The sequence below is a fragment of the Pleurodeles waltl genome, chromosome 7 (genome assembly GCF_031143425.1).
Source record: "Pleurodeles waltl isolate 20211129_DDA chromosome 7, aPleWal1.hap1.20221129, whole genome shotgun sequence".
Lineage (NCBI taxonomy): Eukaryota > Metazoa > Chordata > Amphibia > Caudata > Salamandridae > Pleurodeles > Pleurodeles waltl.
This window is the reverse complement of record NC_090446.1, coordinates 47,254,715-47,326,803: the sequence shown is the minus strand read 5'-3', so window position 1 is coordinate 47,326,803 and position 72,089 is coordinate 47,254,715. Positions and strand designations below refer to the sequence as shown.

Here is a 72,089-nt window from a genome sequence, read left to right as displayed (position 1 = left end):
TTTATAGTTTTCTGTTGCAACTGAATGGGAACCAGCAGGATTTCAGTTTGGGAGGAAAACGTGGAAGGAGGCTTTCCTCAACATTTCAGTCGCTGATTTTTCAAGCTGTTATAGAACAGAAGCCACAAAGGACACATTGTCAGGTCTAAATATCAAGCGAAAGCTTGAAGGGAAAGATTAGAGGCAGTAGAATGAGGTAAGACTGGGGGTGGTTGCAGACAACAACATTGTATAAAGGCGGATTGTAAGGAAAGCAACTGACACAAACTTTAAGGCGCAGCAAGAAAATGGAAAACAATCCATCAGGTCTAAGGCTCTTATTAGACCCAGTCCTCCTTCTTTAGCCAGAACAAATTGAGCTCAAATTTGCTAATACCCTTTTTTTCATGCCCTGACCAATGAAGTTACTCAACAGATCTGAGGTTTCCAACAAATTAAGTCCAAACCTGCAAAATAAATTCCCTGTGTGATTGTCAAGGATGCACCCCTTGTGAACTGTAATACACTGAAGAGCATTCATAGCCCCCTCCTTTCAAAGTACATACATGTGGAGTTCAGTAAAGTAAACCTATACTTACCTAGATATATTCCTTTAACCGATAAGTCCATTACTGACCCACTGGTCACACTTGGCTTCTCAATGGATATGATCCCATGACTGTGGAACAGGGCCACCAATAATGTATTAAATTCACCACTAATAAGAACGAAAATGAGATGATGCAGTACTATGCTCTGATCTCACTTTGGAAAAAACACACTTAGGGGCATATTTACAAGGAATTGGCATATGGGAGTGCTGCAAGTTTTTTTGCTGCTCTGCCCTACAGCAATTCAAAAGGGAAGAAATGAAAGTATTTACAAGATACATTGCATTTCTATCATTTCCCACTGTGCTGACGCATGAATTGCTGCTTAGCACCAATGCAGGCACCCTTGCACCATGGTAGAAGGGTGTCTGAGTTGTTGGCAGGATTGTTTTTCGTGCAGGAAAGGGCACCTTTGTGCACAAAAACAATCCAGAGAGGTGTTTTCCTCTTTTTATGTGTGCTGCAGAATTCAGCATGCATAGAAAGAGAGAACACCCAAGGAGATATAGTGAAATTTATTCTTATTGCACCTGCCCATGGGAGGCGCACATTTTTACACATTTTCCAGGTTTACAGATCCTTTTAAATCTGGGACTGCGTCAAAGCCCATGGGTGTTGCATGGGAACACCCATCGCAATGCCCATGTAATGCCTTTCTGATGCAGTGTAAGGCAACACAGCAACTTACACTGCGTTACCTTAAACTATATCTAGGAGGCCATGAAAAGCCATGCAAAGAGGCTTTGTGTGGCCTCGCATATATGGGTTTGCATTATGCAATGCAATATGCCCCTTGGTCCTTTGAGCACAGGGGGCACTCTGCTACAGCCCCTTGCGCTCTGGATGGAGGCACCTCTCTGCCGCTCTTTTCTATCTTTCACACCAGAAGGAGCACAGTTAGAGCTGCACACATGGATCTCAGTGTCACCGGCCACTGTAAATCCTGCTGCAGAGGTCTCAGCAAGCCTATAACCCACCTTCTTTCTCCACAGTTTCAACATTTTCCAGGCCCTCTATGGCCTTTGGACCTCTGATGGTTACTCTACAGATACGAGTTGTGAAAGCTGTCAAAGCTCTTTTAGCTTACCAGAATTTACCGTGTGCAAGTTGTTAAAAGTAAGAGCCCCCTTAATTTTGAAATGAATATTGAATGTGGAGAAAGCAGAAAGCAGAAAATACAACAATGCATAATAGACGTGGCATTTCACTGTCTGTTAGACACACGTTCAAATATTCCATGTACTCATCACTTTGGAGAAGCAAGGCATGAGCAGGAGGCTGAAAAAGCAATGAGTACCGGCCAGGGGGGTAGAGGATCAATGAGGCACCTAGAGCCAGGACATAGAGGCAAAGGGTCCAGGCAGTGTGTTGGAAACTGACTTAGATATAAAGGAAAACCACATTACTCTCAATGAGTGAATGTGTGTGGATAGTGTCATTGGCAAAGAGCCACAACTGGTTGAAACTTACACACACTATACCAGAGGCCACAGCAAAACTGTGGAGGCCAACCATGGAAAGGAAGAATGTTAGATCTGACATAAATTAAGCATTGCATGATCCTAATACCCATTGCCACAACCTTATAATACCCACACGTTAATCAGTTCTTTCCGAATAAACAGTAGGATGAGAAATGAACAAGAGGAATTGTGGGCCACCATGCCTGCAGCCCACATTCAGGATCGTGATACAGATTTGTTACAGCAACTATAGCAAAGCAGGAAATGGCTGATGCCTTGTAGTGATACTGAGGATGTGAGCAGTAAACTGAGGCCACGTTCCATTTTGAGATGGTGACACTTTGAAAGTAGATGAGGTTGTGGTGGTAGTTTCATACTATTCATGTGGTTTAATGAACAACAGCTAGTCCTCCATCTAAGTTATAGCAGTGGAATTATGGAAGATATGAATGTAAGAAGCATTTCTGTGTGATTTGATGACGCAAATGCGATGTGGCATTTCATCAGCCAAGGCTCCTGCTCCATCAAGTGCACATCAGATGCTGATCAGCAACACTGAGAGTCTGGGATTGTTGTCCAGAAATGAGGGTCCTGTGAATGAGGAAATGCTTGCGTGCAGTGCATGCAGACGTGTGAAGAATGTGTGCGTTTAGTTTTTGTAGTGTGAGGCTTCAAGTTTGGGATATTCTCAGGGAACATCATGGCTTGTCATGGAAGGAGAGAAAATTGGACTAAGCACTGTGTTACTTCAGGCCTCCCCAATGTCAAACAGGGCAGCCCTGGTGCTTCCCAGCAACCCAAAAGGCCTCTGACATCACTGGCCATAATCATTCACCAGAAATTATTATATTTGTAAGGTAAAACACATATTTAGGAATATCAATGGTCACATTCAATCGCAGCATGATCTTCAGCCATTGCACTTCTCTTGTCTGCAGGGAAACAGCTCCCTCTCCATTAACTCCTTTTCTACTCAAGTCCTAGGAAAATGTACAGGCTCTTCTAAGCCAAATATCTTTACTGCATGAGTACTGGGCCAAATCCTTTACAAGGACTGATATTTTTATTACTTCGCCTGTGACAGGAGGGCCACTGGGACCCTCTCTAGTACCTAACAGGTGTTGATAAATAGGGACTAAGGGACAGATTTAGAGTTTGGCAGATGGTATTATATGTGTATCAGAGTGATGTAGGACATAATGTTCACCCTGACAGATTACTGTCCACCAAATGTAGTAATCACTGTGGGCCCAGCGGTGATATCTGCACAGAGAGAAGAACGATCATAGTGACTGTTCTTAACAGGTTCAAAATGTCTGGTGGCAGGCCTCCATCACTTTTTAACACCAGTCTACCAAGCTTTTACAAAGTAAGAAGGTGTTATTGAAAAACAAAAACCTAAAGGCATCCATTCCCAGTGGGTATCTCTGGCTGGGATGCTTATTAAGTTGCCCTTTTCTGTCCTTTAGCGCCAGTTGGTTGTGATGGGCAGAGAAAATGGACACCATACTCTCCAGGATAAATCAGGAAGGCATAGTAATAACCTTCCTCTGACCACCTTAACTCTGTTGCTCCATCTGAGGAAACTTTCCTTTGACTGAAAAATGAGGGCTCTACTGACAGAAAGTTGATGGTCCTCCCAACCTTAAATAGGGTGGGCAGACCATCAGTTTGGGACACAAGGCACCCTATCCTATTTACAAGAGTACCCTGTCAGTCAAATGCTAAGTCACCCCTTAAGTGTATTAAAGTGCAGATTCTGCCTATGTGTGAATATGTGTGTGCTCCATATGAGATGCACCTGCCTTACAATGACTACTTAAAGATGCATTACTACTGAGTGGTTACTGAGAAAATGTAGGCATTTTAAATGACAATCTTACTTTTGAGTTAGTGAATAAGGTCATAGATTTCAGGTTTCAATATCGATTGTTTGAACTTCTTTCCAATGAATATGATATTCAGGTATGTATGCATGTATGTTTATATGTGGTATTTCTATAGCACGAACCCAACCAAAAACAGCAGAGCCCTGTACAGGTTCAAAGGTAAGCATACACGAGTGGGGAGAGGTAGCTGCTTTGTGGATTGTTACTGTATTGTGATGCAGTGTTCTTTAAAATGTTGTTCCCTCAGCTTTGTCCTAAACTGCAGCTACTTTGGGGTGGTCCAATGTTCCAGATGCTGGGTATCTAGATGGAAAAGGTCTGCTTCCTTTTTTTTTTCTTTTTTACACTTCTCCTCTGTTATAGTTATGTTATGCTATTGTTTTGTAGAGCACACTGTTACCTAAGCAAGTTGTCCTGGTGCTGAAGAAATGCCAAGGCAAAGGAGTAACTGAAGACAGAAAAGTAACAGACTATTGAGTATAAAGTCTTCAGTCTGAAGGTGGTCTGGCTGCAGGTTTGCTGAGAGTCCAAGAGATGGATGTGTTTGTTAAACTGTGTCATACCAGAAAGAGCCACTGGGCAATCTTGGAGTCTGAGCACTTACCATCATGTGGCGCCATAGCTGCTGCCAGGCCCACCAGCACTGAGAAGAACAGGATCCCCATGTCTCTTGGTCACCAATCACCGTCTCGTGTTGAGCAGCTATTAGCGGAAGGAACTGAAGTCCTTCCACTGGATACAAGGACCTATCCTCTTCTACTTATAGGACCCAACGGCAACATCAAAGTAATGGAATGGGATGAGGTCCAGCAACGGATTATGGGATTAGTCCAATTTAATATACTTACACTAGAAAGAATGACTGCCTTGTTGTGAGCTGGGTGTGTGTGTAGCCTTTACATCATTTACAGGAGTCAAACCTTAAGGAGGAGTTTGAAATAACAATTTCAATAATTTTAAAGTGTGGTTAAGGAACAAGGGCCCAGTGATTAACAAAGGTAAAGATGTAATCTTGCAGGCTTAAATCTATTATTCAAATGTCAAACCTTTAATTTGAAATCAATTAATGTTTGTTAGACCTGACAGCCTTAGCGTGGCACTCCTCAACTTTTTGCCTGCCTCCCTCCACTTTTTCACACTGTTTTTACTGGTTTTAGGACTGCACACTTTCCTAACCAGTGCTAAATTGCATATGCTCTTTCCCTTAAAACATGGTGACATTGGCTCATACCCAATTGGCTTATTTAAATTTCTTATAAATCCCTAGCAAAAGTGCACCACATGTGCCCAGGGCCTGTAGATTAAATGCTACCAGTGGGCCTGCAGCACTGATTGTGCCACCCACATACGTAGCCCCCCAAACATGTCTCAAGCCTTCCGTTGCAAGGCCTGGGTGTGCAGTTTACAGACAATTTGACTTGCCATTTAAAAGTACTTGCCAAGCATTAAACTCCCCTTTTTCTACATAAAAGTCACCCGTAAGGTAGGCCCTAGGTAACCCATATGGAGGGTGCTATGTAGGGATAAGGCAGGACATGTACCTGTGTAGTTGATATGTCCTGGTAGTGTAAAACTCCTAAATGTGTTTAACCCTGCTGTGAGGGCTGCTCCTTTCATAGGCTAACATTATGGCTAGCATCATACATTGTTTGAGTGGTAGTTTACGATCTGAAAGGAGTAGCAAGGTCATATTTAGTATGGCCAGAATGGTAATACAAAATCCTGCTGACTGGTGAAGTTGGATTTAATATTACTATTTTAGAAATGCCACTTTTAGAAAGTGAGCATTTCTCTGCACTTAAATCCTTCTGTGCCTTACAATCCACATCTGGCTGGGTTACTTGACATCTCCCTTGTGCATTTCACTGAGACTACCCTAAACACAGGATGCTCAGTCACACCTGCCCACATCTCCATACTGAATGGGGCTTCCTGGGCTGGGAGAATGGAGGGCCTGACACTTACATGTCAAAAGACAGTGGCCTGCCCTCACACAATGGACTGCAAAACCCCCTACTGTGATCCTGGCAGACAGGATGGAACTGAAAGGGGGCCTTGTGCACTTTTAAGCCACTCTTTGAAGTCTCCCCCACTTCAAAGGTACATTTTGGTATTTAAACAGGGCCTCTGACCCTACCAACTCAGACCCTTCTGGACCTAAACCTGCAACCTGTCAAGAGGCACTGCCTGGCTGCCCAAAGGACTCAGATGACTGCTTTTCCACAAAGGACTGCTGCCCTGCTGTTTCCCTGCTGCCCTCTGGCTCTGCTGAGAAGTGCTCTTAAAGGGCTTGGATTGAGCTTGCCTCCTGTTTTCTGAAGTCTCAGGGCCAAAAAGACTTCATCTCTGCAAAGAACTCCTTCTGCAGTGAAATTTCGACATACAGCCTGCCAGAAACGACGCACACTCTGCATTGCGGTGAGAAAATCAGTGCACGGCGAACCGAAACAATGCAGCCCAGCTCCCCGAGTGGAGATCGACGCAGCACCAGCATTGTGACCGGAACTTTGGTGCACGGCCCACTGGATCGACGCAAAGCCGAGCCAAAATGATCCAGCCCGACTTCCTGCGGAAAGCATTGATGCAGCACCTGCCCTGTGACAGAAATTTCCCCACATTGCCCACCGGATCGACACAGCTCCTGTGACTTTATCCTGCATGCCAAGGATTTCTCTGCATCGTGGCCGGAGTGTCCATCTACCCCGCAACCCGAAGAGGATTCAAGCCTGCGTGCTGGAAATCGATGCAAAGTCCTTGCTGCATGGAAAAACATTGAGGCATCGTCTGTGTGCGCCCGGAGAAACCGACGCACACCTCCCCATTTTCCACACATCTCCTCCTCTGCGGTCCCTTGTGGATAATTTAGATGCAAACCAGGTACTCTGTGCTTGCAAGAGACACTTATTGCTATTTAAGAACTTAAGACTCTTTTTATCATTTTCTAAAGTGATATTTTAATCTGCATTTAATCAGATAAATATTCTATATTTTTCTAAACCTGTGTGGTGTATTGTTGTGGTGTTTATACTGTTTTATTTCATGATTTATTGCACAAATACTTCACACATTGCCTTCTAAGTTAAGCCTGACTACTCAGTGCCAAGTTAACAGAGGGTGGGCACAGGATAATTTTGATTGTGTGTGACTTACCCTGACTAGAGGGAGAGTCCTTGCTTGGACGGGGGTAACCTGACTGCCAACCAAAGACCCCATTTCTAATAATGTTTATGTATAAAGTGACTGTGTGGGGGGGTCAGAGCAGGCAATGCAACTGTTTGAGATCAGTCTATGAGTGGGTTAGCTGCTGCAGGTCCACTTTTGGATTCATGGGGTAAATCCCTTAAACTATTAGGCCACGATTTACCAAGACATCACATTGGGGTGGGTTACTATGTTAAGCAAACCTGAAGGCTACTGGTGGAATTCACAATACAGTGCAAACAAAGATTTGCTTTAGATTGTAACCAAAAGTAACAGAACCCACTGTGCTGCCTTACATTACTAGGCTTCAAAGGAGTGTTCCATGGGTGGTGCATGGGCATTCTACAGCACACAAAGACGGAAATGCCTTAAAGTATAGTTTTGGTACAGGAAGGGATCCCTGTCACCAAATCCGAAAAGGATGTGTTCAAAGTTCATATTTTGGATAGACCACATGGAAATCTAAGTGGGAGAATTGCATGGGGAGAAGGAAGCACTGTTTTGATTGCAGTTGGTTCACATGCCAGGGGTCAGTGGCTAATCCACATCATGACAAGTAGCTGTAGTGGGCAGCTGTGGGCACCTGTGCCGCAAGCACAGAATATACATATTGTGTGTCTGGTTGGCTCCTTTGCCTTCAGCTTTCTCACAGCTTTAGAAGATAGATAGAAATGATGCAGCTAATATAAAAAATAGTTTTTGTTTTTCATCAACTGTGCATCTGTTCTGTTGCTTTGGCTTTGCTATCACAGCGCTATGCACCTGAGACTAAGAGATGTGGTCTCTGTGCTTTTCCAATTTGTATGTCCAGCTTAGGTAGAGGACTGTATGCCCCGGCAATAAGATTTATTGGAGGTCAACAGTGAATCTGCAATCCCTGTAAAGGAACGATTCCCTTCATCAAAGATTCAGATAAACTGAAAAAATAATAGGATGTTTGACCTCCATTGAAGTGAAAGGCGCAAAGAAATATGTCTTTAGTTGCTGAACTCCAATAATTCAGTGCAGCTCAGCATTTACTACCAAAATGCTACACTGAAATATTGTGCCCATATGTGTGATCACCAGAATATAGTGTAGGTAAGTATATATACTTCTATGGTTACTATACCTAACCCGACATATTAGACCCATGAAAATATATAATTTCAAGGTACATAGTTGTTGAGTTATAAATAGAAACTCTATAGTTGCTGAATGTACTTACCTTCACAATATTCTGGAAGATGACATTTTGTTCATGATATTTTGGCAAGATAATATTTTGTCCTTGATATTCTGGTATGCAACCAGCTCACAGTCTCTGTGGGTGCCTGGTTTGTCATCAGCTGCACAGCTCTTGTGTTTGAGAACAAGCATTTGACGTCACTATTGACTTGCAGGAAGGGAAGGATTGTACCTCGTGCGGAATTCTCTTTAGCCTGTTTGACATATTTCCTATGTGGTGTAGAGACAATTAGTACACAGGGGCTCTCAGTGTGCCACTTTTAGGGGTTGACCAAAGAAAAACACAGCCTGGAAGGGAGGATGTCTCTGGGGACTAGCAGTTGAGCGCATCTGTGTTTCTCCTATAGAAGGGGAACCGACAGACCTATTAGAGATCCACCTTGCTTCTGCCTCAACCTGATGTTAACTTAGGTGAAGGTTTTTCTTTCTGAAGGTCTGAAGTGAGCTGGCAGGGCCAAAGGGGAAATTATAAAGGGGGAATATTAGAGGAACATGTGAGTCATTTTCAAAAGGATGGCAGTCTGATCTTACGCACAATGGGCAGAAATTATAAATCACTTGGTCATGTGAACCACCTGTCTACAGATCCCAGGGTAGTCCTGAGTCCATCATTTGTGCTTGTCTCTGTGGTGTTGAGTATGTCAAATATCTCCCGGTACATGTAGTGACTTGATGTATGATTGTTTATTCTGAAAACACTATGGCCCTCATTCTGACCTTGGCGGGCGGCGGAGGCCGCCCGCCAAAGTCCCGCCGTCAGGTTACCGTTCCGCGGTCGAAAGACCGCGGCGGTAATTCTGACTTTCCCGCTGGGCTGGCGGGCGGTCTCCTTCAGACCGCCAGCCAGCCCAGCGGGAAAGAGGCTTCCACGATGAAGCCGGCTCGGAATCGAGCCGGCGGAGTGGAAGCTGTGCGACGGGTGCAGTTGCACCCGTCGCGTATTTCACTGTCTGCGCAGCAGACAGTGAAATACATGTAGGGGCCCTCTTACGGGGGCCCCTGCAATGCCCATGCCAGTGGCATGGGCACTGCAGGGGCCCCCAGGGGCCCCGCGACCCCCCCTACCGCCATCCGGATCTCGGCGGTCCGACCGCCGGGATCTGGATGGCGGTAGGGGGGGTCGGAATCCCCGCGGCGGTGCAGCAAGCTGCGCCGCCGCGGAGGATTCAATGGGGCCGCGGTACACTGGCGGGACCCCGCCAGTGGTGCCGGTCCGACCGCGGCTTTACCGCCGCGGTCGGAATCCCCATTGGAGCACCGCCGGCTTGTCGGCGGTGCTCCCGCGGTCCTCCGCCCTGGCGGTCAAAGACCGCCAGGGTCAGAATGAGGGCCTATGTAATGTAAACAACAACAGTAAGACACTCCCTGATAGGAGATATTCAAAAATCTTCAGAGGAAGTACAGGTCCATCAACAGGAGGGAAAGTTGAAGATCTCTTTTAAGATCAAAAACATTAACAGCACGGCACCATAACACAATAGACTGTATTAGAAATAAGAAGGAACCAGAGCTGGAATGATGTAAAGCCATATGACAAAGCCTTCCTAGATACAACTGGGCCCTTGGCTGAGTGTCAACTTTCCTACTGCACAGCACGGGGCTTCGGTGCTCAAAGATATTCTCCCTTACAGGCATGGAATGGAATATACTTCTATAACAAAGAATGAAGGAGAGAGAGCTATAAATATAACTGAAATAGCAGCAGGACTGAGCAAAAACTAAAAAATGAAAAGGAGAGAAAGAGAGATTTTGGCCTAACAGTTGGATGACAAGGTAAATGCCACAGATTTGTGAAGGAAACTCTGCAAATGGAGGACAATCCCTCAGTGGATCTTCCTCCAATATAAGGAGAATTCTGTGAAATTTCCTCAGAATTCAGAACTTGTTTTTTAGAAATTAGAGTTCTCATTTGTTACCTCACTCTGAATAAGACACCAAGGCTCTCATTATGAGATTGGCGGCAAATGCTGCCTACCGCCACGGCGATGGCCGTCAGCATACCGTCACCGTGGCTACTGACCATCCATGCCATTGTGACCGTAGCCAGAATTCCGCCAGAAGGCTACTGGAATTCCAGCAACGGTCATAGCGGCAGGCGGTGGCAAGGTGGGGCTGCTGCCAGCAGCGCCACATCCCGTCTCCTGCCAGAGGACCCCCTGCAAGCAGGTAAGCCCGGGTCTCTGACAGGAGAGGAGGGTGGGGGTGTTGTGTGCGTGTGTGTGTGTCTGTGTTTAAATGCGTGCATGCGTGTGTAATGCGTGTGTGCATGAGTGTGTGTGTACGTGCATGTTGTGTGGTGTGCTTGCGTGTGTGCCTGGATGTATGTTTGTGAGTTTTGCAGTGAGTGTGTATGTATGTATGCATGCGTGGGTGAATGTGTGTATATGTGTCTGTATTGGTGTGTATGTATGTGCATGTATGTGTGTATATGTGGGGAGGGGGGTCGGGAAGGGGAGGGAGGGGGTGATAAGGGGTGGGAGAGGACTCTGGGGGAGTGGGATGGGGCAGGGAAGACCCCTATCAGTGCCAGGGAAGGAGTTCCCTGGCACTGATAGTGCCTACCACCATGGTTTCCATGGTGGTACAGAAACCACGGAAACCATGTCGGTGGTTGGGTCAAAATGCCATGGGTGGCCTAGTGACAGCCTGCCGGGCTGGAGACTGAAGTCTCCAGCCTGGTGGTCGTTACCGCTATGGCGTCGGTGTGTTGACTTGGCAGTTTGGCTTTGGCCAAACCGCCAATGTCATAATAGTGGAGGTAGGTACCGCCAGCCTGTTGGTGGTAATACCTCCACTATAGCACCAACCGCCAGGGTCGTAACAACCCCCCAAATGTTCTCCCATGAATTATATGTACACATTAGTCACTAGAATGCCTATACATTAATAAAATATGAGTCTTGAACAAAAAAAAATATGAATCTGTAACACTGGCCATTTGCCTTGAGACCAACACCAACAATAATCTCTCTCTTTTGCAAAAAACACCACCTTGCTTTAGGGCGACATCTTCATGACATTTGACCCATAGGATGACGGCATTCGAGGCAAGGGAGAATTTCTGGTTTGAAATGAGGGATGGCTTGAAGAGAGTGAATGCTGTACTTTTCTTTCATTTCCAATAGGGAGGTCCAGTTTTTCCATACAGCAGGACTAAGACGGTTATGTGGCAACCCCATTATCATGCATAAAGGTCTGATCTGTTTATTATGAAATGTAGTGATAAAGGCAGTAGGCCTGACATATTTATTCTGAAAAGCATATGTTAAATTTGATAGGCATTTAAGTGTGGATTCCTATTACTCTAAAGGAAAACCTACAGATAGGTTATTTTGCTACATGGAATCTCAGAGATTACCGTAGTAGGCAATGTTTGTGGTGTTCGTCAGACAGTTGCTAAAGAAGTTCTGCTCTGTGAGAATCCTTGTTAGTCAAATTAAGAGCAATATTATTTTGCTTAGATAAGTTTAATTTTATGACTGAGTGTCATTGCCTTGTGGAAAAGCTTACACTCAAAACTGGAGTCCTGGGTTGGTTACGGTGACAAGCTATACACTTGTATAAAGTCTATGCCATAGGTCTGGGCTGCTTGTTCTGAAACATGACAAAGACAATTGGTCTAGCTTATTAACTGAGAAAAGCATATGTTAAAGACACTACATCTATAGATGCTGGCTATTATCACATTGTGACAAGTGTTTTGTTACGATTAATTACAGAGATTAGCACAGTAGGCAAGGGTTTTGGCATTGGCCACCCACTCTGACAAACACTGGGGGTTTCACTGTGATGATTCTTGAATGACCATGTTGGGAATGGTTGAATAAATCAGTGCTGGGTAAAGTTTAAGGCCAATGTTAGAGGGTGAATGATTTATTGGTTCATTGGGAAAGTAATGCCAGGTTTCAAACCATTCTTCTGCTTAATTTAAAACGATATCACAAGGTCAGTAGATCTGACCTATTTATTGTGAAAGCAGGTGATTAGGCGTTTAAGAAGGATTGTAACTAAACCATGGCTGTAGGCAAGTACTTTGGTACATGGAATTTCACAGATTCTGGCAGTAGGCAGGGTTTTGGTGTTGGTGATCTACCTAAACAAACTGTGTGGATAGAATATGTGCACTACAATATTCCTTCTTAGGCTCTCTTAGGAGAGATAGTATTTTGCTTTGCCAACTATTATTTTGCATACATTTGCCTTGTGGAAATCTAAGGCTCAGTACAATGAGCTTGAATTGGTTATGGTGACAAGCCAGTGGTAAAGCTTTAGGCCTAATTGTTTATTATCAAAAGTAATGATAAGGGCAGGAGGCCTAACATATTGATTGTGAAAAGCATATGTTAAAGTCAGTAGCATTTAAGGGTGAATTGGTACTACTCTGAATTAAAGGTCAGGTTTGTTAAATGGACTCTCACAGAATACTATAGTATGCAGTGGCTGTGGTGTTACTTACCCCCCTCTCTTACAAATCATGGGTATAGAAGATTCGCAATATCAGAATCTTTGATATGACTTGTTAGGATGAATAGTATTTGTCTTTGCAGACTCAAATGTGTACACATTTGCAATTTTATGACTGAATGCCTGACTTTTGCCTTGTGGGAAAGATTATGCTTGGTGCAGGAGGCCTGAGTTAGTTATAGTAACAAGCAAATGATAACAGCCGTAGGCTTGATTAGTGTGTAGGTAAATGTTATGCCCAATGCCATAGGTCTGACCGGTTAATTATGAAAAGTTGCTAAAAAGCAGTAGGGCTGGCTTATTTACTGTGAAAAGCATGTGATAAAACCAGTGGGCCTCCAATAGGGGATTTCCATCACTTTATTTTACAGGCTGTAGAACAGTATTTGGTTACATCCTACTGAGTACCACAGTAGGTGAGTGTTTTGGTGTTGGTTACCTACTCTGCAAAACCCTGGGAGTGGAAGTTCACTGTGATGATTCTTGTTACGCCCTATTGAGAGGGGGTTGTATATTATTTTGCCAACTGTATTTCCTACATATTTGTAATTTTATAAATGTATGCCTGATTGCCATTACACTGTGCTAAAGCCTGTAGGCAGGTATTTTGTTAAATGGAATCTCGCAGATTAGTGTAGTAGGGAAGGGTTGTGGTGTTGGTGACCCTGCTGGTCAAGCAATGAAAATAGACAATTTCCACTATGGCATTCCTTCTGAGGATCTTTTCGTATGGATTTTATACTGTTCTGACAACTGTATTTTGTACAAATTGGTAATGTTGTTACAATATACCTGATGGCTGGCTTGTGGGAAGCTTTTGAATTAACACAGTAGGTCTGGGTTGTTTATGGTGACAACCCAAAGGGTAAAGGTCATAGGCCTGATTATTTATAATGAAAAGATAGAATAGAGGCAGTAGGTCCTACATGTTGACTGTGAAAAGCATAAGTCAAAGTTAATAGGCATTTAAGGGTAGATTGTTATGAGTCTCTATTAAAGCCTACGTATAAGTATTTTATAGCGTGGAATTTCACAAATCACCATAGTAGGCAAGGGTTTTGGTGCTGGTTAACCCCTTCTGACAAACCGCAGGTATGGAACATTTACTGTCAAAATCATTGTTTTGCTTTACCATATTTTGTATTCAATGTAAATGTATGATTTATGCTCAATAATTTCTTTATGGAAATGCTTACACTCAGTACAGAAGGCCTTGTTTGGGGTTATTGAGATAGCCAGTGATAAACGCCACAGGCCTGATTGCTTTACTAGGAAAAAAATAGTTTTATTGCCATAGGTGTGATCTGTTTGTTATGAAAATTCCAGATAAAAGCAATGGGCCTGTTACATTGACTGTGCAAAGCATATGATAAAATCAAAAGGCATTTCAGGGTGGGTTGATCTTTTCCTATATTAAAGCTTGAAATGTGACAGATTACATTTGAAGGGAATTATTTGGTTTTGGTTAATAATCCAAGTGGAGAAGATTTGTACTATAATAGTACTTGTAAGAATCTATTCTTAGCTGTCTGCCAGGCTGGTGTAATAAAAAAATCCATATTTATAAATATATGTAGATATACAGAGGGCCTTTGGTGAAGCTCTGTTTTACCACAAGTCCATCTGAGTGTCCTTTTCACTCGGCTTCCATCCTAGACAGCAAACTGCATGGTATAACGGTTCAGTCCACATCAGTCATTGGTTCTCTTGCAGTGTGAATGACGACAATTTCCGATGGCATGTGTACATCCAACTGAAGATGAGTGCTCTTCTGCATCAGACTTGGTTGGCCAGTCCTTCAGTTTTTTATTTTCTCCTTTTATAGTTACCCTTTCATGTCTTCGTTTAATGTTTCTTAAAAGGTCCACATCTAGAGTGTACTCTCCACACACAGAGCGGAATCTCCCCTATCGGGATGGACCGCAGCCCGAGTGCGGAGATTCCACCCGAGTGCGGACTTAAAGATGCTAGTCGTAACTTACCTTTGTGAACATGAAAAGCCATAAACTTAGACTTTATGTTTCAACTTAGCCCAAAAGTCTAAGTTTACCTTTGTGAATCAGGCCCCTAGTATTTTAAGATGGCCGCTCTTGTAAGTGTAATTAATGGTGATGTTTTGCACAGTTTCACCGTATACCCATGTCGGCTCTTGATAAATAAGAGTTGCACTACTTTGGGAGTTTCAAGGCAAGTTGGTGCAGCCTAGCATGCCTTTATTTGCCATCTTTCTCTCTGACTGCTCTGGATCCAGGGATGACAAACTAGTCTTCCATGTGGACTGCTTAGTGAGTTGGTCTCTTTAGCAGCTGAGGTGCACAGTCTTTCAGCTGATGCACCAGCTCCGAGGGCTGACATATGGCTGATTGTAAGTACGGAATCGGAATCGGCGGCGGAATAGCCATCGCTCACAAAGCTACCCTCAAAATCCACACCCACTCGGACGACACCCTCAGGACAGCAGAACACCTCCACTTCCAGATCCACACAGACCCCAACACGACCCTCAGAGGAACCCTCATTTACCGCCCACCAGGACCAAGAGCCCCCTTCAACGACACCATCGCCGACCTTGCAAGCACCCACGCCTTCGCTTCCCCGGATTACATCCTCCTGGGAGATCTGAACTACCATCTGGAAAATGCCAACGACGTCAACACCGCGTCACTGACCTCCAACCTCCTCAACCTCGGTCTCCGACAGCTAGTCAACACGCCTACCCACATCGCCGGTCACACCCTTGACCCCCTCTTCACCTCTAGCAACCACATTTCCTTCAACCACACCTCCGAACTCCACTGGACTGACCATCACTGTGTCCATTTCACCTATAAGAAAACCACAGAGCAACACCGCATCCAGCTACCTCCCCACCGCCGCTGGGGCAAAGTCACCCAAGAACAACTGACCAGCACCCTCAGCAACAACCCTCCACCCGACGCAATCGACCCGAGCACAGCCGCCATCAACCTCCATCAATGGATCCTCGACTGCGCCAACACCCTTGCCCCTCTCAAGAAACCCACCACCATCCAAGGAAAGAAAAAACCAGCCTGGTTCACAGACGATCTCACCACCTCCAAAAGCAACTGCCAGAAGCTCAAAAAGAAATGGATCCAAGAACGCACACCCGACAACCTCGCCGCCCTCAAAAACGGCAACCGCGAACACCACCAACGGATCCGCACCGCCAAGCGTGCCCACTTCACCGAACGCATCAACAACAACGCCCACGACTGCAAAGAACTCTTCGGCATCGTGAAGGAACTCTCCAATCCGAAAGCCAACTCCAACGACATCCCGCCCTCCCAGAAACTCTGCGACGATCTCTCCACCTTCTTCCACCAGAAAATCACCACCATCCACGACAGCTTCATCACCGGTTCACCGCCAGACCTCACCCCTGACGTCTCCTCCCGCGACTGCCGCCTCACCGCCTGGACCCACGTGGACGAGGCAGAAACCATTGCAACCATGAACACCATCCACTCAGGCTCCCCCACGGACCCCTGCCCCCACCATGTTTTCAACTCAGCCAACGCCACCATCGCCCCCGAACTCCGCAAGATCATCAACCTATCCTTCACTTCTGCCACCTTCCCGGACAGCTGGAAACACGCAGAAATCCAACCCCTCCTCAAAAAACCCAAGGCTGACCCCAACGACCTCAAAAACTTCCGTCCGATCTCTCCCCTCCCTTTTCCAGCTAAAGTCATCGAGAAGATCGTCAACACTCAGCTCACCCACTTCCTCAAAGACAATTCCATCCTGGACCCCTCACAATCCGGATTCAGACGAAACCACAGCACTGAGACTGCCCTCCTCGCCGCCACAGATGACATCAGACATCAAATGGACAACGGCGAAACCTCAGCCCTCATCCTCCTCGACCTATCAGCCGCTTTTGACACCGTCTGCCACCGCACCCTACTGACCCGCCTCCAAGATGCCGGCATCCAAGATAAAGCCCTCCACTGGATCTCATCCTTCCTCTCCGACAGAACGCAGAGAGTCCGTCTCTCCCCTTTCCGCTCCAAAGCCACCAACCTCATCTGCGGCGTCCCCCAAGGATCCTCCCTCAGTCCCACGTTGTTCAACGTCTACATGGCCCCCCTCGCTCAACTGGCCCGCCAACACCACCTCAGCATCATCTCCTACGCCGACGATACCCAGCTCGTCCTCTCCCTGACCAAAGACCCGCTCACCGCCAAAACAAACCTCCACGTGGGACTAAAATCCATCGCCGATTGGATGAACAACAGTCGCCTGAAACTCAACTCCGACAAGACGGAAGTCGTCATCCTCGGACGCACCCCCTCGGCCTGGAACGACTCATGGTGGCCCTCCGTCCTCGGACTCCCACCCACCCCTGCCAGCCACGCAAGAAACCTCGGCTTCATCATGGACTCCGCCCTCACCATGTCCAAACAGGTCAGCGCCGTCTCCTCCTCCTGTTTCAACACCCTTCGAATGCTCCGCAGAATCTTCAAGTGGATTCCAACAGAAACCAGAAAGACGGTGACCCAGGCCCTCGTCAGCAGCAGACTTGACTACGGCAACGCACTCTACACAGGCATACCAACCAAAGACATCAAACGCCTCCAACGTATCCAAAATGCCTCCGCCCGACTGATCCTCAACATACCTCGCCGAAGTCACATCTCCCCTCACCTAAAGGAACTCCACTGGCTCCCGGTAGACAAGAGGATAACCTTCAAACTCCTGACCCACGCTCACAAGGCACTTCACAACACCGGACCCTCCTACCTCAACACCAGACTCAACTTCTACACTCCAACACGTCAACTCCGATCCGCCAACCTCGCCCTCGCCATCGTACCCCGAATCCAGCGCAAGACATCCGGCGGCAGATCCTTCTCCTTCCTCGCCGCCAAGACCTGGAACTCTCTCCCCACATCTCTTCGCCAGACCCAGGACCTCGTCACATTCAGAAGGCTCCTCAAGACCTGGCTCTTCGACCGCTAATCCAGCAGCGCTCCCCCCCCTCAGCGCCTCGAAACCCTGACGGGTACATAGCGCGCTTTATAAATACCATGATTGATTGATTGATTGATTAAGTACTATCTCCAACAAGGGAGTGGCCATCCTGGTGCGCATAGTCTCCAGGACTGGTGCACAGAACCCCGCATAGCTAACTATAATAAAGAGGACAATGACAGCAAACAGTGTCCCTCTCTTGTTGCAGTGAATGGATATATTCCCCCAGGCAACATGAAACAAGCAACATCCAATCACAAGCTGCATTCTGGAAAAGTGGGCTGATCCACAAAAGTAGTGACATAACAGGTGCTGACACAAGGTTACCAGTGGTGTAAGAACCCTCACCGAAAGCCCTTTTCTCTGTCTTTTTCAATTTTATTCCTCCATAGCTCCAGGAAATGCGATCTTTAGGCAGATCTTAAAAGTGAATCCCACACCCTGGGAGTCATGTCTAGTTGTGCATCGAATTACAGTCTCCAGTTTTTATGTAAAATAAAGGAGTGTTTAGTCACAGGGCATCTTTAGGTCGTATTAGACACCAGGCAATCAGTTATCTCCATTTAATGAGGCAGGTCTCAGAAGGTGCGTCTCCTGGTTGGTAACAAGGATTGTCTAAAATAGACAGAACAAATAAAGGGATGAGCCTTCACAGGCTGAAAGGCAGTGGCCCAGTGGCCATATTAAAACCACTTCCTATAGTAAAAGGAGTTTGTATAAAACAATATGTATCAGCTATAGTGCTTACTATTGAAAGTCAGGACAGAAAGTGCCACCTGACACTTAAACTATGCTTAACTTCTAATCAATTATGTTTTCTAATTACTTAAAACTGATTTTTGGGCCTTATTTAGGAACATGCAGGTCCTCTTATCAATGGAGAAACAATTTTCTTTCCATCACTTTCTTTACCCTCTCTGTTCCAATCCAAATGTAGAGGCCCTTTGAACGACAATACAGTAATTCTATCATGAGTCTATTGTCGGTCAGTGTCTGTCTTTTTTTTTACCGTGGGCAAGGAAGTGTCCAGGGGACTCCCACCATCCTCCAAAAGATGTCTGATCAAGACTAAGGATGGATTTATGAAAAGGTAGGATCCACACTACTTTCAAAACATGACCTTATAAACCCTGTACGAGTGACATCTGCTCTAACTACCACTGCATTACTAATGACTGATTCCAGTGAATAATCAGAAAGCCAGAGTTTTTTGAGCCGCTGGTGTTAGCGCATCTGGCCTTAATAAGTAAACTTACAAGGGGACATGAATAGGTCGATGAACCTTTTGACTCGCAATTGAGATGTTACCACCATAACTCTGGTATGTGCAAATCAATGATCAGTAACCAATACACAATATTAATAATCAACAACAATCAATAACATTAATAATCACTAGAGTCAGTAATTGTCACACACCATGACCTTTCAGTCATGAATAACCATACCTTTAGTAAAAGTTTGAATATTTATTTCCCTAAATTAACAATGCTAAAATCATGTAGATCAATCTCAAAATCAAATGAAACGCATACAGGAACAATATTGGCTGTCCAAAGCGGCGGAAGAAACTTAGGGCCTGATTCTAACTTTGGAGGACGGTGTTAAACCGTCCCAAAAGTGGCGGATATACCACCTTCCGTATTACGAGTCCATTATATCCTATGGAACTCGTAATACGGTAGGTGGTATATCCGCCACTTTTGGGACGGTTTAACACCGTCCTCCAAAGTTAGAATCAGGCCCTTAATCTAATCAAAGCTTGAACTACAACACATTCTAAAGTTATGGTGCAGATCAATAACACGGTCAACTGCGTCAATATAATTACATACATTCGAGTTCAGCAAAGAAAATTCATCAAACATTAATCCCCATTAGCAGAATTTCATTATTAACTAACACCAGATTAGCATCAGCATGTTGGGCTTCATGCAAAACAATTTAGTAACACAAATTTGAAAAAACATCTAAATATGGCTCGATCAAAACAATGCGGTTGGCACCTAGAAGGAAAAAGCAAATATGCATGACAATCAATATTCTAATTCATAATACCTATCCTCAGTGTGGGTCAGCAAGCAGAGTCAGTCTTCGTCCTCAGGACATCAGTCGATCAGCAAGGCATCAGGATTTAGTATCAGAGTTCAGAAAACAAATTATATTCAATGGAGATCGTAATGTGGCAGACGGGATATCTGTCACATTTGTGATGGAGGAAACCCCTCCGTCAAGGTCGTATTAAGGCCCAAAGTCTTGAAGCATTTAAGTTAAGCACATCCTTTGCCAAGACGCAAAATGGGCATGAATGAGCTCTCCCTTCCCCATGCATTCCTGTTAAATAAAAATTACTAAAAGTATTCTCTAAATCCCTATTCGTCCATGAATCTCATGTTCACACTTTGTCCAATAAAACTAAAGTTCTAAATCTATGAATTCTACTATTACTCTGTTCACATGTCGTTGATTGGTCGTCCTGCAATGTCCTCATCATCCGGCTCATCAGGTAGCAATATTGTTGCAGCTTCTACTCCAATCTGTGTCTCCATTGTTCTCTTCCTGAGCAAGTAAGTCTCACACACATCACACATAAAATGTTACATTAGCAAGAACAGTGGGGGTCATTCCGACCGCCGGGGTCGGCGGGAGCACCGCCAACAGGCTGGCGGTGCCCCGCAGGGCATTCTGACCGCGGCGGGTTGGCCGCAGTCAGAACAGGAAAACCGGCGGTCTCCCACCGGTTTTCCGCTGCCCTAAGGAATCCTCCATGGCAGCGCAGCTTGCTGCGCCGCCATGGGGATTCCGACACCCCATACCGCCATCCTGTTCCTGGCGGTTCGCCCGCCAGGAACAGGATGGCGGTATGGGGTGTCGTGGGGCCCCTGGGGGCCCCTGCAGTGCCCATGCCAATTGCATGGGCACTGCAGGGGCCCCCGTAAGAGGGCCCCACAAAGAATTTCAGTGTCTGCTTTGCAGACACTGAAATTCGCGACGGGTGCAACTGCACCCGTCGCACCTTCCCACTCCCTCGGCTCCATTCGGAGCCGGCTTCCTCGTGGGAAGGGGTTTCCCGCTGGGCTGGCGGGCGGCCTTCTGGCGGTCGCCCGTCAGCCCAGCGGGAAAACCAGAATGGCCTCCGTGGTCTTTTGACCGCGGAGCGGCCATTTGGCGGTTCCCGCCAGGCGGGCGGCTACCGCCGCCCGCCAGCCTCAGAATGAGGCCCAGTATCTTTTAGCAGTTCTCATGAGAAAGTTTCCATTATGAGCACATTTAAACAATTTAAATGGAAAATCATGGTTTAACTCTGTAGAAAAACCAGTTAATAACGTCAAGAAAAACAGCTTTTACATGAGGCCTGGCAACTAGGCAAAGACCTTTGCTAAGTTAAGGCCTACAACTAAAAAAATGAATACCTATTACATAACCCTTAATATGACATATTACTACATTAGTCAAGCATATGCTCATCATTTCATAGTATTAGATTGTTAATAAGTACACTTCGTGAACATTGGCGGCCACTCATCGTAATCATATTTTCAAATGTGTGCATTATTTTTCGACATTATTATTTTTTCTACACAAGTCCATTATTCAGAGTACATAAAAGCTCATTAATAATTTGTACTAAAACACCTGCGCTAGCACTGGCTCAGTCTGGGGGATCTGTGGTTTCCCTTTACCATTGCATCAAGAGATTCAGTAATGTTCCTCAAACTGTGTCATCCCAGAAATAATCTGTGCAGTTTTAGACTGATGACACTCACCCTCACTGCAGAGAGGAGCAGGACTCTCGTGTCTCTCAGGCACCTAGCACCTTCTCAGGATTAATTACTGCAAGTGGGAGGAACGGAAGTCTTTCCACACGAGACCCAGACTGATCCTCTGCTATAATAGGCTCAACTGCACTACTGAGATAGTAGACTGGGATACAATCCAGCCAGGGATTATAGGATTATTCCATCTCAATAAATTTAAGCTGCAAAGAATGACTGTTTCATAGTTCACTGGATATGTGTGTGTTAAACTTTTACATATGTTGCAGTAGCTGAAATATCAACATCAATAACCACATGGTGTGGTCCGGGACCGAGTGATTATACATGATGACCGTTTAATCCTATAGCTTTCTATCTTTTATTCGTGCCTCTGAGATGCAATTATTAGCCATTGTTTTATGAGTTGGCTACTTGCTGTAAATCAAGTTTCAAAAGAGAAATTGACACCACCTACTATATCTACCCCTCCTGCCCCACTTCTGCACTAAATGGCAGGATTTACTCCATACAGAGGAGGACTGGAAAGACGTTTTCAGAGAATTTGACAGAGGGGACCAGGAATCCAGGATGAAACTTACTGTATTTAAGATGCTCCAAGACTGGTATTGGGCACCCTAGAAACTATGATCTGCAGGCCTCCAGCACCTTGCGGAGTGCTGCAGAGGCCATCACCCAGAATGCAACATGCTCCCTATCCTCTATCCCTGCCCAGACTTGGGATCCCACTGGTCCGTGATCCGTACCATCCTGGTTGATGCCCTGGATATGTCCATCCCCCTTTCTGGGAAATTGGTCTTTCTACATGATTCAGTTGACCTGCCCACCCTGACTAACTCTTCATGGTGCTTAGTATTGACAGCCCTTATAGCCGCAAGGAACTGCAGCTGACCCACAGTGATTGTTGACTGAAATGTACAAAGCTGTGACTTATAAGAAACTTTATATAGGTCGAAGGACAAGATACCGGTGTTTGCTAAAGTGTAGGCTCTGTTCCTATACTAACCCGACAGAGATGACAGACGAAAGAGTTGAGTACCACAAACATAAACAGGTATTCTGGACTGACGTCTGCCAACAGACGGGGCTCACAAGGGTCTGCACACCACATCCTGATCTCCCGCCCAGCCCTATTTCCCCTCCCCCTTACACCACTGCATCTCGTTGGATGCTGCATCATATTTCAAACAAGAAATATTCTCCGGGTTCTGCCTCACTTCCCACTCCTCACCCATATTATATATTAACCAGTTGTTCCACCCAACCACCCAGTTGATTACTTGTTACCACTGTTCTGCCCACACTCTGGAGCTGTTATGCACAATCACTTATTGCTCATGTTATGCTTCTGTGAGGGCAGAGTTGTGACACGCAATGACCAATGAGTGCCTCAGAAGACCCATTCACTCATTTTGAGTTCAGAGGTGGGGCATGACGGTGGGACATTTTGCATCTTGTATTTTGCATTATGTATTAGGCACTCTGTCCTTTATACTTTGCATCGTATGCCTTGCATGCTGAACTCTTAGCTGTGGGTATGGGGAGTGTTGAACCTTATTATGTATTAGTGCTTTTCTCCCATACTCCACCTGGACATATTTGTGTCTATACCATCCAGCTGTGGAAACTGAGACTGTGTACCCTCTCCCCCTTTTTTCAATAAAAATAATTGAAACACAAAAGCAGAAAGAGAAACTGAAATCTTTTCTACTATTGGTGCCTTGGGACATTTGATTCAGTGTTAGAGCACCACAGCCTGATAGATCCTTAAACCGGGCTTTAAAATAGGATTATTTAATTAGCTATAAGGGGATGATGCAAATGTGGCTGGGGTAAATGCATATAGAAATAATGATGAACTGCCCTAGTTGTGTGTTGGGATTGCAAATATATCTGTAACACAAAACTGCATACGACTAATGACTGGATATCGAAGTAGGTTACTCACACTCGATCATCCGTTCAGACTCTAGCCACCTCACTAAACTTCTTGGATATTTGGAGACAAGTCAATCCACACTCTAGGAACTAAAAATGTACTTTTCCCGCCATACTTCCAGAATCTTAGGATTTCATTTTTTCCTCTGCAAATCTTTGATCTGCTAAGTAAAGCTTAGCTGACACACTAGAAATCTGTGTGCAGCCAATAAGGCATAACTTCTACACTAGACACCTGGCTGCAGCCGGTAAAGCTTAACTGTCACACTAGACACCTGTCTGCAGCCGGTAAAGCTTAACTGTCACACTAGAAACCTGTCTGCAGCCGGTAAAGCTTAACCGTCACACTAGACACCTGTCTGCAGCCGGTAAAGTTTAACTGTCACACTAGACACCTGTCTGCAGCCGGTAAAGCTTAACTGTCACACTAGAAACCTGTCTGCAGCCGGTAAAGTTTAACTGTCACACTAGACACCTGTCTGCAGCCGGTAAAGCTTAACTGTCACACTAGAAACCTGTCTGCAGCCGGTAAAGCTTAACTGTCACACTAGACACCTGTCTGCAGCCGGTGAAGCCCAAATGACACACTAGAAACCTGTCTGCAGCCGGTGAAGCCCAAATGACACACTAGGCACCTGTCTGCAGCCGGTAAAGCTTAACTGTCACACTAGAAACCTGTCTGCAGCCAGTAAAGCTTAACTGTCACACTAGAAACCTGTCTGCAGCCGGTAAAGCTTAACTGTCACACTAGAAACCTGTCTGCAGCCGGTAAAGCTTAACTGTCACACTAGACACCTGTCTGCAGCTGGTAAAGCTTAACTGTCACACTAGACACCTGTCTGCAGCCGGTGAAGCCCAAATGACACACTAGGCACCTGTCTGCAGCCGGTAAAGCTTAACTGCCACACTAGACAGCTGTCTGCAGCAGGTAACGCTTAACTGTCACACTAGAAACCTGTCTGCAGCCAGTAAAGCTTAACTGTCACACTAGAAACCTGTCTGCAGCCGGTAAAGCTTAACTGTCACTAACTGTCACTCTAGACACCTGTCTGCAGCTGGTAAAGCTTAACTGTCACTCTAGACACCTGTCTGCAGCCAGTGAAGCCCAAATGACACACTAGACACCTGTTTGCAGCCGGTAAAGCTTAACTGTCACACCAGACACCTGCCTGCAGCCGGTAAACCTTAACTGTCACACTAGACACCTGGTTGCAGCCGGTAAACCCTAACTGTCACACTAGACACCTGTCTGCAGCGGGCAAACCTTAACTGTAACACTAGACACCTGTCTGGAGCCAGTAAAGCTCAAATGACACACTAGACACCTATCTGTAGCCAGTAAAGCTTAACTATCACACTAGACACCTGTCTGTAGCCAGTAAAGCCTAACTATCACACTAGACACCTGTCTGCAGCCGGTAAAGCTTAACTGTCACACTAGACACCTGTCTGCAGTCGGTAAAGCTCAAATGACACACTAGACACCTGTCTGCAGCCGGTAAAGCTTAACTGTCACACTAGACACCTGTCTGCAGACGGTAAAGCTCAAATGACACACTAGACACCTGTCTGCAGCCGGTAAAGCTCGAATGACACACTAGAAACCTGTCTACAGTCGGTAAAGCTTAACTGTCACACTAGAAACCTGTCTGGAGCCAGTAAAGCTTAACTGTCACACTAGAAACCTGTCTCCAACCGGTAAAGCTCAAATTACACACTAGACACCTGTCTGGAGCCAGTAAAGCTTAACTATCACACTAGACACATGTCTGCTGCAGGTAAAGCTTAACTGTCACACTAGAAACCTGTCTGCAGTCGGTAAAGCTCAAATTACGCACTAGACACCTGTCTGCAGCCAGTAAAGCTTAACTGTCACACTAGACACCTGTCTGCAGACGGTAAAGCTCAAATGACACACTAGACACCTGTCTGCAGCCGGTAAAGCTCGAATGACACACTAGAAACCTGTCTGCAGTCGGTAAAGCTTAACTCTCACACTAGAAACCCGTCTGGAGCCAGTAAAGCTTAACTGTCACACTAGAAACCAGTCTCCAACCGGTAAAGCTCAAATTACACACTAGACACCTGTCTGGAGCCAGTAAAGCTTAACTATCACACTAGACACATGTCTGCTGCAGGTAAAGCTTAACTGTCACACTAGAAACCTGTCTGCAGTCGGTAAAGCTCAAATTACACACTAGACACCTGCCTGCAGCCGGATAAGCTGAAATGACACACTAGTCACCTGCCTGGAGCCGGTAAAGCTCAAATGACACACTAGAAACCTGGCTGCAGCCGGTAAAGCTCAAATGACACACTAGACACATGTCTGCAGCCGGTAAAGCTTAACTATCACACTAGACACCTGTCTGCAGCCGGTAAAGCTTAACTGTCACACTAGACACCTGTCTGCAGCCGGTGAAGCTTAACTGTCACTCTAGACACCTGTCTGCAGCCGGTGAAGCTTAACTGTCACTCTAGACACCTGTCTGCAGCCGGTAAAGCTTAACTGTCACTAACTGTCACTCTAGACACCTGTCTGCAGCCGGTAAAGCTTAGCTGTCACTCTAGACACCTGTCTGCAGCCGGTGAAGCTTAACTGTCACTCTAGACACCTGTCTGCAGCCGATAAAGCATAACTGACACACACTAGAAACCCCTCTGCAGCTGGTGAAGCTCAAATGACAGACTAAACACCTGTCTGCAGCCGGTAAAGCTCCAATGACAGACTAGACACCTGTCTGCAGCCAGCCCAAGACAAGTGCTGCAGCCCCAGTCTGCCTACCAATAAGTTCTGCAAATGGCAGACGCCATTTTGGAAGCGCCAATACTCACATTTGTTATATTGTCCTGCTAACTTCCTTAAAAACTGTATTAAGGCAGTTGTCCACAAAAGCGGTCAGCATGTGAAATTCTTTACGACAATGATTTTCTCTTGCAGACCATGGTATCAACATGTTCATCGATGATACAACACCCACATGCACTTATTCATTTATTTACCCATCTACAGTTTTTGTAAGTGCTACACTTGCATACAATATTTGACTCCTAAAGGGATTGTTTAACATATTCGAATATTTCATGGAAGAGTTCACATTTACATTAAATGCAAAATATTAGTATGCATTTTGATGAGTCAAGCATTTATTTTGTTTCAGATGTTTCCTTTTTTTCATACATGTCTTTACAGGCTTAATAGTGTGAAGGCAAGGACAGCACAACAAGAGTGAATTCAGTGAAACCATAAAACAATGCACAAGGTTCAGCTGGATTTAGCAGTTGGGATAGAAATAGTAATTCTTACAAAATTTCCTATGATGACAATTCCATCTCAGATTTCCCATCCTCGGCTAGTTCCTGGTGACCTTCAGTTCTTTCCATATAAGAGGGAGACCATCATTAGGACAGTAATCAAGTAATCAGTCTTCACATACCTGACGGGACAGTGTCAACTATTCGAACATTTAATCTATCTCAATGCATTCTGATACATTAGATCAATATTTACAATACCTGAATGAATAGCATGAAATTAATTATATGGGCCTGCTAATCAGTATGACAGGGCAGCATTTAGGGGTAAATCCCATTCAGTCTGATACCATTGAGGGCAATAGTTTTGTAAATGAAATCTCTACATCCACAAAAACCAGACCCAATAATTCCATGCGCACAAACACCGGGTCCAGTTTTACCTTGTGCGAATCTGCTCCTGGTAAAACCTGGCTATCTGTGGATGTGCAGGGGCTGCAGGCAGCATCACAGACCCGCCTCTCATCCAGGCCAGCCGCAAGGGGTGGGGGCTCACCAGGTCCCGCCCCACGGCAGGGTCGGATTAGCAGGGCGGGCAATCGGCCATTGCCCGAGGGTCCTGTATCAAAGGCCAAGTGGTGGGACATTTTTTTCAGCTGCAAATAAACTCCCAACAGCAGAGGTCAGACCTCACTATGACCAAGTACAGACCCTGGGTGGCTCATTGTCCAGGCAGTAGGACAATGGGCCAGCTGACCCGGCACAGCATGTGGAGGCATCCCCCGTCCTGAGTCACTGAGCAGGACACTGAGGCCTCGGGTGTAGCAATGCTGTTTTTGATTATCACAGCTATCACTGATGTTACATAGGGGTGGAGTGGATGGGCTTGTGCATGCAAGCAGCCAGATAACAAGCGGTGGCCAATGAAGAGGCTCGAGTGTTGCCACTTTGTCATCTTAAAAACTGAGAGGGGGCTCACCTTTTCCATTGAGAGAAAATTTAAAATAAGGCTAGCAACCAAAGTGAGCAAAAAGACAACTTTTCTGACAACTCAAAACAATTGTATTGTAACAGCATTGCTGTCAAAAACATTCATCCTGGGACAAAATGAGAAAGGGAAGGGAGAATAGACATGGTAGAGGTTAACAAAACAGGATATCGCCAGGGGCACAGTTTGAAGACCACAAGGGGGAGGAAAGTAACTCCCCTGAGACTAACTTAGCAACATTTTAATTTTGATCCCAATCTGCCCCTGCCCCACGGGACCCAACCCCTAACACCATGCCCCATAGCAGCAGCAGCGTCCTAGTCAGCCCTAGCAGAAGACTAACCTGCAAGAGCCTGCCTGTACCTTTCATACCAACCCATCCCCACCATCCTACCTACCATGGCTCCCCAGGTCCATTTGCTACCTGTGCTAGGAGGTGATCATTGGTAGTTTTTAGTAGGATGGAATCAGAAAACTAATGTGCAATTGAATTAATAAAATCATGGTGGCGTGGTTATTTCCTGTCATAGACTGTTGAATTTCTGATGGTAATGGCTCACATGCACCATCCTTGTTAACTGAATGGTGCATTGTGCAATTACCAGCATGAAATAGTAATTCAGGCCTTAGTAACTGCCCCCCACCTGCATCGCTCAGTTAGTAATCAGGAATAATGAGTAATCCACACCTTGCAGAGTCATATCAAGACAACTTTCTTCCATGGTCAAGAGAGGTGTTGCAGATCAACTCTGTTTTCTGCAAGACCTATGAATTTCACTCACAGAGTTCAACTAAAATGAGAAGAGAGACCCTTTAAGGAGATAGAGATTACTAAATTCTACAATACTGAAAGCAGTGATTCGAAAAATAAGTGACAATGAAATTTGCCTTAGGACCTTATCACATAAATACATTGATGGTGGTAGCCCATTTTTCATTGGTGGTTTCCTCACCCACCATTCGTTTTCTTGGATGCTTAACAGTCTATCACAATATTTTCTCTCTACATTTTTATCGGTTGATGGTTTCCTTAATATCAAATGTGTTTGTCATGGAACAAAAGAAAGCCAAGGATTTTGAGATACACTAGACAACATTCCTGCCACCTGGAATCCCCTCTTTGCCAGCCCATATGTCAGAATGTCCAAAGAAATCCTAATTTTCTCTTACTTTTCATGGCGAATGGCTGAAATGTTTGGGATCTGGGTCAGACGGTACCCAGAGCGCTCTACCATCCTTGTGCATTATGAAGCCTACAGGGTGATGGAAAAAGCATACATCCTAACATATTTTCTTATCCATAACGCCCTTGAATGTCAAAGGATGGGTCAAAAAAGCATATTCACACACTTCTCCCAATTGAAATGCTGCCTCTGATATGTGAGTGCAAACCTAGTGCACCCCATTGGAATGTCCCAAAATTATAGTCATGTGAAGACTTCATTAACACCACACTGACTGCACTTGGTCCACGTTTTGACTACTTTCTGTCAAATGTGATAGACGCAACAACACAAGTGGGTTACCTTTGTTATTGGGAAAAGTGTGGGATGCTGGGTGGTAAGAATGTTGTTGATCCCCACAGATTCCTCGACTGCTCCTCACAGACATATGAGGGAAATCTGTGATTTATCCAAAGTTTGCAGGGTATTCTGACTAAGATGATGTAGTGGGATACATACAAGTTATGTCACCCTGGACTCCCTAATGTATCTTGTTGGCAGAAATGTCTCAGTTTGGTAGGTCTCCCTTGATATTGGCCGAGCCTGTGCCTAAATACTGCAGCTACCTACATCACGAGAATGGGTCCATTGGCAAAGCTATATTGCATTTTGGGCCTTTCCTGTAACAAGTGATGGACCCAGACGCACAAGTGGGGTACCACTGTTGTCTAGAGAGGTGTGGGAACACAGAATAGTAGAACAATTTCTGTTATCAATTTAAATTCTCTCTATTGTGGCATCCAATTGTAAGTCAGCATGCAAGAAAGGCATTTTGTAAAGCGACTTCATTTATTTGTATTTTTGCTTGTGAACTCAATTCGTTCCAGGTTGGGTTAGAGTGATCTGACTGGGAGCTGTTGAGCTACAGGAATAAGGCTCACTGGTGGACAAACATGTGGAGATGTGGGTCCTGAGCCTTGACGAAGTGAGGTGTGGGGGTAGAACTTTGGAAGGGGAGAATGTCTGTTCGGCATGCACTGAAACAACCCAGCTTTTATCAACCCGCTTTCTTTTTTTAGAAACCCAGCACTACATGGAATTACAAGTCTAGGTTACCGTGGGGTCTGTAATATGTGTACTGGTTTGATTGTTTGTGGGAAATATATGTTATGTTTACTGTGCACCATGGCCTACCGCCACCAATGATGTAATGACTAATGAGTTGTACATGCACCCCTACAAAGAAACATGACCTCAGATGCACCACTATGCCCATATTAACATATGACTGCAGTGCATCATGTGCAAGGGTAAGTGTGGTGGCCTATGACGTAACCTGTGTGACCTCAACATGGTTATAAGATTTGGGTGAACAAAAAGGGCTGCATAAACTGTTTTGGGATATGTTTAATAATATAGAGCAGTAGGAATGGAACAAACTAACCCAATGCTACCAATGAGTGTGGAGCAGATGGTGGGTTTCAAAGCAATGTGCTGCTTATAACTGAAAGGAGGTACCGGTACCCATCCCAAGAACTCTATGCTAGACCTACGACTCCATTAACTTCAGTATGTGCAGTAGACTAAAGCTTTTTCTCTGAGACTATACTCCTATGGTATCAACCTGCTCTGTAAGATATTATAGCAAAGGTTTTTACCTAGACGTCTGAGTGGTACACAATGACATGTCTTGATCAGCCTATCAACATCCTATCTGTCTTTGAATATATGTCTGTGTCAGTGTAGGGCTTATGAAGATAGTCCTTCTCACTGTTTTAAGTGTGTGACTTCAGGGTGACCCACCGTGGGTTAGAAAACTGGCCTCAAACCTCTTAAGAATAGGGTAGATGAACATACTAGTAGTGTATTCTGACGTTTGCTTCATGTGTACTGTGTGTTGTGTGCTTTCACCACTGATGGAAGATTGTGTAGGTCAAGCGATGGGTTTCATATGAAAGAAGATGAAACGCAGTTAATTGAGCATAAGCTTCCCAGATGACTTTTTTGTGATTTACAGCTATTAAACGGATAGGACCGGCAAAGGTAAGACTCCTTCTCATCTGTATGTACACTTGAGTACGTAGAATATACTTATGTTGTTCCTGACAGACATAAGACCCTATATGGGCTCTAAAAGAGGCCAAAGCATGTTCAGATCTTGAACGTAGTGGATGACTAAAACACAATTTCTCAGTACTCATCCGTAAGTTTGTCCTTTTTTAATCCTACCCTGTGCAGCCTTCAAATAAAGGAAATTTCGTGGGTATACACTGTGGTGGTATTATCCTACCAGGATGGGACAGCCTCGCTGATGATGAAGCATGCCACAATAATGTGTGTGAGGCTTTTCTATGCCAAATGTAGGTAATTCCTTGGGTATACACAGAGGTGGTTTTAAAACCTAGTCTTGATCCCTTACATAGCTAGAACCACTTTGTCTGATCTCCCTTCTCCAGAGGTTGACACCACTGTGGTGGTATTATCCTACCAGAATGGGACAGCCTCGCTGATGATGAAGCATGCCGCAGTAATGTGTGTGAGGCTTTTCCATGCCAAATGTTGGCCTTTTGTTCCCCTAGAGTACAGTACATTTTATGTGGACCAGGTGTGTGTGTATGTGGAGGAGTATAGTAGCTATAACTAACCTCTGTCTCTTTTTCGAGTGATACAACATTAATGTTGGAAGATCTGTCTTCATATGTACTGTGACACAGCAGTAGAGTGTTGTAAATGTCTTTTGATCTCTGTCATGGCTTTATATAACTGTAGTATTGTATGGGTCCTTGGTTCTGTGTCTCTGCTACTCCAAACTAGTTTAATTTGTCATGATAGGGCTCCATAACTTAAAAACCTATTATTAATTTGCATTTGGTCAAAAGTCTGTAGTGCACCTGCGAAGAATAGGTCACCTAGTATAGCTATGCCACCTCTCAGCCAGATCAGCCAGATTGCTATACTAGTTACCAAATTCTAGCTTACGGAGTTTGGGGTGGAACCACAAGGGGTGCAATAGAGAGTATGCCTTGACAATTTTGGTGCAAGTATAGCATATTTTCCAGTAGAGTCTGGCTGAATACATTTGAGGTTTGTCATGTTGGCGTAGAGTAGTAGACATCAGTGTCCCTCAGTAATTCAGATCATCACTAAAAATGTAGTTCTTCTGCCTACAGATTGTTGAACCATCTGGCCACCCACTGTAGATTTGCCTCTATGTAGTATCTGTCTTTCCAAAGTGGACTGTCGGACTTGCGTAAAGCAACTTTGTTTCTGCCTCCTCAACATGCCATGTCCAAGAGCATCACATCTGATACGGGATTCTCTTAGGTGAATTTGCAAACAGGTATAGAATTAAGGAAAGTATAATTATGTTTAAAGTGTCTTTCCCCATTGTGGAATGTAGTAACTTTTTCGCAAACGTGAACGGATTAATTTGTGGATGTCAGTGTTCTGCCTCAGTTCCCCTCGATGGTGAATGCATTTTCTTAAAATACGTAGATCCCCAGATAAAAGAATGATCATAGAGCCCACTTCAGTGGTAGCTCCGGAAACAGCATGTCTTCTGGTGAGGTTTGTGATTTTAGAGAGAACAGCTATGATTTGTCTTTATTGGTTTGTAGACCTCACACCTCTTCAAAACGTTCTAATTGAGTAAAAGGTGGATTTCTGTCTATGTGGGGATTTTTTAGATTAACTAACAAGTCATCTGCATATGGTGAGATCACATGGGTGCATCCATAGAGCAAAATATCTCTAACAATTGGTCTCTTCTAACCATGGCAGCCATGTTTTGTATCACCACGGTGCACAACAGCAATGAGAGTAGACACCCCTGTCTTGTTCCCATCTGTATTGGCCCGGATTTGGATAATACTTTGCCACTGAGGACCCTGGCTGTGGGACCTGTGTATAGAGGCTTTACCCAGGCTTTGATTTGGTCTCTGAATCCCACTAGAGTACAAATAGGTAGTCCCAATTTAGCGTGCTGAAGGCATTTTCCACTTCTATAGCTGCCAAGGCTCACTCCCTTGCTTCAAACAATGGGTTATTTAATATGTTGAATCACCTTTGAATCTTGGGTGATAAATTGTTACAGGACATCATCCTGATTGTCCGGAATGAATTAGCTCAGTTAGTGTCTGGGCTATATTGGTTATTAGGGTTTTCCTTAGCAGTTTATAGTGTAGGTTCAACACAGATGGTGGCCGATAAGAGGCCAACACCATTGAGACCTTATGTGGCTTTAGAAGCATAATTATTATTATAACTTTGGAAGCAGAGGGAGCGATTGTTCCACTTTGCCTGCTTGGGACATTTGTAGCAGGCGTGGTGCCAGTAAGCCTTGGTAAGGAGTATCACATTCCACAGGAGGCAGTCGCTTCCCAGTGTTTTTGCCTTCGTCAGTCCTTTCATAGAGGTTTTAATCTCATCTGTCCTGAGGGGAGACCTGGAGTGCTCTTTAATCAGGGCCAGTTTCATCAGAATTCCACCTCACATGTAATCTCTTTGTCTATCAGCTAAACGCCATTGAACACACTATATACTACTCTATGATAATCTTGGAGAACTACGTTAATACCTGCTTGTGTGGATGCTAATGCGCCTTTCGGTTTTCATACTGCTGTGATAGGGACATGTCTCCTGTCCTGACCAATCAGGTGAACACTTTCGCTCTGCCTTTTTCCTAAATATATCTTATAGTTGTGTAGTCTAAGCCTGTATTTTTTGTTTGCTTTATTTGACAGCATGTTTTTACAGTGCTTGTTGCATTTTGTTTTCTAATTTAGTGGCTTTGTTTTCTAGAAGTGCCTTCACACCGTGCATCATACCTAGGAATGTACCTCTTACAGTGCCCTTAAACCACTCTCATTCCATCAATGGGGTACTTGATGCAGCTGCATTATCTGTGAAATACTGCTTTATTGCCACTTCTGAGGGTTTCCCTGTAGGGTGTATTTGGGAGGGTTGCAGGACCCTCTGTATTTAGAGTTGCATAGGAACATATCAGCTCTGGAATGTAGGGTGTTTGATTTCAGTGTATGTTACATCATATGTCATTCACCCCAGAGTTATGAAGCCAATTTGTGGACTGTGTTACCATTTGATTTGCTGATGGTCCTAGGAATGGTGGAAATGATCTATCCCAATCCAATACACAATTAAAGTCACTTACCCACACTGTTGCGATGAGTTGAGTGTAAATGAGTTGTCTTGCTGCCAGGGCTATTTCTAACAAGTCTCCATCCAGTTTGCCCTCAGCTATTGTATATACCAGTGTTGCCACTTGGGCCTCCCTGATGAACCCATATTTATGTGGCTTGTGTGTAAAAGGAGTACAAAGCATCATATCATTGTCCCACTATAGTTTATTTAGTTTCTCACCCTCCTCTTTAGTCAGGTGCATTTCCCATAGGGAAGTGAAGTAAAGTTCTCCTAAGGAATGCATGGATTCTTTATCACACAGTTATGTTACCCAGGTCTCTCACATTCCATGTCAACAGAGATAGTGCTCTTCATCATGGGTTAACGTGTGCTGCGTGTGGCTTGATGTAATGTAATGCTTTGGTGCCACAAAAGATTGGCTTTCATCAACTTCTCGTCTATCTCATGGCTCAACAGGTTCTCTGATCCAATGTGGATTCATGTTATAAATGTCACCTTAGTTCCAGCTACTCATACTATCATTTTCCAAGCCTCAATATAAATTCCCTCAACTCTTCTTTCACAGATCACCCTCTGTCCTATTGATCAACTCCCTCTGCCTGAAATAAACTCTAACTCCTAAAGAAGGAAACTAGCTTTCCCTGCAGCACGTGGATGGTTCAGGTGGGAGGTGTGCCTTAGTTTATTAAGCTGCTTGCATACACAACTTTGAGTGAGGGGGTCCATGCGTTGAGTGTTCTTGGTTTGCCCCTCATAAATTTTTCAATCTCAACAATTCGTCAAGCATATATGAAGGTTGGAGGACTCTAATGAGTTACAGTTGCAGTTTGCAGTTTGAGGTGTCTAATTTGTTTGAATCATCTTATACAGAATTAGGCCTTCCAGTCCTTCCACATTCAATAATTCTGCTTGGTTGGGTCATTTGTGCTATTATTGCTTGGGTGACCACTGCTGCTTGGTGATCACTATCTTCAGCTTTTTCTACTTTAAACCTTTCTACCTTAAAGCCTATGTTTAGGGTTTCTAAGTGAGTGTACCAGTCTTTCAACGGTGCCCTCCATCAGCTTGTGTCCCCCGATTGCGTCATCCATTACTGCTGCTCTTTGGGAGGCTGTTGGTTAAGTGGTTTCTAGCAATTTAAATCAGTTTCTATTTCTCTCTACTCATTTCATGACATGTCCTTCCATAGTTTCACCACTGTTTGCTGTCCATTTTGCAATCCATTCCCACGCTTCCATGGGATCCCGGACAAAAAAATGCGTTGCCGCCTTCAAATGTTTTTAGGTTTGCAGAGAAGATGAGTATGTACTTTATGCCCAACTGCCTGAGTCTTTGTTTCTCTTCCAGGAAGGAGTGCCTCGTGGTTGAAACCGTGCCTGTGTAGTGAGGAAAGGGGAATATTTTGTGGTTATCCACCGTTGTTGCACCATTCCTCCTGGCAAATTGTAATCAACTGTACTTCTACTGGCCTGGGTGGTGAACCTGTACAGTTGTGACTGCCCATACTCTATGGGCTCTTTCAGTATTGAAGTACTTTGATATGCCAGTTGCTGTCACTGTGCCTGCCAACAGGATCTCCAAAAAGGACACCACATTTAGCCCCTGAGTCTTTTCAGGCATGGCCACAATCCTTATATTGTTTCAAATTGATCATCCTAGCAATCCCTCTGCTCTCTATTCAAGAAATCAATTATTTATTGTAGATCAGTCACCTTCTTTAGCATTTCCTTAACACTGGGTTACAGTTTAGTTATAGATTTTTCTGTGCTTTTTAAACTTTTAGCTGTTTTGGCTGATCTGCCTTAAGCAGGTTTAAGCTGTAACCACAGTGCCAATCCTTTATTCTAATACTTCTCTGGATTCCTTTATGGTGAAGAGATGAATGTCCAGTTAGTCTTCCAACCATTTGGCCTGTTCAGGCCTCACTTGCACTTATCTCCTGTAGTTCAGGTTGATTCAAGTGAGTGAAAGTATTTGCTGTACTATAGGAAAGGGAGTAGAGGGGGCAGTCATCTTGAGCTCTTCCCCTGACAGCAGCTTATATTCTTTCATTTAAAAGCCTTTTCAAAATTGTCAGGTAGTTACAGCATTAGCTGTTTTTTGGCATGGTAGTGGTCACTGTGACCAGAGTATGTGGGCTAGTGCCAGTAGGCAACACCAGCAGAGGAGAAAAAATAGAGGGAAGAAAAGTTGGATCACAGTGTTTCGTCATTTCCTAGCTCTGTCTCGTCATTGCACACAATTCAGGTGTTGTATAATGGGAATTTCGCCACTCGTTTGTTTCTTAGTGAGTTTGCACCCTCTTACTTCCTCAAATGCTGCAACCGGTGGTGGTCTCTGCCACATCAATCACCCTCAGACAGGATCCTCAGTGCACCCCAGGACTTCTGGTACCTCTAGCCAGCCGCCATTCCTGGCCTTTGGGCTCTGTCTCAGCGTTGAGGCAAAGTGTCAGCCAGGCAGCCTCTCCTCTAAAACGCACATCTTGTGGCAAGTTTTGAGCTAATGTGTCCCATGAGGTCCGCGCATCACCCTACTGGTACTACCAGCTTGCTTTCATGCCAAGCTCATCCTTCAGCCCAGTTGTCACTTTAAAATGTTATGAAACTGAGCGTGGTGATTGACATCAGCTGTATGATGCTAAGATTCTCATCTAATTTTGAGTTGCTGTCAATGAGGCTGAAGGTGGACCTTTGTTGCCAGCAGGTTAAGGAGTTTGGGAGGTCACACAAACATGCTCAGTTCTATTGCCTGCTGGCCACGTGCCGCTGGCAAGCTAACAAGTTTAAAAAAGGGCTGGAGCAGCATTGCTCTAAGCCAAAGAGAGATAGCAACTCTCAGTACACTGATTCCATTAAAAGGGTGCGGTCAGAGCAATTCCAAAGATCCAAGAGAGGAAAGGGAAAAAGGGAATTGGGTTCCAAGTCAGAAGGACATCGAATAGGGATGAAAGGAAAGTTCTTTCAAACTCAAATTGTTTACTTGTTATAGATGTCAGGAGGAACAGAATCACAAAATAGAGGTAAAACGCCTGTGCCAGCCATACCCATTTTAGCATGTGTAGTGATGACTGTGGGTAAAGGGACCAGAGAGGGACATGCAGTGCTCAACCTAGAAGCAATGGACATTTGGGTAAGTGACTAAGATTTTTTTTAAGCACATCCATCAAAATATCATGGTGTTTGTGTTGAACGTCAGTGTCAATAGGAGGAAGATTCCTGCCATGAGGGTGGTTATCCTCGAAAGGTTAAAGGAGTATGGTTGAGAGGAAGTATCTCAAAGTAGATGAGATTCTTCCTGATAACAATGGTGCAGGTTCAGATTACTCAATTGACTGAGTTAAGGCATAATTTGTTGGCGAGTCGCTCAAAGCCAATGTAGTTGTGAATGCAAGAAGTAAGGCACTTGATCAGTCTTGGGCAATCATGATTTTGCCTCTGGTTTAGTACCACGACCAGAAGGCTACAGGGCTTGGACCATGTCAGCTGTATTGACCAGAACACTGGCTGCACATCAGCCTCAGAAGGAAACTGGAACATCCCAGATTTGAAAGGACTGGAGAAAGTGAGCGAATCTGGGGAGACTCTGAAAAGGCATACATAGACTGTGGTGTCTATCACCGCAGCTCCAGAGGGAGAGGAGGATGAGGCAACCAAAGTGTATTAGGTTTTGGAGACTGAGTCACTGTGAGAGATGCAGGGTTTGTTAGATGCAGAAATACCTACCAGAAACAATCAGTAATTGAGTGGTTGGAAGGCATCCTGTTTGGTGGAAGGATAGTGAACCCATGAATCCTTAGCCAGGAGCCAGTAAGAGTCTTTTGATTCATTTAGTGCACAGGAAATTCCTGTTGTCACTGGTTCAAGAAGTGGCAATAGTAGAGCATAAAAAAGTGCCAGGATGGCAGGATAGGTTGGACACTTGATTCTACAGGCCAGGCATGTGCAGTGTCACAGAGTTCTGTAAAACCCCCTACTTGCTAATTGAGTAGTAGGTCAGGCGGTGAGTATAAGGCACCATTAGTGCCACTGTCAGAAGGATGTGTTTCGTTTGAGTTGGGGGGCATTGACATTGTTGGTCCATTTGTCCTTCCCTCCCCCAGCATCAGGCAGTACATATATCTTGGTTGTGGTGGGTAATGCCAGGTATCCAGATGAGCTGTGTCTTAATAGCACAATAGCTATAGTACTCTTTTGGATCTTTTCAGGATTTAATTTCCTAAGAAAGCAAATAAAAATGGGGGAATCAACTTTATTCACTGTTGCATAAGGAGATACAGAGTCAAGCTAGTGTAACCTATCTCCTCTCTACAGCATGCCACCAGCAACCCAACGGGTTGGAGGACATGTTTAAACAGACAGCTAAAAGCATGATGGGAACTCTGTAAGAGAAACTGAGAAGGGGATGGGATATTCTCCTGACACGCCTCTTATTTGCCTACCAAAATATTTCACAGAAAGCGGTTGGGTACTCTGCTTTCAAACTTGTGCTTAGGCCAGGGAGTGACCCACCCACTAAACAGAAAGATGGGAAGGAACTTCAGAATTACCCCAAAAGCATGTGATGTACTGTGTGAGACTGCTCTCAGGAAGTTGATGAAAGGAAGAGAGTAAAAGGCATAAGGGGGAGTGATGAAAAGTGATCAGTCGGGCACCCCAGCAGACCAGACTCCTTGGTGTTCCAGTGCACACTTTGTGATATTTTATGTTTACTTATTCCTGTAATAAGGTGGAGGGGCGGGCATTCAATCTCATCCTTGATCTCTTACAAATCACCCACCCATTCCTAGAAGAAGATATACACCACAAGAATGCACAAGGGAATGCGGTTTTAAATGCTTTTTATTCTATTTCTAGGTTTGACAAATAAGAGAATCTTTTCCTTCACAAAGTCATCATAAAAAGGAGTGTTTTAAAAATCCCAGTACAAAGATTATTACAATAATACACTTACTTTCCGTCACATAGTTCTCCTCATTGCTATCCCCCATGCCTGTGTCTTGCTCCCTGTTCTGCATGTCCATGTTCTCATTCCTTATTTTTCCCTCCCTTCTTTCCTTTAGACTTTTCTTTTCCTTTTCCTTTCTCACCTCCTTTCCCTTTCTCTTTCCCTTTTCCTTTCTCTTTCCCTTTTCCCTTCTCTTTCTCCTTTCCTTTGCCTCCTTTTTCTTTGTCATTTTTCCCTTCCCCTTTCTCTGGTTCTTCTTCAGCCGGCCCTTCAGATCCATATTCCTCATCGTCAGGTGCCTGTCGTTTTTCCCTTGCTACTTCATTCCCCTCTTTGGGTTCTGGCTCGGGTTCTTTCTCTTTTTCCTTCTCTTCAGTACCCTGTTCATAATGTCCTCTACTGCCCTCTCTACCTTTTCCATGGCCTTTACCTTTGCCACACCCCTTTCCTTTTCCACCCATATTTTCCTTTCCATTCCCTCCTCCATGTTCTTTGTCTGTTTCTTCTACTTTTCCACCTTCGCCGGTTTGCCTTTTTTCCCTTGTACTTCCGTCTTCATCTCCTTTTTTGTCTTCATCTTCTGGATCCTCTGTTTCATTTACATCCTCTGGTTCTTCTTCTGTATAAAGTAAAGGAAGAGAAAAGCCTGTAAACAAGAGTGGGAAAAGGAAGATGTGGGTTTCCTTCAAGTAATGGGGCCAGTCCTGATACTGAGTGGACTACGCACCATCTGCCCACCCTGCAGCCACAATCTTCCATTGTCACGAGTGGTGATGATTTTGCTATTCCCCTCCTGATATGTGTGCTAGCCAGTTACAGTGCAACCACTGTGCCAATACTAAACATAGCAAGTCACTGGCACAAGACACTCAAGACATTTCAGAATAAGTCTCCAGATCCAACCAGAGGATATAACTTTGAAGTGTTCATAAAAGGTTTATTGCTTCCAGCAAAAAGGACCTGCCTATCCATAACACAGGGTCAACCACAGTGATAGAAAAATCATAAATGCACTCTTATGTCAAAGGAGTCTACTCCAGTTTTCATGGTCTAGTCCAGTGTTTCTAAACCTTTTACTTCTGTGGACCTTCACTTTATCATTCTTGGAACCCAGGGACACCCACTGACACAGTATTGGTATTTGGGGACCCCCACCTGAGTTATTAATGGAAGCCAGGGACCCCGGCCTACACACTCTTGATGATTTAAACCACAAAACAATACACAAAAAATAGGGGGACAAGCATTCATCAAGCAAATACACAAATGAAAATGAATTTCAATTAATTAGCAAACAAAAATAAATTAAAAATAAATATATGTTTTTAAAGAAAGTTTGGAGCTTTTCTAAATTCAATTGAAACCACACTTCATCCACATTATGTTCTGTTTCATGCACATGCACTGCTCCCACGAATTAATCTGAGAATATTAATTTAATTTTTAGCCTTCAGTTTCAAATTCCTCAATATTTACAGTATGTTTTAAAATATTCAATTGTACATTTTGACACTTGATTTATTTAAACTTTATTAATCTATTAATATAATTTTCTAAGCAGTAGCAGACTCCCTGAGAAGGCTTGGCTGTTTCCCAGGGGTCCCTGGACCACAGGTTGAGAACCAGTGGCCTACACCACAAACACAGTAACATTCTTTTGACTTGTTTCCATTCTGCATTCGTTGCGCTCACTGTGTAGCGCAAGGATGGAAAGTACTGTATTTCGCTCATAGATTCACCTCTCTCCTCATTAAAATTCCACTCAATGGCTCAAAATCCAAAATTCTCTGTCTCCTTACGCCGAGTACGGTAAGGCAGGACCCACAGTATTTCCCCTTGCCTGGACTCAGTGGTTAATCCAGTATTTGGGAGTTCAAATTTGCTCCATAATCGATGAAACCCCAACCTAAAACTACAGTGAACTATTAAAGAATGCCATTAGAGACTTAGAAAATTAAAATTACATCACTACTAGGAATACTATACACTCTTCAGGCTTTGCATCTTCAGCCACCTCCAGGGATGATCAATAAATTGCAGAAACTGGCAGAAAGCTTTAGCTGGGGATGAAAATGACCTCAGCAGGGCAAGAGACAGACATATGTATCACCAAAAGAGTGGGAGGCAATGAGTCCCGCACTTAATTTGCTACTACTCTGCAGAGCAACTACGATATATGGTACAGTGGCATCAATTCACATCAGAGAAACACTGGTGCTGTATGGACCAGTCAGTTGCAGGCATTAATATTTGGATGATCCCATGGTTTCCCAGGTGCCACAGACCTTGGGGAGTATATGCCCAATTCTAGCCTCATGACTAGCCTCATGGCCTAGCAATTCACAATGACCCCTATCATAGGCAATCCAGGTTCACCCTGTTAAGGGACCAACTATGTAAAATGGCAGCTAGCCGCCTGCAAATGTGTGGGAGACATACATGACAAAGACAGTCCCCAGTCCTTTCAGCAATTGAGAGAGGGTGACGCGATCCTGGAGGAGGAACACTGGCACTGCTTGGAAATTAGGCACTGGATCACACACACCACAGCCAAAGCAAGCACCAGCTGGGAATTAATCCCCTTCATGAAATGGATCATAACTAGAGCTGATGATAAACATCTCATATCTGATGTGTATAAATTACTTGGTGGGTCCCAGATGCACTCTCCGGAAAGAGGAGGTGGGAGACGGAATTGGGGCAATCACTTTTAGTCAATGAGTGGGCAGACACTTACGACTAGATGCACATCCCAGCAACAAGCAGAGCAGGTAGAGAGAGACCTTAAATAAAATCACTCTATGTTGGTACTAAACCACAGCCCGCATTCTGGCTTGTTCCATGACAGAATCTCCCAACTGCTGGGAAGGCATGTGGGCAGAAGGAAATGCTAACACATCTACTATAGCACTGCCCTACACTGCTGCTGGTGGGAAGATGTTCTCTGAACGGATATCCTGCAGTTCCAGCATATATTCTCCTTGACCTACCTAATACCTTGACGTAGCCACTCTATCAAGGCAAAGTGATAATACTAGCACTATGTGCTCCTAAACAAGCCATTACTACTGCATCATGGGGGAAAAGGGAGGTGCAGGTATACAGTGCATCGCTCACTGAAATGTGTGAGCTTCTGGGAGTGGGAAACATTTCAGCATGTTTAGAGGGGAGGGAGGCTCACTTTAAGAAAGTTTGGAGTTTCTGTCCATTGAGTTTAGGAGGCTTACCTTCCCAAAATGGGTACTCTGCCTTACACAGTCTCCCGGAGTAGACAATAAGTGACCCGTCTCTCAGAGTCACCAGGGGGTGGAACCTCCTTAAAATGGACCTAAATGTTGACCTGCAGCCTCTCCTAAAGCAGGTTAGAGCATTCTGATTATATTGTCTCTTCACTTTCTGTGATACCCGAGTATGGTGGAGGGCGGAGTTGAGCTTTTGGTACTGATTCTCTAACATCTTACAGTTCGGAAGTTTTACACACAACCTAGCCAATAGATGTAGGTGTGTGTGTGTGTGTGTGTGTGGCTATGAAACTGTCAATAAAACAGAGCTAAACCATAAAAATTCCATCTCAGCTGGTATAAAAAATTCAGGTTGCAACCCTAATTGAGAAAGAGAAACCATGTTTTGTTTATTTAGCATTGTGAAGGTTGTGGCCAGGCATTGTGTATGGGTGACCCTGTTTATGCTCATTCTTCTTTGCATGGCTCCATGACTCTAGATAGAATGTTTGGATCACCACAAAAACTTATTAAGGTGTATGGTCAAGCAGTACAAAGCACTAACTAAAATACTTTACCACAAATTCTAATGACAAAGTAGCTAACTTAGAGCAGGTAAGCTAGTAAATGTAAAGGCTCTGTGGGCTCAGTGCAACCGCTGGACATTTAAGAACCCTCCTCTGTGTTTGGGGACTGTTGGAAATCCTCCACTCCCAGCATGCTGGACTACCCTTACTATGGTTCTATTATTCGTCCAACATTGTATCTTATGTCTTATGGCGAGGCGGTCCACGCTAAACAAATGCATGTGCGAGGTACTGTAAAAGCAAGGTGCGATCATAATTAGAGCTGCATTTGTTGAATAATGGTCAGTTTCAGTCACTGATTTCCAACCTTAGGGGTATGTTTACAAGGAACTGGTGCATCGTCTCCGATGCACCGGTGTCCTTGCATTGCCCTGCACCCCCCTAACGGCACCATGGTAGAACTGTATTTACAGTATGGTGCATCATGGCTCTTGTTAGCACAACAGCACCAACATTTATGAAGCTTTTGTGGCGCTTTGCTGTACTAACACCAAAAATGTTGCCGCCACTTCAGCAAAATTCAGGGAGGGCCATAGATTAAAGGACTGCCGTCAGGTTAACACCTGCCCTGGGCAGGCGTTTAAAATGATGCTACAAAGGCGCAGGGAAATCTTGTAAATTAGGAATGTCCCCCTTACATACCCTATAACTGGTCTTAGGTATAATGTGGCAAAAAAGGTTTACAAAGTGGCACAATGCTAGCATTGCGTAACTTTGTAAATAGGGTGCAGGGTGAGAGCCTGTTTAGCGCAGCCATTGCATGAATAAATTACGTTATGGTGGCACCAAGGGGTGCAAGAGGCTAGTAAATATAGCCCTTTGGGGCATATTTACAAGGAACTGGCGCAGTACAGAGCTGCACCAAAATTTACAGTGCCGAGCTGCATCAGTTGTGAAGCACAGGGATGCACTGTATTTACAAAAATACGGTGCACCCCTGTGTTTCCCCTAGTGCTGATGCTACATTTAGCTGCCAGCACCAAGGCAGGCATCCTTGCACTATAGTGTAAAGCTGTCTGTGTTGAAGGGAGTGATTAAGTGCAGGAAGAACGCAGCACACGTAGAGAAAGCAAAAACGAGGAGAAATAAAAGTATCTCTCCTCATTGTGCCATGCTCACTCCACCCCTGGGGTAACGCTAGTTTTTGGCGCTGCCTCAGATTTACGATTCCTTGTAAATCTAGGGCAGCGTCAAAAGCAATGGGTATTGCTGTGGAAATACCCACAGCAACACCCATTGCACTCCTCTCTACCGCAGAAAAATGCATTGGAGAGACGCATATTTACAAGGCGGTGTTAAGCCACAAAAAAAGTTGTAAATATGGCGGAGTGCACAGCGCCACCAGAGCCTCACAAAACATGTTGCTATGATGGCGATAGGGGCTTGTAAATATGCCATTTAGGGCCTGATTACAACTTTGGCGGAGGGGGTTAAACCGTCCCAAATGTGACAGATATCCCACCCACCGTATTACGAGTTCCATAGGATATAATGGACTTGTAATACGGCGGGCGGGATATCCGTCACATTTGGGACGGATTAACCCCCTCTGCCAAAGTTGTAATCAGGCCCATAGTGTTTTAGGAGAGGTAAAATTAGAAGACGTGGGTTTGAGTGACTGTTCATCTAAACTGAAAGCCCAAGGTCTGCATCATGATGAGGTTTAATGGTGCTGAGCAAAGCCAGGCACCTATTTTATGCACCTGCAGTCCTAAAAGGGAATTTATTCAACCCAATAATTCTCTGGGATAGAGCTTTATTTTCGGATAATACATCTCGAAAACTGTGAGCAAGGTTTGCCTGGTTCAATTTATGAGCTGTGCTGATTGAAAATAAAGCACTAACAATTCAGTTGCTTTTCCTAGTGGTACTGGCTACTTTTATTTACAATATGTTTGCAACTCTAACAGGCTTTGCTAAATATCTTGCCTTCAGTTGCAAGCATGCATAGCAGTAAGGCAACTGGATGTGAATGGGCAGGTAAGACTACTCTAAAAGACCAAGGGGCATATTTATACTCCGTTTGCGCAGAATTTGCGTTGTTTTTTTCGACGCAAATTTGACGCAAAACTAACTCCATATTTATACTTTGGCGTTAGACGCGTCTAGCGCCAAAGTTCATGGAGTTAGCGTCATTTTTTTGCGTGGACACCTACCTTGCGTTAATGAGATGCAAGGTAGGCGTTCCCGTCTAAAAAAATGACTCCCAGGCCTGTGCGCCGTATTTACACTCCCGTGCAAAAACGGCGCACAGGAGTGGGCCGGTCAAAAAAAATGACGTTAACCCGCGTTAGCGTCATTTTTTAACGCCTGCTCAGGGCAGGCATTAAGGGACCTGTGGGCTCGGAATGAGCCCACAGGTGCCCTCCCATGCCCCCAGGGACACCCCCTGCCACCCTTGCCCACCCCAGGAGGACGCCCAAGGATGGAGGGACATTAAGGTAAGTTCAGGTAAGTATATATATATATTTTTTTTTGTGGCATAGGGGGGCCTGATTTGTGCCCCTCTACATGCCACTATGCCCACTGACCATGCCCAGGGGACATAAGTCCCCTGGGCATGGCCATTGGGCAAGGGGGCATGACTCCTGTCTTTGCTAAGACAGGAGTCATTTCAATGGGGGTTGGGAGTGAAAAAAAATGGCGCAAATCGGGTTGAGGCGAAAAAATTGCCTCAGCCCGACTTCCCCCATGTTTTCACGCCCAAACTCCATTTTCCCCTACGCCGGCGCTGCCTGGTGTAAGTCATTTTTTTTTACGCACACCAGGCAGCGCCGGCGGCTAACGCCGGCTAACGTCATTCAATAAATACGACGCCCGCATGGCGCTTCAGAATGGCGTTAGCCAGCGCTAATTTTTTTGACGCAAATCTGCGTTAGCGCAGTTTTGCGTCAAAAAGTATAAATATGGCCCCAAGTAATTCCGGTGAGATTTGCCTTTCTGCCGGGTAAATCAAGTTCACAATTCACATCATTTGTCATCTGCCTACTTCTTTTACATTGACACACTTGCATTTGGAGAGGAGCACAAGCTGGAAGAAGAGATACTTATTTGGCACATCTCACCAGGGGTCCCTGTGTGATGTTCTAATACAACAAAGTTCCTTTTCCATTTTTTGTCTATTGCAAGCTTTACGGCAGTATGCACATAGATGGGTAGACATAAGTACAAGCAAAAAGTCCAAGTAATTGCTTGGCAGATTTCCTTAGTGGTGCACATGGTCCACTGTAATATAACTATTTTCTATCATCATCTTTCTTCTATTGTAGGTTTATCTGACAGCCCTACACTTAGGGCCTGATTGATAAACTGCACTTTTAAATACGTTTGCTATTTTTCGGTATTCACAAAATCCGAGTGTAAGTTTCTACCTTTCTATTCTTCGATTGCAGGCTTCTCAGACAGTCATACATGTAGATTTGGACAGACAGATGTGAGAACAAGCAGTCGAGAGGAACATTTCAGTGATGTCCATTCAAGACTTCTATGACCACATAGAACTCAAGGTACCAGACATCGGAAGCCGCAGGAAATATGCCTTTGAGTCTCTTGAGACCAACAACAGCATGATACACCCTGAAGTCACTGTAAGGATGGCAATCCTTGGCAACAGAAACAAATGTGCCACTTCTAGAGGTGGCCTTGACACATCCGAACCACCCTGTCACATTGTCTATGTGTGGTGTAGGTCTAAATATTTCACACACTGACACGTGGTAGGGACATCATGATATTATTACTCAGCAGTATGTGTGTTATATTGTAAATTGGTGTATCGCAAATATCACATTATCATTTTAATTTACCTAACCTTTCATAGCCCCACAATACACCCACTGAACAGCAACCCAATCAAGAATATTCAGTAACATTTCAGAAAGGTACAATCTTTTGAGGCCTGTTGTTTTCTACACCTGGGTGTAGGAAGAAGTAAGAGATCACACATTGAAGGCCATGTGTTAGGGACTTTCTAAAACTAGAGATGATTACTCAATGAGTGAAAGTGAAATGGAAGAGAAATCCTGATTATTTTAGATTGATAAGAAAGGGATTGTCCTCATTAGAAACTTTATTCATCTTAGGACCTGTCAGAACAAGTGAATTGGATGAGGGAAGCCAACAAAATGGCTGATAAAATTTTCAAAACTGAATTGAAATTCAGGACTAGTTTTTTATAATGTTTTGTGACATGTATCTAAACATTTGACACTCCTTTTAGAATGTGCAGTCAACTGACTTCCTGGATTGCTGGTTCAACAGAAGTGGACTGCAAAGTTTGGTCCAGTTGAAGACAATGAGTTTGTTATTCTGAGTTTCGAACATTGCCATAGTCATGTCTGTAGCCAACAGTAAAATGTGTCTTCTCAGGTAGAAGCATTTTATTATAAAAAAAAATGAATAGTTGATTTAGTGATTTGAACTTCAAAGAAATGTATGCCATCAAATATATTACCAGGTTACATGCAGCCCTAAACAGTGAAAGAAAGTTTACCAGTTCTGCTGGCCACCACATATTTGACCAGCTGAGAATATCCACCCCGGATAATTAAATCACAGTTTTATTAGTGTTATGCTAACCCACATTTGGGTTAATGTTGAAACTGAAAGTCAGGGAGCCAATCTTCCCTTCTAGACCAATTGTGGTTTTAGAGACAGAGATTGTGCAGCAGTCCCAAGACCAAGGAGAGATAGACACTATTGTTCATGGAAAAGGATAGGCAGCGCTTTGTTTATAACAGGCTCATCTTCAATACAGATGGACGGGGATTGGTGCCAAGGGGTTAAAACCCTCATCCACATATACTATGGCCAAAACCAACAGGTTCTAATCAAGACAAAAACACGCCCCTTTCTAACCCACACATAGAAGCATTGCAGATAGAAAGTAGAAGAGTCGATCTGGAGATTCACAAGGGATCATGACTGCTGCCTTTTTCTTTCTTCAGCCTACTGTTTTGGGGTACAGGGGAATGGAGACACAAGAGCAGCATAGGAGATCATTCAGAACAGGTCTGGAGATTTACAAGGGAACCTGAATGCTATCTTCTTCTCTTCTCAAGGGAACAAAGGCCAAGGAGGGCTTGCCTATGAATCGGACCAAACTGGAGACTGGGGTCATGGACTGTCGGTGGGGAAAGGAGAATCTTAATAGGGATTGCTAGCTAGTCATGTCTAATATATCACCTGAAAAATTGAGTTTCTGGTCACTGGTCATCATCAAACCCAATTGTGATCTTACAGCCTGTTGATGTTGAGGCAGCTATCTGGCAAGACCAGATCCAGGCCTTGCACTGATAGAAAAAGTACAGCTTATTCAACCGGATCTGTCTCACACAAAAAGTAATATTTATTTTCTGTTTCCCAACTGCTTTGCTTTTCCATCCATGCTCCTACACCTAAACGAACAAGCCTTTTCCCAACTCTTAAAATGAACATCACCTCTGACAGTAAGAAGCGAAGTGTTCCTAGTAAGAGTGTGGTGTATGGCTAGTTTGCTGGGTCACACATGTGGGACTCCAATCTCACCCCCCTGAGAGCTCATGGCCATTTGCCACAGTGGAGAGGGGCTCTGACCTGTGCTAGACCCTGTGGCCCAGACTCAAGTTCTGAACATTTGCCTGTGCATGAACCAACTCTCCTGGCTCCAGGCAGGGTATGTTTGAAGCCTGCCCCTTAATGCTCCCCTTCCCTCAATCTTAAAAGCCCTCACTACCACTCAATGCTAGCCTTTTAAACTCCTATTTCACACCCAAAATTACAAACATCTAAGCACCTTTTCCTTCTAGACCCTGCATCTTCTCAACAAGGTCATGGATCTTGGGCACAACACTGATCATGCGGTCACCATTCTCCCCTCACAAAAAAACATTCACAAAGTTGGTTACTCACCATCAGGGACATGCCCTTCTTGTTTCTCTCCTTCATCCTTCACCATCTTCTCCTTCTTTTGGCAACCTAATGAAAAAGTGTGTTAGTTTTGGAACTTTAACTTCAAAGTGTCACTGGCTATTAATTAGATATATATTTGTAAATTAGGAGATGTCATCATATTGTTAAAAATGAAAACTGATACCCCATGGTCATGGTGGGCACTACATTCCGAATTTCCTTATTTACCCCAAAAAACTGAGCATCTGCTCGCTGGTCAACTTTTGGATGATGTGTGAACTTATGTCCTAATAGACACCAGGTCATCAGGATTCGGTGCTACCCATGCAACTGAGATTCACTTAATGGGAAGACGAGGACAAGGGTGGGAGGGTGGAGCAGTATCAATTATGCTGGGCTAATATCAAAACTCTGTAGGATATAGTGATCATTTTACAGGAGCAAAGAGAGGGTCCAACAAATAACAAATGACAGGAAGCTGCAGCTGATGATGCATTTAGTAATTTTCAAAATCCTTTGATATTTGAGTATGGATTATTATAATGAACACAAACCACTTACCACACTTTCACAAGGACAACTACACCTATAGTTGTGGTCAAAAGATACTCCCCTTGCGCCCTTGTATTCCACAATTTTATCTGCCTCATGCATGTGCTACTGTGAAAATCTTGAGGTGGGGAAGGTCATGGTGTTGGGAGCCAGAATACCTTGTTGTTGAGCCCCTTAAATTGTGTTATGCCACCAATAAGAGATATGCTTGCCTTCTCCATAAACATGAAATCTGAAACAAAGTTCGGGTTTGGCCAATAGTCCTTATCCTTTTTGTCTTCATGCTGCCAACCTAACAACAATGTCACTGATTTAGAGGGACCTTAGTTTAAATGATTAATTAATGCTTTACTGACAACCAACCAGGTTATTTAAAGTCTTAAATAAACAGTCATTACAATGGTATTGGATTACATCTCTTCAATGTGTAGTAGTTGCAATGTTATTGGCATAGCATATTTTATATGCTAGCTTCATGTCTAATATAACACCACATTTCTAAGTGCCTGTTCAAACTTGAAAAATGTAGTATCTGGTCACTGGTCAACATCAAACCCAATTGTGATCTTACAGCCTGTTGATGTTGAGGCAGCTCTCTGGCAAGAGCAGATCCAAGTGTTGCAGTGATAGAAAAAGTACAACTTGTTCAACTGGATCTGCCTCTCACAAAAACGTAATATTTATTTTCTGTTTCCGAACTGTCTTTGCCTTTCCATCCATGCTCCTCACCTTTGTCTCAATGTCATTCCAATGACAAGTGGATAGACTGGAAAGAAAATGCCCCTTCCCAACACTTAGACTGAACACCACCTCTCACAGTAAGCAGATGAGTGTTCCAAGTAAGAGTGGGGTGTATAGCTAGTTCACTGGGTCACACATCTGGGACTCCTACCACACTCCCCTGAGGACTTGGTGGCTGTCTGCCACATTGGACAGGGGCTCTGTTCTGTGCTGAACCCTGTGGCCCAGATTCAAGTTCTGAAAATTTGCGAGTGCCTCCAGGAAGGGTATGTGAATCCCACACGTTAATGCTCCCCTTTCCTTAACCCTAAAAGCCCTCATTACCACTCAATGCTAGCCTCTTTAACTCCTACTTCACCTCCAAAATTACAAAACTCTAAGCATCTTTTCCTTCTACACCCTGCACCTTCTCAACAAAGTCATAGATCTTGGCCACAACACTGGCCGTGCTGTTACCATTCTCCCCTCACAGAAAAACATTCACAAAGATGGTTACTTACCATCAGGGAGGTAGTTTTCTGGTTTCTCTCCATGATGGTTCATCATGTTCTTCTTTTTAGGCCAACCTAATGAAAAACTGTATTAGTTGTGGAACCGTAGCTTCAAAGCGTCACTGGCTATTAATTAGATATATATTTGTAAATATGGAGATGTCATCATATTCGTAAAAATGAAAACAGATACCCTGTGGTCATTGTGTGCACAAAATTTCAAGTTGCCGTGTTTACACCAAAAAACTGAGGGCCATATTTATACTTTTTGACGCAAAACTGCGCTAACGCAGTTTTGCGTCAAAAAAATTTGCGCCGGCTAACGCCATTCTGAAGCGCCATGCGGGCGCCGTATTTAATCAATGACGTTAGCCGGCGTTAGCCGCCGGTGCTGCCTGGTGTGCGTGGAAAAAAACGACGTACACCAGGCAGCGCCGGCGTAGGGGGATATGGGGCTTGGGCGTCAAGAAATGGGGCAAGTCAGGTTGAGGCAATTTTTACGCCTCAACCCGATTTGCGCCATTTATTTTTCACTCCCAACCCCCATAGAAATGACTCCTGTCTTAGCAAAGACAGGAGTCATGCCCCCTTGCCCAATGGCCATGCCCAAGGGACTTCTGTCCCCTGGGCATGGTCATTGGGCATAGTGGCATGTAGGGGGGCACAAATCAGGCCCCCCTATGCCACAACAAAAAAAAAAAAAAACACTTACCTGAACTTACCTTAATGTCCCTGGGATGGGTCCCTCCAGCCTTGGGTGTCCTCCTGGGGTGGGCAAGGGTGACAGGGGGGGGGTCCCTGGGGGCATGGGAGGGCACCTCTGGGCTCCTTCAGAGCCCACAGGTCCCTTAACGCCTGCCCTGACCCAGGCGTTAAAAACCGGCACTAATGCGGGTTTTTTTGACCCGCCCACTCCCGGGCGTCATTTTTGCCCGGGAGTATAAATACGACGCATATGCATCGGAGTAATTTTTTTAGAGGGGAACGCCTACCTTGCATCTCATTAACGCAAGGAAGGTGTTCACGCAAAAAAATGACGCTAACTCCATGAACTTTGGCGCTAGACGCGTCTAACGCCAAAGTATAAATATGGAGTTAGTTTTGCGTCTAATTTGCGTCTAAAAAAACGACACAAATTTGGCGCAAGCGGAGTATAAATATGCCCCTGAGCATCTTCCCGCTGGTCAACTTTTGGATCATGTGTGAATTTATGTCCTAATAGACACCAGGTCATAAGGATTCGGTACTATCCATGCATCTGAGATTTACTTCATGGGAAGACGAGGACGAGGGTGGGAGGGTGAAGCATTTTCAATTACGCTCTGCCAATAACAAAAGTCCGTAGTATATCCTGATCATTTTACAGGAGCAGAGAGAGAACCTAACAAAAAGCAAATGCCAGGAAGCTGATGCAGTTGGTAATTTTCAAAATCCTTGGATATTTGAGTATGGGTTACTATGACGAACACCAACCACTTACCACACTGCCACAACAACAACTAGACCCACAATTTACTGCTTTTCACCACAATCACTTTTACCAATACACAGCAAACCACAACCTGCAACCACATACACAATGCATTGCATCACACACACACACACACACATAATATATTATATATAGGCATCTATATATATATATATATACATATATATGAATAAATATATATATATATAATATATATTTACACACTCGCACACCTGAACTCTATTACCCCTTAAAATCCTCAATCACTCTCCTTAAATGCACTGACATACTAATGCATTGTAATTTACCTTATTGCACCTTACCTCATTCTAAATGCCCTACTATAACTGTGTTGCAGGACTGATCCTTAGCTGTGGTTGCACTAAAGTTGTATATAACCATTTTGAATGTGGGTTAGTATAAAGAACCTCACCACCACCTGTTACACTTACCATGTCTGCACAACAGCAACTACACTTACTGTAGGAAGCTGGCCTGGTGTGTGGTGGGTACCTGAGGTTCTTACACCTTATAGCAGTTGAGGGTATCCCCTATTAGTGTAGTGTAGGCAGTGTCTAGACATGCAAATACCACTGTAGTCACACAGCACTTACACATATGGAAGACACCACACAGTGTTACAAAAATAAAGGTACTTTATTTTAGTGACACAACACCAAACATCACTAAAGGGGCAATACTCCCTTAGGAGGTAAGTAACACACTAAATGTATACACCAGTAGTTAGAAATAGGCATAAGAAAAGTTAGAAAACAGTGCAAGTATAGATAAACAATAGGGACTCTAGGGGGGCCCAAATCATATACTAAAACAATAGAATGGGAATATGGGACTCCCACCCAGGTAAGTGAAATGTGTAGAGGGGAACTGGAGGTACCAGAAAATCACAGAGGTAAGTACCACAACACCCCCCAGCGACCAGGAAAGCAGGAGTAAATCACTGCATTTCCCCCCAAACCACCCAAAAGGAAGAAAAGAAAGAAAAGAAGACGCCCTGACAAGACTGCAAGAAACCAGTGGTGGGTTCTTGGATAAAAGACCTGTGGAGAGAGGGGACCAAGTCCAAAAGTCACAGTGGAGTCCAGGAGGAGTAGGAGATACTACCCACCCAGCTGTACTTGCAGGAGTTGGTCAATGGTGAGGAGGAACAGGTCAGCACTGCTGCCCAGCAGCCAGATATGTGTTCCTGATGGATGCAGCAGATGCCCAACTCTGGAAGGAAGATTACAGATGGGTGTGGGTGAAGAAATTCCACCAGCAAGCCTTGTCAAAGACAAACTTGCGGTTGACGGAAAAGAGGTGGTGCCAGGGACCAGCAGGGCCCAGGAGGGCTCAACCCAGGAGGGGGAGTCATAGGGAACCCTCAGCGTCACAGAAGGCCCACAGAAGCAGAGGCAGCACCCACAGGAGTCCCACAGGATGGGGACACAGGAGTCGGAAATGGAGCCCATTCAGCACCACAAAAGAGGATCCCACGCCGCAGGAGAACCACGCAGGAGGATGGGATTAGCAGGAAGGAGTGCTGGGGGCTGGAGCTGCATGTAGCCTGCATGTAGCCTTAAGATCCCTTGGAGAAGTTGCCAACAAGCCTTGGCAGCTGCAAGAGACGTGGGCCATGGGGGTATTGTCCTGCGTGGGAAGGCAAAGGCTTGCCTCCACCAAAGTTGGACAGCTGGTAGAGAGGACCAAGGGGACCACTCCAGACCACCACCCGTGATGCGGGATCCACACAGCCGGTCGTCGTTGCTGTAGGTGCCTGCGGATGCAGGGGAGTGAATCCTTCACTCCAAGGGAGATTCCTTCTTTTGTCTTGTAGAAGCTGAAGAGTTGCTGTCTTTTGAGGATGCATGGCCTTGGAAATGTTGCAAAGCTGGCAGGAACCATGGAAACAATGTTGCAGAAGAGTCTTTGTGGATTGCAGCGTTGTCGGTTCCTGGAGGGTCCAGTTGCGGTTCCGGTGGCCAGAAGTCAAAGTGGAGGTTGCAGAGGAATCCTGCTGGAATGTTTGTAAGCCACATCTAATGCCCTACCCAACAGAGAGACCCTAAATAGCCCTGAAAGGGGGATTGGTCACCAAACCAGGTAAGCACCTATCAGGAGAGGACTCTGACGTCAACCTGCCTGGCCTGGCCTGGCCACTCAGATGCTGCCAGAGTTCCCTGCCAACCTTGGAATCAAGATGGCAGAACCCAGGGACCCTCTGGAGGAGCTCTGAGCACCACCACTCTGGTGGTGATGGACAGGGGAGTGGTCACTCCCCTTTCCATTGTCAGGATTCGCACCAGAGCATGGACTGTGGGTCCCTGGACCGGTGTAGCCTGGTTTATGCATGGAGGGTACCAAATGTGCCCTTCAAAGCAAAACCAGTGGCTTGGAGAGGCTACCCCCCCCCCCAAGCCAGTCACACTTATTACCTCCCTCTCCCAAGGAAAATCCTTTGTTCTGCCTTCCTGGGATTGATCAGATCAAGCAGCAGGAGGGCAGAAACCTGTCTGAGGGAAGGCAGCAGCTTGGGCTGCCCGGAAAACCCTAGAAGACTGGTGGTAGCAATGCTGGGAGTCCTCTAAGGAGCCCCTAGATTGCATAGAACCATACTTGCAACAGTATTGGGGTAAGATTCTGACCTGTTTGATACCAAACATGCCTAGGTTCGGAGTTGCTATTATGCAGCTGGATATAGGTAGTGACCTATGTCTAGTACACGCATAAAATGGCATCCCCGCACTCACGAAGTCCACGAAAATGGAGCTGAAGTTCATGAGGGCACCTCTTCTAATGCAGGGGTACCCTCACACGCAGGTACTTGCACCCTGCCCTCGGGGCCTGGAGAGCCTGCCATTAGGGAGGACTTACAGTGACCTGGAGCAGTGACCTGGTAGTGAAAGGGTGCATTCATCCTTTCATGCAGGCTGCAATGGCAGGCATGCAGAACACTTTGCTTGGGCTCCCCATGGGTGGCATAATAAATGCTGCAGCCCATAGGGATCCCCCGGCACCCCAATGCCCTGGGTACCTAGGTACCATATACTAGGGATTTACATGGGGACAGTTTGCCAATTGTAGGGTCATAAAGGTTCCAGCAACCATGTTAGAAGGGAGAGAGCATGATCACTGGGGTCCTGGTTAGCAGGATCCCAATGAACACAGTCAAACACAATGACAAACAGGCAAAAGGTGGGGGTAACTCTGCTAGAAAGAGGCTACTCTCCTACATTTACACTGCAATCTCACTCTCAACAATCATATTTTCCATTACTACACAAACCAGAACTACATATTAAATTACAAAATATTGCACCAAATATGCTTTACAACTATATACATTAACGCTATTTTTCCCTGAACCCCAAAACCTACTTATACACTGTGACACTACTCACATTTAAAACTAAAAAAGCCCTTTAGTACCCCATACTGCCCTTCCCTAAACCCTGTGCCTCATTAATACTGCTATAAACTATCCATCTCTTACTACCCCTAAACACTATCAACCCATAAATCCTGAAGTCCCCTTAGTTCCCCCGACCACTACCGTTCAATACATTATAATTGTAATGTTGTGTAACTTTCTTTTGTGTAGTGGTAAAGTGTTATAATAAGTTTTGTGGATGTACTGTAGTGGTGTAATACCATTTTAACCAAAGTCACTGTCCTAATGTGGCTGTAGTTTGTCCATGCTACACTAAATTTGAGAAAGAATATTCCTTTTGGATAACACACGCTTCATTTCATGAAGGATTGTTTAATTTTACAATATAGAGGGGAGTAGCTTGGTCAGTAAGATTGGGGAGGGGTGAGCTTCGCATTTTCCAACAATCAGGCTGGCATTTGATGTTAAAATACATTCTATTACAAGCTGAGGGCATGAGAGGGGCCTAAGGGGCAGTGGAGAGGGAGGGGAATGTGGATTATTAGGAATACTAAGAGAAAACATAAAATTTTGTAACATAACCAGTAATTTTGAGGACTTTCAAAAACAAAGAGGGAGAGAGTGTGTGTGCATTTTTGTCTGTGTGTATTCAAAAAATCCTAGTGAAATCTGACAGACCCCTCACCATACCTGACTGAAAGCAACTGTACCTAATAATTTGTCAGAAAATACATTTATTAGGGGGGTGCAACACCCCAAACACCCCCCTGAAGCTACGCCCCTACTAATATATACTTAAGAAGTTCTAATACATACTTAAACATTCATTATTTGCATCGCTTTTGTTGCTTTGCCTTTTCTGGTCTGTCGAGTGATATCAGGCATGGGCAGACCGCTGGCACAAAGGCAGAGCTATCAAACTCCTGCTCTGGCTTTCCAATTTGCATCTCTTTTGACTGGCCACTTCAAGCCAGCTGGGCCCAGACTGTGGCAGAAGCGGTGAGAATGGTGGACCTAGCATTTGATTCCTAGCTATGGTGTAAACCAGTGGTAAACAGCAGGTGTATCAAATTACCCAGCAGTTATCTTTGGAAGCTACCCTCAAGGGTTGATTACCAAACTCTACATGTGAGACTTCCAAAACAAGTGAAAGAAGTGCAAGAGAGGATCTCTCCAGGTTCATGGGTAGCGGCTATATTAAGTTCATTATGCACAATATTTGCTGACTTTCTGTGTAGGAGGACAGACATGTTTCAGGCTGTGGTTTTCCACCAGAAGGCTTGGTGTTTCAAGGAAGATCAGAAAATATCATGTACCTTCTAATTAAAATGATAGTCAATGGCATGTTGTGGGTTCTTAACACTTTGATTTGGTTGGCTTCGTTCTGGGAACCACTTCCACCAGGTCAAAGCACTTTTCACTAATCAAATGGAAGCCAGAGGGACATTTAGGGCCTGATTTTGAATTTGGCAGACAAGTTACTCCGTCGCGAACGTGATGGATAGCTCATCCATCAGATTACGATTCCCATAGGATATAATGGGATCATAATACGGCAGACAGGATATCTATCACATTTGTTACAAATTAACCCCATCCGTCAAACTCTAAATCAGGCCCTTACTCTTAAAAAAGTGTACAACCACAGCTAAAAATAAACATAAAAATAGGACACGGGCATGTGTCTCTTCACCAAGGTATATCTATTCATACACTATTGGTCCACTTATTTATTGCAATAAGAGTTGTAGAAGAGTTTTCTTGGTGACCTTATCACAATTTTAAGTTATATAGAAACCAATGCATGGTATGACCGCCTCAAATCCAGTCCTATACAGGGGCTCCCATGGCTTTTAAGGGCTCTTGTTTCTAAAAGGCCATTCAGAGGCAGGTGGTAACAGACCACATAAAGCCAACACAGAGTAATTTGAGACATGCGAACCAGTGTTGTGTACCCTAAAACATCTGCAGCAGTTAACAGTAATTATGCTCCTAACATTGAAATGGCAAATTAAGGGCCTGATTACAATTTGGCGGAGGGGGTTAATCCGTCCCAAATGTGACAGATACCCCGCCCGCTGTATTACGAGTCCATTATATCCTATGGAACTCGTAATACAGCGGGCAGGATATCCGTCACATCTGGGACGGATTAACCCCCTCCGCCAAAGTTGTAATCAGGCCCTAAGTGTTCTAATGAGGCCGATCAAGGAAACGCATGGCATGATGACTTCGGCTTGAAAGCTGTGATGGGTGAGAATGCATTTGTCGAAATATTTTTCACACATGCACTTGCAAATAAACTATACTTTTACTTTACGTTTACTATACTGAAGCAGAAGTGCTAAGGAGTAGAAAAGTTGGTCACCGAGTGGCAGGTGTAAGAGACATGAGGTACACCGCACTCTCTGCAAGGGTAAGGGTGCAGTGGGAAGGAGACAGGTGAGACATTAGGTGACACTGAGAGAAGGCAGAGAAAGCACTTGGGAGGTACTGGAGAAAGGCTGAGGAAGCATGGCGAATATTGAGAGAATGGGTGGGAGGTTGAGGGAGGAGGGGTGGGAGACTGGTGAGAGATACTGGGTAGCACTGGGGAAAAGCTGAGGAGGCAGTTTCTAGGAGACTGGTCAGAGGCCCTGGTTGGTAAGGGTTGGGGTGGAGTAGAATCAGAGACCCTGGTTGGAAGGGTTTGGGATGCTGTAGAAGCAATGCAGAAGAGACTGGTGAGATACTGTGGGTGGAAGTGGGAGATTGTGGAGGCAGTAGGTAGAAGGAATGATGTGGGTAAAAGACAGTGGGTAGAAGGCTGGTGAGAGAGATGGCACTGGGTAGAAGCCTAAAGAAAGAAGCATGGCTAGGAAGCACAAGGATGCAGCCACAGGTTTGAAAACGGACATGGATTGAAGCAAAATAAGTTCAAATCTCATTCATTGGAGCAAGTGATGGATGGGGTTTTGGGCAATATGTGGGTTGAAGCCTCCTCAACCAAAACCATTGCAGAAGCCGAGTGGGCAACGTAGAGGGCAACCATGGACGAGCTGGATGTTACATCTGCCATAAAACAAATGCTGCAACACCTTACATCTTCACACTCATAAAGACTCACCAATACACCACTGACTAAACTATTTGCATGGGATGTGTGGCTGTGACCATGCCCTGCACACTGCATTTAGGACACAGACAGAATAGGTTCCAGGTTGCATAGTCAAAAGGCTACCAGAGGTGTGTGGAAGCCTGATGTAATGTGATAGTAAACACAGGCTTATCTTTAATGACAAGATGGTGAGGCTACAGAGGTAGAGGGTGGATTGGTGGTTATTGCACATGTAGAGTTTTAAATGATAGTTCATTTGTGGTTGCAGTAAATGTTGAGTACAGAGTAGACATGTGTCATTAATGTATCAAAGTTGTGGAAATAAGTAGCAGTTTCCCATTATTTGGTGACAAAAAGAATGTCCTGTTTGATGTGGGTAAGAGGTCTTATGAGCTGTGAAGCAAATGAGGTTACGGAATATATAAGAGAAATAGAATGTGTGTGTTACGGTTTTGTGGTCTGAGAATTCAGACTTTGGACAGGTGTGGGTGATGGGCAGGTTTGCAAGGCACATGAAGGCTCACCTTTGAAGGGCAGACAGATGTCTGATCCAAAATTCCATTTAGAGCCCCAACGTGCCAAATGGGGAGGGGGGCATTTGTGATGACCTTTGTCATGGCCTCTTTGTAGAGATGCCCAGGCTGTGACATTCAGGACCAAGTGCTAAACAGACAGCATGTTACCTTTACCATGTGTCACATACCGTTCAATTATTAGCTGGTTTTGTAACTGAGGTTGTGGAAAGACTTTGAACAGTACTGAGTAGAGAGTGGTAGTGTACTGGGCTCCATGAAAGGTCTTCCTTGGGCTTCAGCCATGCTTAGATGGCACTGGGGGCTGCCGGAGAATACTCTTTATGCTTTCTCTTGCACTAGGGGCTTTGTTTCAATACCGTTGTTCATCGATACATACACACTAGGAGATACATCCTGGAAGATAATAATGCTCATAGTCTATAGCACCAGGATTCTCATGGCATTTGACACATGCACATCTGTCTAGCCTCTACCTTCTCAAATCTTGAGTATGAAAATATAGATATCTATAATTATAGTCACTGTGTGAATATTAGGACACACCTATTTTTGAGTCTAGGTCTGCCATTTTTATCTCACTGAGAGCCAAGGAGGTATTGTCAATCTCCGCTCCAAGCTTAAGAAGGTGGCCAGATTTTTAGGAACTGATTTCACTGTGAGATTTGTATGTCCTTAAGAGCGGCACCTGCTCTTCATACAGATGCATTACTGCTGAGGCATTCATGGGAAATAGCCTAAATATGCAGATTTTTTTTAACTGGTGGCTCAAGATAGGGGTCTCGGGTTTCACACATGATCACCTGAATTCCATAAATATTGCATCGAGAAGGCCATTTTTGGTCATCAAACTTTGCCCTCCCATAAATAGTCTCTGGACATCCTTAGAGGCAGAGCACTTACCATTAGCCTTGGCTGCTGCCAGGACAAGCAGCGCAGAAAAGAGTAGGATCCTCATGTTAGTTCAACAGCTAGCCTCGTTCCAGGATTAGCAGCAAGGAGCGGGAGGAACTGAAGCCCAGGAGAGACCGCCTGGTACTTATAGGACGCAGCTGCAGCGACAAGATAACAGAATTGGACAACATCTAGGCAGGGATTATGGGATTATTCCAGTTCAATAAATTTAAACAGCAAAGACTGACTCTGTCATTATTTGCAGGTTGTGTGTGTAACCTTTGCATATGTTACAGTAGTCCAGAGCTGTGCAGTACAAGGTAAGAATGTTAATAATTACACATTGTGTTTCAACAATAAAGACCCAGTAATTAAAGTACATAAAGCTTTCATCTAGCAGATTTGTGTTGATTATTCAAGCAGTGACCCGCCAGTTGGGACCCATATAAAACACACGGGAGCTTACAATGAAATTGTTTGATATCAAGTTGGCAGTGGAATACCTGAAACCAAAGTTTCAGTCAACTTTTTTTAAAGTGGAAGTCATATAATCCCCAGAAAACTTTCCATGTTTTAGGGAAATCAAAATCCATCTTTACCTAAAATTACTAAAGAATAAATGGCTTTCCACAAGATAAAAAGTGAACATCCTATTTGGGCATGCTGCAAGGAAGATTCATTCTGATATATGTTTCGTAACTGTAAGGGTGAAACCAAAGCAGTGTATGCAGTGGAATTTGTAAGCGTAGAAATGAGGCTCTGAGAAGCTGGACAGAGGGCACTCATTCTCCTAAGGTAAACGAGACTTCCAGAAATAAACAAAACTGTAAAAAGGCTAGAAACACAATGTTCATGTTCCAAAGATACAATTATAAGTGGAGGATATCCAGAAAATATTCTTCCAATAGTTCTTATTTGAGATGGGGGTATAAACTCAACTTCCAAGCTAGGTTATTATAGGTAACCCATCCTGTGGGTTAGTAGCTAATTAATACACTGAATACCTTCAATTATGTTAGAAATAATGCTGTCAAGAACACACATTCTTTCTGTTTTGCTTCAGTGCAAATCTGGCATCTTCTAGATTCTATTTAAGTAGCCATTTGATGCACATCATGACCATATAAGCTTTGTCAGAAAGAATGTGAGTAATAGAGAGGTGTCAAGATCCCTCTCACCTACTCCAGCAGTCTCTTCCATGCTCCAGAAAACGCAGAAGACAACTTCCAACAGATTGCGGTATTTTCTAAAAAGAACTACGCTTTGCTGCCCAGCCATGAGATCAATTGATTGAAGCAATCCTGGAGTATCTCCAGGTTTTCCTGACCAGTTTGGATGAAGACTCTGCCTATTCTAGGAATCACGGTGTGTGATACATATGCCCTCTGTACTGAACAGATGATCAGTATTTATTTACCCCATTGGCCTGTTGTAGACATTTTAACTCTGCTCCTTAGAGCAGAGTATTATTAGTACTATGCTTAGATTTCTGAATTAAAACATTTCTTTCCTTTGTCCATCATCACTGCTACTTTACCATCTCCATACTGTGGAGGTCTTTGCAACTTAGCTATTCCTCTGAGCTCCAACTTTGCAAAAAGGTCACTTCCATGGCTAGTAGCTGCCATGACTGCTAATCTTCGCCTCCAGAGAGTGGGACTTCTGATGCTCATGTGTGGTCGCCATCACATATTCCTGCTGGATAGTACTACTCCACCACATGTTCCGCACTCTGTTGTAACCACATGTGAAGTTAGCACAGCTGAGTTTATTCTCTCACTCTCTTAAACTCTGCAGCTTATGAATAAATAGTAACATTTGCTGCACCATGACCGAAGCACACCTTTTTCCCTCATTAATCATTACATAGCCAGCTAAACCAAACTACACTCAACAACCCATAAATCATGTACTCTGAAAGGATGCCTAAGACTTTGATGCAAATTGTAGCATCCTGTACCTTGACCAGGTCATAAAGAGCTTTACATATATTACATTGCAACTTAACACAGTGCAGCTACATTCCTGACACTGTGCATCGGCACCTGGAGACAAAACTAGCAATTTTATAAATATAGGATTTTGATGTTTACAGGGGGATTTTGATGTTTACATGAAAGGGGTGGCCTAGAGACAGAAGTGGTTCCAAATCAATATGGGTACCCTGTCTCAGGCTGCAGTATGACTCACAAACCAACACGCCTACTATCACGACAGAGACAATAGCAGCAACATAGAAAGGAAGCTAACAGTACACACCTGGGCAGTTACATATGATAGGAATGAGAAAGCAATGGACCCCAGCACTTTAGATTTAATTTGACTTATGTCTTCTATAATTACAATGTCAATATTTCTCCAATTTGGTCAGCTGTCATAGCTGTACTGGACTGCTTTATTGTCCTCTCACACAGACAGACAAGAAGAGCTTGTATTTTCCAGTGGTACCATCTGCTATCAGAGATCCCACACTGGATCAAATAAACACTAGACACACTTTCTCAGGGTAATCTTCTCAATATGATGAGTGTTATGCAAGGCCTTTGGCACTGAACAAACTTTTTCTTCTGGTTGCAATCCTCATTCTATAATGGCAAAACAGTGCATGCTAATCACGTGTGGAACAACATCTTCAATGTTACTATAATGAAAGCCAAGATTATTGGATATCCTATCTACCCATCACAGAATATTACTAAAATGATGCAACTTACATTGCTGCCAAGGTTTTGCCATTTTAGGCTATGCATGATTCTCATCCAATTGGTTTCTGTTAGATGTGGGGTTTCTGGTTGGCTAGGGACCCACCACTCTAGTCAGGGTGGGGAGTTACACACTCAAGATAACCCCTGCTCACCCCTTGGAAGTTTGGCACGAGCCATCAGGCTTATCTCAGAGGCAATGTGTAAAGCGTTTGCACGTGACATAATAAATACACCACAAAGGAAACACAACAACAAGTTATAGAAAAATAAATTGTATTGAATCAAACATCATTAGACCAAACATGACATGTATCGGTAATACCCTGCTGCACAAGCAGTTGTCAGAACATCACAGAGGTTACTAGTAATCTGCAAAAGTAAGCAGTAGTCAGGTAAACATATAGGTTACTAGTATTCTGCAACACAAGCAGTAGTCAGTTCGTCATTACCTTAAAAAACGGCACATGTCAGAATAAACACATTATCAGGAATGTCAGGACATCCTCATGAACGCACATAAAATGAAACATCCCCATCTGACACGTCCTAAAAAACGTTACCAACAAGGCACATGTCACAATGACCACATTATTATAAATACCAAAACGTCATCAGTACTGCAGGTAGAGATCAATATGCATGTCTTAAATAGTTCCTTCCCTGTGTATATAAAACCATCCCTCCCCATGCCTGCACTGCAGCCCCTGTAACATTGCCAAAGGGCATAACAAATTGTTCCAGGTCATGGCCCACAGCATAACAGGGGTAGGAGGGCATACCATATATCAGGGGGATATAACACATTCAGTTCTCCTCTCACAGTAAATACAGTAGAGAAAAGGCTCGTCAGGGACAGGACCTCCATCGAGGGTTCCCTTCCAGCCCTGTGAGCCGTATCACAAATGCTACCGAGGAGCTGCCACTATTATCCGGAGGCCCATCCCTCTGTTTACCATAGTAATTTCCCCCCCTCTGGCTGGGCTGTCCTTTCATGCAAGGCTGGGGAGGACGTCTTGGGTGAGACCTGGCTCCTTTCCTGGCTTCTAACGGTATTTGGAGGCGCTTCGCCTCACAACACTATGGTGAGTCTCCCTGACCACTCTGCCCTCTCATGAGTGGCGGGGGATGCACTGTCGAACAAAGTGTCCCTCCTGCTGGGTGCGGGGAGAAATGACGGAGGTGAGAGGGCAGGCTGTGCTGCAAACGCCTCTGAAGCAGGTGAGAAGACTAGGGGGCACGGCGCTGGCAGATTCCAGGACACAGCGGCCGCTCAACAGTCTTGGAAGCCTTCTGGGCAGGCCCAGCCTCTGGTGGCAGGGTCTGTCACACCTGCTTGGGCCACAGCGGTGATTTCTCTGCAACTAGAAGTGCCCGCTAGTGCTCCCGGGGCACCATCCAGGTCGCACTCATCGTGCTTTATCAGAGGCTGCCGACAGGCTCCTCTTGGTGTCTCCTGCATCGGGGGTGGCAGGGACACCACCACAGTGACATGGGGATGCTCCCTACACCTGCCATAGTCCACAAACAGATAACTCCTCACATGCTCTAGGGAAAAGAGTGGAGCACTCCTCCCGCTCTGAAAAGACGAGGGAATAAAGAGCTCTTTATGTGCTAGTGTGTATAAAGGGCCAAGGAGCGGGCGCAAAGCTCCTCATACACTAGGCTACCCAGTAGGCATTGGAGGGGAAAAAAGAGGGGCAGACAGGCCAGCACACACAGCAAGAGATTCAGGTGGCGGTGCCTTCAAACTCCACCAGAACCTTGGCAATCCAGAGTCAGGGGAAAAGCTGGCAGCAGGGCAACATTCATAAAAGCAATCCAGATGAGTGCCTTAGGCCACCCAGCGGCTACTAGGCAGCGGGCTAACAACAGAAGAGCAGTTCAGATGAGTCCTTTGTGCAGTCAGGCAGTCCCTCTGTCAGAGGTTCAGTCCCAAGTCCAAATGTGCTCAAAAAATGTGGGGGACAGCCCCCAGTACCTATACTCATGTTGCTCAGCCCCCACAAAAGGGGTAGAGGGTTTTCCAACCAACACTAACTGGTTCAAGGAATGTTGGGACACCTCCACCCTCCCTCTGTACAGGCTGTCTGAAAAGTATGCACAAAGCCCAGCTGCCACTCTGCCCCAGATGTAGATTGGAGGCAAGCTCCAAAACACCAAAGGCATAAGCACAGCGAAATACTCACTTTCTAAAACTCACATTTCTACATGTTAGGGCATTTCCAATGCAATCCTGAGAGAGGCAGCACTCACGGTAGTGAGAAACCCAGTAGGCTGTTTGTCACTACTAAGACATGTAGTACTTAAAGAGATATATCCTATCCTTTACATACACAGCACCCTGCCCATAGGGCTAGCTAGGGCTACCTTGGGGGTGACTTATATGTAGTCCTGGCAAGTAAATTTAGATGCCAGGTCCCTGTGGCAGTAAATTGAGCATGCAGGCCCTGCAGTGGCAGTCCTGTGCCAGGTTTGAAAGGCTTCTTTTGTAGGTGGTACAAGCTGCGCTGCAGGCCCACTAGTGGCATTTAATTGACATGCCTTGGGTATAGGGATACCACTGTACAAGGGATTTACAGGTAAATTAAATGTGCCAATTAGGTGTAAGTGCACATGCACTCTAGCACTGATCAGTAGTGGTAAAGTGTCCAGAGTCCTAACCTTAACAAGGGATCAGAAAAAAGGAGGAGGAAGGCAAAAAGTTTGGGGATCCCTCTGTAAGAAGGGCCAGGTCCAATAGTTTCTCATCAGATTGACAGACTGGTCCTGCTATTTGTTTCTGAATGTTTTTACTTTCAGAAGTTAAGATGAAGGAACACAACAATAATTCAAGATTCTCTAGGTTAATTCCTCGAAATAAGGTTTGCCTAGCTTCCTATTGCCTTTCAGTTCATGCAAATTTTGGCTCATTTGTTATCACTCATCAGATCAATGTTGTGGCCGTCCCTCTGAGCCTCTGTCAATGATGGTAAAAGGACAATCGGAATATGAGCTTTGTGACACTTGGCCTGGTTCACAAACTGTTTTTTCTACTAGATATAGCGGTAGTCCAATAGCACTACTTTCTAACTGCAAAACGCAATTCACAAAACTACAAGAGTAAATCTTTACAACTCCTATCCTCTTGATGTGGAGATCCTCAAGCATTTTAGGTTATTACTTGGTAACAACTGTGGGAGGTACTAGGAATAGCGACCCGAACAAGAGGCATACTTACTACTAAAGGAGGTGGATTAGGGAAGAGCAAGGAGGGGTTTGGGGAGGGTTAGGCAGGTGTTTTGGGAAGAACATGCATACAGCTGCAAAATAATAAGTGCGTTCCTATTCCAGCAGCACTACTTTAAAAGTTGCTACAGCCCAAAAATAACCATAGTGGTAGTACATTCACTCCAGCTCAGAGCTGGAGCAAACCCAGCACCACACATGGCCAGCCCCTAGCACTGCAACACCCTCCCATAGACAACACTGGAACAGGAAACACCATTAAATTAAAATATGTAAACTAGGTCAAATATAAATAAATGTATTTTAATGTCAAATGGTAATGTAAAAGATACTTTGTAAAAATAAGGCACGTTTATGATTTTATTTCAAAATATTTTATAATATTCCATTAATAATCAATCTAACATTATTTGAAATAATGTATGTATGAAGAAGATTAAAATTAATGTGCAGAATTATTTTAAATTAGCTATTTTTTTCAACTTAGTTACATTTATTTTAAAATGAAAAACGTAATTAAAATATTCTATCATGCATTATTAATATATGTAATTTAATTAGTTTTTTTTTTTTTTAAGTCAAATATATGTTTGTGTGTGTGTGTGTGTGTGTATATATATATACACATTTTTTCACAAAAAAAACAAAGATTACAGAGACGTTATAGTTGGGCTCACATGTTCAACTTACAAAACCAAAGAAATTCAGCAGTTATAGTTAGAGTTCTTTCAAGAGACTATAACTCGTGCCCTAACATAACAATAACTTGTGCCTTGCTTTGCACAGATTTTTCCTCAATAGTTTTGCTGCAAATATTCCATTCATATTTTGAATGATGTTCTCAAGGTGTCATTGTAGCAATGTGTTGGGTAATTAGCAGTGCATGGCAAGGGCATGAGTCATAGTTACCTTAGGGCACGAGTTATAATTACTTGAAATATCTAACTATAACTGCTGATTTCTTTGATTTTGTATGTAGTATAACTATAAATTCCCTGCAACCTTTGTTTTTTAAGGGAATTTCTCTGTTTTTAAACTTTATTTCATAACAATAACATCTCTGTAACCGTTATTTTTTTCAGAGATTGTCTAATGTTTTTTTTTTTTTTTACATAAAGTAATTTTAATTACTATACATTAATCCAACCACCGGTCTGTGGCCGTGCGTGGGGAGGATGAACGCAGGGCCTGGCTTCATCGACCAAACTGATTTTGAGTCCTGAAAGGTCTTATGTTGATGTCATAATCTTCATGCCAACATACTAGTGACTGGAAGGGAGCTCAATTCAACTGTTGGTTTTGCAGTTTAAGTTTTGGCTTTTTTGTTCAGAACGTACGAATGCCATCTGGCCCCCCCAAAATATGTCTTAATCGCAGCACCCCGAATACTTATGATGCCACAGCCCCACACGATAAGACTGTTTAACTTTTTTAGGTACATTAAAAGGCAAAACACACAACAGAAGGTGTGAACACGGAGTGTGTGTGCTATAAACTGAGTTACTGTCGGGCGAGCCTCAGTTGGCTTCACCGATTATAATCCGTGACTCGGCGGCTCGCCTGTCACAGGACAATCCCCCACAGTGACAGACGTTCCTCCCTATGTAGGGCAGGTCAGACATCACTGATTTTCTCTGTGTGTCTGCCATTTCAGGCAAACTCCCACTTTGAGAGTTTGTTGTTCTCTAAACAAAAAGGTTTGATGCGCCCTAACTTTAAACATGGTGCACCCCCTGTAGGCCCGTGGAGCTGTGAGGGGATTTGCTGCAGCTACTCCTCTCTTCATGGCACAGCGCTGTACCGTGGAGGCTACTTCTCTGACCTGACATGTAAACAAGCATTGGCAATGCAAGTAGGTTTCGCCTGTAAGACCTATTGACTTTGCCAATGTTTTTAGCCGTACAGTATAGTATGGCTAAGGAAAAAAAACAAAAAGGCACGATGACGCGGATGGTGCCTCACTTTGTAGGCACGCGCTTACTTTCATCAGACACGCAGGATATTTTTTTATTTATTGATACAAGATGAATTGATAAATTAAAATACAACAGTGCAATAGTGCAACAGTGTTTTGAAACATAATGCAAACCGTGCTCTCTTTTAAATAAATGAAGAAAGGAACAGAAGATCGGGTTGGAGATGGGTGGGTTGTGAAGCACCGTCGGACGAGGGTGAATCAATGCAGTGGGCGACGAAGAAGCAACTTGACAGAGAGAAAGTGTGTGAAGGAGCAACGTGGAGTATGGGGGGACAAGAGCACGAGCGAGAGAGGGCAACACCAGAGCAGGTGGGGAGAGAGAAACTCATGGGTGAGAGTGAGGGAGCAATGTTGGAAGGAGGAAGCCCACAATTGAGACAGCTGGAAAACACATGCACCTTACTGAATTTCTGAAACAAAAAAGTTGTCCCCTAAACCCAGGCAGAGGAAGAATATAAGCCAGCCAGTCAAATATACTGTAGAGGTTATGCTTCAGGGAAGAGACAAAAACAAGCTGGACAGGATGAAACAAGGAAATACATCATGTAGAATTCCAGCAAATAAAAGTGAAAGTAAAGCTAACCAATGGCAATAAATTGTAGTAGGTTCAACCTAGAATGTATACCCGCAGCGCTTCTGTTAGGGTGCTGCTCTCCCCTTTGGTGCTTTCCGAACTAAAACACCTGCCACACCACAAGAATGGAGGAGCCTGGGGTCACTGGCAGAACTTACAAAGTCGGATTCCTTGCAAAGCTCTCCTGCACAACCTGCTCTCCTGTGGACGTCTACCAAACACAAGTCAGAGGGTGTGGATAACTTTAACTGAATAACATATAAATGAATGAGCACCTGGGGTGTGTTTTTGTGTGACTTTGTTTGTATTGTCGTTTGGTTATATGACACACGCCTGTCGTTTAATATGCAGTTATATGTGCGATTAACCCACGACATATGGACAAATCACACGGAATACTTAGGTTTTTGACCCACCAAAGTTCTCTGATGTAAATGTTGAAAAAACTAGGCACTCAAGTGCAAGTTGTGTCTGAGTGAGAATCCATTCAGGTGAAAGCAAACAAAGCTCATTCAAAGCAGCAACGTGGCAGAGGAAAAATACATCTCACCCTACTAAACATGCCACTAAAAGTCATCTGTTATCTTCAGAACTGAGCTGGCTATGTCTTATCTCTCTTTCTGCGAAAGGGAGCTTGCCAGCCTTTCTTGACAAGCACTCAATAAGCAATGCACCATCTACACAAAACTATGATTGTTGGTGGCGGATGTGCCGACCAGGCAGGAGCCAGAAGTAAAACCATGGGCTCAATGTAAATACATGAAAAAGCATCTTAACATTAAATAGGTGACGTTCTGAGTTTACGGTCAATGCACAGCGATACAGACACTATTGTAGCCTCTGGAAGGGAACCTGGCGTTGTGAAGGGCCCGTCACAATCTGAAGGTGTGCCCCGCCATGATGTCCAGCTGGGCGCAGGGGGGTCCATGCCTAGAAAAGAGGCTCATGGTACAGTTCTATACAGTGATGTGCGATGTCTCCTCATCTTCCCTCTCTTAACACTGTGATTTAGCAAACACATATAGAACTGTATAGATGCAAGCAGAAAATGTCTGGAAGAAACACTGAACATGTACTGCAGACACTGACAGTGACATCGACCTGTCTTCCTGGAGAATATTGCTAACTATAAAAAGACCACCTAAAAACGTTCCAACAGTACACCTGGCACCACATGAGACTTTGGTGTGTAAGCAGGGACGGTGTTCCTGGCCCAGGCTCCTAGGCAGAATAAACTGTGATGGATGGTCCCTTTCTCATGAGTGTAGCACAATTCATTACATCAGAGGGGTTGCAAATCAAGCCATCGTAGGTGAAATCAGCAAGAATGAAGTGTCACTTGTTAGCCCTATCTACTACTAAAGGACACCCAGGCTTGCGTCCAAAACTTGCATTACTGAACCATTATTTTTATTTTCTACACCGGCACCACAATTTTACAAGTAGACCTACACTAGCATATTACATGTTCCTACGTAGTTATTAGGTATGTGACTATGGAGTGGCCAAAACTTGGATCAACACGTATGGAAGCCTGACGGCACAGCAAGAGGTTCAATCCTTTAAACCATAGAAAAAAAATGTAAATTATGTTTTTTTTTTTAAAGGGAAAGACCACTAAAGGTTCAATGTGAGCAGAGAAATACCTGACACCGCAAATGATAGATCCACACTCACTGGAGCCCTATTAGAAGAAATCGACGATGCTGCTGCTGCAATCCCTGACTTAATGTGTAGGTGTCAGAGCAACAGAGCACCAACCACCAAACACAGATACCCAGATAGAATTCCTTAGTGTCTCCCAGTTGCTCCTTGTGATGGGCACAAGTAATCAGGTGCTGGCGGGGTGCCAACTGAATTGGTGGTATGACTACCACACTCGTGGTAGAGTACATTTACAAATAAAGGGGAGCTTCATTCATACTCACAAATGTGTTATAAAAAATGAGTTCATTTTTTCTCGTTTAGCGCTACTTACATACTAGAACATGAACTTTATTGGTGGCTGCTCAGGATGTAGACGGTGGCTTCCAATTCCCATTCATGTTGTGGAATTCATACAATAAAATAATACGCCTCATTCATAATTTATAGCACCAAACTGAATATCAACTGGTTCAAGGCAAATGGAAGTTCATTAGAAGAACTTTAAAGAAGTATCCTGAAGGATTACAGAAGCAGAACTTACGAGTGAGAAGATTGGAAAACCATAATATTTTGCAAAGGCGAAAGAATGGCATTGACACCATTATGATGAAGTTATGTGTAATAGAAAAGGATTAACCAAGTTGGACCTTAGAGCCTAGCCAAAGTTTACGAGATGGTGTGAGGAACATTTGGTGGCATGGATTCTACCAAACACTTTGTGTGACATTTCCAAGAGAATCTGAAATTGAGAGGGCACATTGAGGTGCTCATTACGACTCTGGCAGTCCAAGCAGAAGACCTCCATCCATGCGTGGTCCAAAAGACCTCCTGTGTCGGCGGTTTCACGACCGCCGTATTACAAGTCACAATCTGCAGACCATCCAAAATCAGCCATAAATCTGACACCGTTGGCCTGACTGAGGGCGGGAAAGAGGTGGTACCACCGCTAGCACTGCCACGCCGACCACATCCCGCCCTCCAAATTACGACCCACAAATCAGCACAGCGGTCACTGCACGGTGATAATCAATTGGCAGTCCGAACCGCCGCGGTCAAAAAATCAACTCCACCAGAACACAACACCACATTGGACAGTATGAATACCACACACCTGGCACACATACACACACCATGCACACCTGATCACTGCACTATAAAACACACCCCACATATACCCACAATGCCTTGCATCCTGATTTGTTTACTGAGAAAAGGAAGAACGCACAAATAAGATACACTGCACCAGCACACCTAACACGCAGCACACACAACGCAACAGCACCCCTGTCCACAACAAACATGTTGCCACTGCACACAACCACCACATACCACAAGCACACTGAACCACACAACCTCACCGCACCAAGAAGTACACCCCGCGCCCCTGCACATTACACACCCCACCACGTACAACACATCCACCATGTCATGACAAAAACACCCACGATTCACAGACATGGAGTTGAGGGTCATGGTAGATGAAATCGTCAGAGTGGAGCCACAACTGTTTAGAGCACAGGTCCAGCAAACATCCATAGCCAGGAGAACGGAGTTATGGCAGAGGATCGTCAACAGGGTGAACCCAGTGGGAAACCATCCACGCACTAGGGAGGATCTCATGAGCAGGTGGAACGACCTACGAGGGAAGGTCCGGTCCATGGCGGCAAGACACCCGATAGCCATCAACAAGACTGGTGGTAGACCCCCACCTACCCAGAAGGACTGGACTCTGGTAAGTCAACAACACTACCTGGGCACCATGTACTCCTCCACAGCATGTACCCCCACCAGCCTTACACCCCCTCACAGCACCCTTACCTGCACCAATCCACCCTGAACTCAATACCCTCCCTTGAATGCCACACCTCCCCATTACCACTAATCCCACACAGGTCCACCAAGTGCACGGATATCCCCCACCTTAGCAAGTACTACAACCACCACAAGGCAACACTCCTCGCCCTTGTATAACTGCTAATTGCACTCCACATTAGGACACCTGCACGTATATCCATGTCACCCCCTTCACCTACAGAA

The 72,089-nt window shown here is 44.5% G+C and overlaps 1 protein-coding gene across 1 annotated transcript; it reads right to left on the bottom strand.

Annotated features, from left to right (window-relative positions):
• Positions 1–38,932: 38,932 nt before the first annotated feature.
• On the bottom strand, positions 38,933–60,034 carry LOC138247162 (high mobility group nucleosome-binding domain-containing protein 5-like). The gene is made up of 4 exons (XM_069201902.1): positions 59,933–60,034; positions 50,547–50,612; positions 48,754–48,819; positions 38,933–39,675 (listed from the first exon to the last, which is right to left on the bottom strand). The coding sequence occupies exons 1-4, from the start codon at positions 59,985–59,987 to the stop codon at positions 39,137–39,139; spliced, it is 726 nt and encodes a 241-aa protein (XP_069058003.1). The 5' UTR covers positions 59,988–60,034; the 3' UTR covers positions 38,933–39,136.
• Positions 60,035–72,089: the final 12,055 nt, after the last annotated feature.

What these genes read in the sequence shown, in the direction of transcription:
- LOC138247162 (XM_069201902.1), bottom strand. Translation starts at nt 59,987, where the DNA reads ATGAGGATCCTACTCTTTTCTGCGCTGCTTGTCCTGGCAGCAGCCAAG. An exon ending in GGCAGCAGCCAAGGCTAATG is followed by an intron (nt 50,613 to 59,932) that starts GTAAGTGCTCTG and finishes GTTTTTCATTAG; the next exon opens with GTTGGCCTAAAAAGAAGAAC. An exon ending in AGAAAACTACCTCCCTGATG is followed by an intron (nt 48,820 to 50,546) that starts GTAAGTAACCAT and finishes CTTTTTCATTAG; the next exon opens with GTTGCCAAAAGAAGGAGAAG.